Here is a 56,662-nt window from a genome sequence, read left to right as displayed (position 1 = left end):
TTTAATCACCAATTTCATTAGTTATTTCTTTATCATTACAAGTTTTTTCATTTCCTTCTAATTTGATACATAATTCACTTCCTTTGTTGATTTTACAACTTCAATTTGATCATATCCATAAAATCGAACATAATGAAAAGAGGGCATAACAAAAAAATATCTAGAAATGAGAGGAATGAAATAGACACAAGATAGAAAAATAAGATTTTTTTTTATTTTGTAAATCTATTGGCTTACACTGTGAATTGTTTACCAAATAGAGGGCATTATAGGTACTTTACGATACCAAGGGAGATAAGTGTAATTACTTAAAATTGGGGGAGCCGAGTGAAATAGTTAAAAACCTCAAGGAAAGTTTCTCAAATTATCCCCAATTTATAGTTTATTAAGTTGTTGTGCCTTGGAGCAGTCAGGCCGGCTTGCACCACAGCAAGCGAATACTCGCATAATTAAATAAATTAACAAAAAAAAAAAAAACGGAATTTGGATAATTTACTGTAAATAATTTATTAATTTTACATGCTTATACTCCCTCCACGTTCGGAAGGGAGGGATAATCTAGTTGAAACAATTATTATTTTTTTCTTATAGTACTTTCTTTATGTACCCTTCCATTAAGGCTTTAATATAAGACGAATTATATTATTCCTTTCGATTTAGTGGTTCATATTCTTAAACAATTCTTGGAATTTATTATACTAGATGTCATGTATGTTAAAAAAAAATTACATTAAATATGTACTTATTAATAAATTTATCAAGAATTTTTCTATTGTAGAGTACATCTAATTTACACTGAACTTATTGAACGGATACGCACGCTCGCGTCTATTACACTTCTGCATTTAGGTACTTTTCTAAATTAATTTTTGTAAACAATCTAGAGCTTGAAGTCCTGTTTAATGAGTGACCACTAGACACTTGTTACCTAAACTTATTTGTACATCACTTATACATTGAGTAGCTTTTTAGAAAATAAAATAAATTTATTAGTAGAGATAGACACAAAAGAAAAATGAGTCTATCTTTATGAGCACGGAGGTAGTAACTCTTTTCAAATATTAATGCACATAATATAGGCATTAAAAAGGATAATATTGAATTTCTAGAATATCATGTAGATTCAGTTTACTAGTGAACTACATAGGTGTACGAGTCTGAAACCTTTCTATAATGAGCAAGCCTTGAAACATTTCCTATACGTTTGTCACTCTTTGATAGTACTTTTTAAGTTGCAATTCCATGCTGTTACACGTGAAAATTCTGTGACTCTAGAAACTTTCTGAGCTAAAATCTCCTGATGTTGTACGTGGATATTATAGACTCAGCAAAATTTGTTAGCACCTGATTCATAAGCCTACAAGTTTAACAGACTATACATACCTGATGTATCCAGTGTACTGAATTGCAGGGACAGTCATTATAAATATATGCCTGATGTACAAAGCTCAAAAGCACTGCAGAACACAAACCAGTACAGCTAATTATAGTCACGATTGCCACATCTTGGGGGTGGGAAAATAATCCATGGTGATTGAGCTAAGACCGTAACTTGAGCAACACAGACTCCCACATATGAGCAGAGCGCTACAAAATGCTAAATCCAATTAAGTGGAAGGAGAAATGAGACCAATGCTCTTTTTTTCATAGAAGTAGCATTTGAGATAATTTTACAGAGACAGACAACACTAGAGTCAATAAATACTTCTTGACGTCAAGTCCTTTTGGTATAAAAGCCAGCAGACCTGCTGAACAAATATCAGAACAAATCACTTAACAAGAGCTGCCAACGATTTCTAAAGTGTCTGGGGACAACTAATTGACCGTATACTAGCTATGTTAATTCTACAGCTCATTGAGATTTGATCCAGTTTAAATCTCATGTAAATCTCCTGGCTTTCTTCTTCTGGTGAATGCTATCAGGAGTTTGCTTGTCCAATTTGCGCTTAATTCCTGCTTGTTTAGCCTTCAGGGCTTTAGCCTTTCTAGCTGCCACAGCAGGTCTCTTTTGCTGGCGTTCTTTTTGCATAGGCACTTTCTGAGAATTTGCTGCTGGTCGATGGGTTTTCTTCTGGATGCCGGACTTGCTTGCCCGTAGACCCTGGTACGAAGAGGCTGCCTTTGAAGTTGTCTTATTTTCAAGGCTAGCAAATTTGGTTTTTCCTCCAAACTTTTTAGCTGGAGGAGTATTTGTTGGCAAGGGACTTTTTCTCTTTGAAAGAGTGGTCTCTGCTTTGGCATGATAAAGCCTCAAATCACGATCCCTAAGCTTCAAGTTACGTCTTCTAATTACCATGTCTGCAGCATCCTGCACGTGCAACAAAAAGATTTTGTTTAAGCAGAGAAGTATGTAAATCAACTAGCAACAAGCCAACCATTTTAGAGCAAAAGATAACATCCAGCTGAACCACAAATTAGTCTTTGAACTTAATGTACAACAATTTGCCTAACCGCGATGGAAAACTTAGGATCAACATCAACAGATTTTACAAGCAGCACAGGAAAGGGACAAAACATATTACAACGTGTAAACTGAATCAAGTCCATTTTTCTGCCTACTTAGTGCATGCTTGTAATATCGCGCTTCAGCCACAAGATAAAATAACACCAAAAGACAGCTGTTTGGATTGGCCTATTTTTCAAAAACAAATTTTTGAAATACAATGCTACAGTAATACACAAACAAAAACAACTCAAAAAACATCTCATCTATATAATATATCAAATATTTCAAAAAAATCTATAGTAAAAGTTTTTTATATACACTGCTACAGTAAAATATTTCAGCTAATCCAAACAGAAATGTTTTTGGGGGTGTACATTTCTGTTTGGATTAGCTGTTTTTGGGGGTGTTTTTGACTGTTAAATAGGAGTCTTATGCTATCAAGACTTCAAATCAGCATTTCTTTAAACACTTCAAGCATTGAGAAAGGCCAAAATACAACCACACTATATGGCTTCAAGGACTGAGTTCCCTCCTGGATGATGTATAAACTGGAACTTTAAGTGCACCAGTATTACATCTCCTACTACCCATTTGGACATTAAGATTTATCTAGCATCCAGATTTGTATAAACCCATATCTCACTAGTGTCCATTTTGATCACCTGGTACCATAATCCTTCTGCACATTATCATCCACTACATTTTAATTAAAGCAATAAAGCTGTAAACAGCAAACAAATTGGCAAAGGGCTTTGACTCAAGTGGAGAAACACCTACTAACTGCAATTAAACAAAGAATTTGAGTTGAAAAATTGACCACCACCACTGTTTAGCTTTCCTTTACATCCTTTTCCTAATCAAAATTTTCCTCTCTATCCATATCTGATGCACAACCCCCAAAATCTGACGGATATTTAACATCACCTTCCCTGAGTCTCTGTATCATAATTCTTCTAGACATTTCAAAGTTGAGATCTGGCACAAGTAAATTTATGGTTTATTGCTGCTTATGCAGTCAAGGCAAGTTTTAGAGGAATGTAAAAACATCTAACTCGAAAAAGATAAAAAACATATTTTGTTTTGCAGCAAAAAATTCCAAAAGCAGAATTCTTGGGCGACCCAAGCCCAAGGCATCATCTCAAACTGAATTGCATATGCCAACATTCACCACATATTCATATCATTTTTGGCACAGAGAGTGTGCTCAACCATTCTTACTTGCTTAAAAAGTTAAACGACAAATTTGTCTGCATTTCATTGGTGTTCTGATAACTCCATTGACCTGATAGGTAAGCACTTCAACAATCTCCTGTTCTAGCCCTTTCGCACCATCATCTCTTATATACTTTGTCGCATATTGGAATCAGATATTTAAACACTAAATTTCTATGAAAACACCAATCCTCCAATAAACCATTTTATCCGCAGCAAAGATCTATGAATTAGAAGTGCCTAAGTAAATATCACGTACTTTGTAACAAACTTCAATATCTCTACTGTGGACAGTGTTGCTGTACAAAGAGGCATGAACTTAATTTGGTAAACATTGCAGTTGCCATGTAGAGAACAAATCACTAACACAAAGATTGAAAAGAAGTAGTGACAATCAGGCCTATACCCAAAGTGCACTGGGATACGGATTCTTTACTGCTTGCCATGAAATATAAATCACTGGGAGAACAAAAAATGCTGAATGAATTGAAGATAAATAACACAAATGCTGCAATCATACCTTTGTTTTGAACAACATGTACGCAATGCCTTTTCCTAAGCTTGTACCAGGATCTCTCACAATACGAATTGCCTCAATGCTGGATTCCAAATTTTTAATGCTACTGAACAACTGATACAACTCCTCATCCTGGAAAAAAGTCAGTCCAGATCTCCATATCAGAAGAATAGTGAAAGTGAAATCCAGACCAAGCACAATCAGAAAGAAACTTACTTTTACGTCAAATGGGAGGTTACCAACAAAGACAGTCCTCTTGTTATCATACAAGGGAGCATTATCCCCCTTCAGCTTCTTGCGCGGAGGACATGCCCTATCTACACGGATATGATTACCGCTAACCTGCATGCGTTAACACCAACGATGAACAAAACATCATGCACTAACTTCACACAAAAATCAACTGCCCTAGACTATACAGATCAAGAAATCCAAAAAAGAAGAAGAGTTACCACTGCCATATTATGGGCCAAAGAAGCCTGAGCAGATTCCTCTGTTTTAAAAACTACATAAGCATGAACACTGCAACCATAACCATTAATCAGTAGAAAGCAAATGGCAATCACAGCATAGCAAAAGCATAGAAAACGATGATGCTTTAAACTAACTGCAATCTAGATGCACAATCATATGCAACCAAGGCTATCTAAGTTACTCTTTTCATAAAATCCTATGTGACAAGAAATTTATTGAACCAATGTATCTCAAAGACCCCCCACTCAATTCCTATTTCAAGTTATTTTCACTTTCTCTTTCATTTTTAATTGGATTAGCTTTCAGAAGCATTAGTCATGAAGAAATTATCCTGGTTAGTGATGGATAAGAACAGCAGCTTGCATTAAAATACTCATAGATTGAGAACAAAATGCACAAAATTTCAAAAAGAATTCAATAAGTATCAATAGGATCCAACCTGTCAGCAGTTTCATTAATTTGCTTCTTCATTATTGCACCCTTCCTAGGAATTTTACTCTGTAACAAAACAAGCAAATGTAAAAATGCAAACTTCAGAGCAAAACCAGAAACAAAAAAAAAAATTTAACACTAGGAAACACTCACATCGTTTAAAGGAACAGAGCGGATCCTCACAGACTCGACCTCACCAAACTTCCCAAATTCCCTAATCAACACCTTTTTCTTTATCTTCAATGGCAAATTCCCCACAAACACAGTCCTCAGAAGCTTAATCTCGTCATCAAACCCCTCCTTAGAAACCATAACATCTTCCAAGCTATCCATTTCTTTCCTCTTCACCCCGACAAGCCCGCCTCTCTCCTCTTTTCTCCCCTCCTCCTCAACTCCATATCTTTTCGCCTCATACTCAGCTTCCACCTCATCCCTCTTCCTCTTCTTCTTCTTTCCCTTTTTCTCCTCATCAACCGCATTTCCATTGTCCACGAGTCCCCCATGAATAGCAGTGGATGCAGTAACGCCATTTTCCTCCATTTTGTCCTTCGTTTTTCCGCCATTTCCCCCGACCCTCTTCAATTTTTTCCTTCCAAGTTCTTCTTCCTCAATATCCCCTTTCTTTTCTTCCTTCCACTTCCTCTTTTTCAGCTCAGCAGGCCCATCAGAATTCTCAAAATTCCCAGCTTTTTCTCCATTAGGGTTCTCCAAAGCTAAACCCGTTTGCACATTTCGGCCATCGATCGGTCTTTCGGAAGATGGGTTACCGGGTTTTCTTCTGAACGGATTATTGTTGGAAAAGATTGACAAATTAGTAGAGTTTTCTTCACGAATTTCTCCGAACAGAGAACTGAAAACGTTAGAATCCGATTCAGGAGCAGTAGTAACATTTAGGTTTTCCGAGTTAGATCGATCGGGTTTCGAATTAGAAGCCGTAAGGGTGTTGGATTCTTCTGGTGGTTTTTTTCCTTTGGGTTTCTTGGCGGACTTCGCCATTGATGAGCAATGGGGAAGAAAATCTAAAACCCTAGGTTTTGAGTTTGGTTTTCGTTTACGTTTTAACAGAAGGCTTGGCTTGTTATCTACTCATTACGGATTAGAGGCACTTTGCCCGCCCCTAAATTTACTCATCAGAAATTTTGTGCTCCTATTAATAATATTAAATGCATGAATTAATTTATTACTACTTTTTCTTTGTTTTTCTTTTCACCTCTTATTTTTCCGTTTTGACGCTCTACCACTTGCTCTCCTTTTTCATTTACAAATTGTATATTCATAATAACATTTTAGTTGTTTTAGGTTTGCTAGATTTTTATTTTTCATAAGAGATTAACATCTATGAAAAATCAATTGGTCTACATGTATGGATTAAGGAGCTTGTTGCTTAATTAACTTTTTAATGAACACATCACAATTTTTATTTTTTTTAATTGGACTATGGTATATAACAAATGCATATTTTAGCCGTGGGATTAATATTTTATATACTGACATTATAGTAATTTTTTTTTATATTAGCAGCTATGAATCTATACCATATGTGTATGATTTAATTTGAATTTCAAATTTAAATTTGTTAGTGTTTTAAAATTCACACGCTATATAAAAATGGTAAAATAAAGTGTATCCACGTAATCCATCACCCAAAACAAAAAACAGAGAAAACATATTCTCAACAATACAAGATCACAAGATTCATGCAAATAAAAAATAGATTTATAGAGTAATTTAATTTTTTTCTCTTTTAATTCTCAAATGAAGAATCTTATGCAATGAAATTGGTGAATATTAATCACTAGCATGAGGCACTTTCTTATGCAATGGAAATTGGTGAATATTAATCACCAGCACGAGACACGTTCTTAGAAAATTCCTTAACCAAAAATTTTAGAATCTTGAATAAAATTTCAAGCCTTGTTGGCGAATTTCTTAGAATATCGTTAAAATTGAAAATTGTCAGAAAAATGGTGTTATTTTTTTGGGAGGGGGGAGGGTTGGGGTTTGCCGAAAAAGGGATCACTGCACCTACGATGTGAGGCTTCTAATAAAAATAATTATACTTTTAATTTATTTTTGGATGGCTTTGGTTTTTTTTTTTTTTTTCAGAATGGCTTTGCTGCTCTGAGTGGCGAAGGAATTGGCTTAATTGTTTTTTTAATGCATTGCCGCTCACAAGATGAACGGCGATCGATTGTTTTTTTTTCTTTTTATTAAAAGGTAACCCTAGCGAAGTTTTTTTTTTCCCCGATAAAACGTAGCCTTAATTAGGTTTGAGGGTTTAACGTTTTACCTGAAATCCTAATTTTCAAACCATCACATCATAGTATAACCCTTTAACCTAATTTTAAAATCAAAATTCTTGAATTGTATTACTAAATTTCTATTATAAACTAGAATTGTCAAAAATTTAATATATGATATTAGAATAATAATAATTTTATAAATTTAGATGATAATCAAGTATGCCATTAAATTACTAATAAAATTTGCCTAAGTCATATTTTCAAAATTTTTTAATATTAATGTTAATTTAAATAATGATAAATAATGCAGCATTGAACAATATTTATAAAATGTAATAATTAGTATATAAACTTAAATAATAATAAATTAGGCTTAATTAGGGTTAGTATTTAACATTTTACCTAATATGAAACCCTAATTTCCAAACCCTCATAGTGTAACCCTTAATATAAACATAACCCCTTTAACCTTAATTCTAAAATCAAAATCCCTAATTCGTATTACTAAAATCCTATATTACTCAAATCCCAATATTGCTTTTTCGATTGAAGTCCTTTTAATCCACCAACTACCGTCGAAAAGCTAAGAGAAATATGAAGAAGATGAAGATGAGGACCACACCAGAAAGAGAAAAGTTGTGAGAGACTTGAGTTTTCTCAAATGCATATATATAGAGAAAAGAGAAAAGTTGAGATTGTCCGTGAAGACGAGGCATGAGTCGTTATTGTCGGTAATATAACAAATAATTGGAGTAGTGCTACTTTGACTACAAATTATTTTTTGACTAAATCATAAACCTTGATTTGTAGATCTAAAACTTTGTGATGGATCGATGGTGGAAAAACTAACGCGAAAAATTCAAATTGCGGCGTTAGTGCATGGCCGTATAAAGAAATAATAAGCGTGGCCATCACAAGTTGGTTAACGTAGGTTAGGTGGGATGGACGGTGGCAAATTATAGCCGCAATCGAGGTTTGTGGTTTTACTTTAAAAAAACTGTTTTTTCAGTTTAAAAAAATTAATTTTGGCAACAATCAAAAATTGCTATTTCACTTAAAAAATTTGTTTGGCCGCAATCTGCTTCTGTTGATCACATTGTGAGCAACGGTGCGTAGTTGCCCAGGGAAAAGAAAAATTGACGCCACAAATCAAATTTGCGGCATCAGAAAAAAATAAAAAAATAAACTTGCAGAAAAAAAATAAAAAAGGATGATGCCGCAAATCAAATTTGCGGCGTCAGGAAAAATATTAAAAAAAAAACTGAATGCCGCCAAGAAATCATAAATAAGGTTAACGAAATTTGTCCATATTAGTTGTAGCTGTCATGTCCGTGTCGGTGTCAGCAGAGCATGAGCGGCGAAAGTTTGGGAGAAAAAAAAAGTGGGAGAAATTATATAAACTAATTGTAATTTTTCTTGTTATTTTTTTCCCTTCATAATCATCTTCCTTAGAATAATTTCATAAGAAGGTTAATGGGCAGAATTAGTAAAGAAATCTGAATGATACTAATCAGATACCATTAAGTAGAAAAAGCGACATTTACACATGGGAACCTAAAAGGTAAAAGTAAGTATTTGCACGACAAGGACAAGAAAGTTTTTTGCCTTTTCATTTTCCCTTCTAAGAAAAGACATTTCAACTCAATTGGAAAAAGCTACTGTAATGTTTTAGAGGTCTTTACAAGGGAACGAATTAATGTGTTCAGGATCTCTGATTATTTTTTTAGCATGCCTTGCACTTGAGAGGAGTGAATTTTGATGAACATCAAAAAGAAACAAGAAGAGAGTAGCAACAAAGTTTACTACTTTACTTACATTAATGGAACCAAATATTTCTCAAATGAACAACATACTAAATCCATAAAACTTCAAGAACAGACTGCAGATGAAATTCCAGATTTTGAAACTCAACCCTCAATTATTTAGAGGAAGCTAAATAAACTACACAATAGGTCAATAAACTATCTGCACAGGCAATTTAAATTTCTAAGGGGGATAACTAAACAGAACCCTCTCCTTTGCTCATTCCTTCTCAATGATTACTCGTTGAGAAGATCGAGATATGGCTTTGGTTGATTGCTCAGAAGCAGCAGCACCAAGACCCTGCAACATTCTCAGTATCTCAGGGGTGTCCTCTAAGTAGTATTTAGCTTTACTTGGTTTCTGGCCAACAGTACACGCGAAAACTTCAGCAACCGGGGAGAGAGAGGCATTAGCAACTGCCCTCATTATCACTTCAAACATGTCCTCATCTGATCGATCATCCCCTATACAAAGAACAAAATCTGGAAGCAATTGTTTTTGCCGCATTGTGGCGAGGAGGCGTTCTGCTATAAGGCCTTTGTTCACTCCCTAATGTTGAGAGAACAGGGAGTAGAAGATTAGTAAAATACTCTCTACAAGAAAGGAAAGAGATACTTTACAGGAAAAACTGAAGTCATTGATGCTCTGGATGGTAAGAGAATGTACTTGTTATACTTCTGCACCTGTTTGGATTGAAGAATTTTTGGAAACTTTTTGAAAAATATACTATAGTACTTTTTGAGATGTGATGCATGTGAGATAAAAAGATAGTTGAAAAAATAAAAATATAATTGAAAAAATTGCTTATGATGCACTTTTTGATAAAAAAAATCTCAATCCAAACAACCCCGATGTAAATGTTTAAGAAGTGCTCAAGTTAATTGGTGTAATGAGACATACGAGAAAAAGAATGGAGGGTAAGATGAATCATCTTCTATGACAACATTTTTTTTAGGCAATCTGCAGGTCTAGAGGAGATGAAATGCATTTAGTTGAATTTTTGGAGAACTACAGTCGAAAAGTAGAACCAAATTATATTTCTGGATTGGTGAAGTTGTAATCATGAACATCGACCAGACTTGCAGCTGCTAGATCTTTAAGTTTATGGAAACTGTTCAAAGCAAGACAGGAGAGAATCTATGACTAACCTGAGGTTTAACTTCTACAATGTGCTGGCCACTCTTGACAGAAACTGGTTCATTATTAAGAACACTTTCCAAGTGATCTTGAAGCTCCTTAGCTTGACATGAGCCAAAATCAGGATCTGCATACTGGTAATTCCAAACCAGAGCACTTTCCTTGGTGTCTATGAAAGAACCATCTGTTGTTTCAGTGTAAAGTTGCATTACAGGTTCAGCAATCTGCTTCCAGTAAAAGTCTGGCACGGCAATACAAGTTTCCCATTCTGCATTTTGTTCCGGCCTGAAAAAGAATGACAATAAAGAAGCTATTATTGGCCAATATGGATGCTCAAGCCCAAACCGTCTGATTTAATCTGGAAAAGCAAGCTCAATGTGAAAATGTAAAGGAGATGAAAAAAATATAAATGGCCAATAGTAAGACTTGGCTGAACCAGATGAGCTGTGAATGAAAATACGGAGACGTGTATAACAAGAAAGCAAGGGAAGCTTGTCCTTTTGTGTCGTTATACAATGGCAAGTCAAATAAAGCCATAATTATGAGGAAAAAACAGAGATCACATTTGCGACATGCAAACTTCTTATTAAACAAAAATGACTGCTTAAGGGTACAAATGAGATAGGCCCTTTGCTGTACTCAGCTCAAATTCTATTTCATCATTTCTGCTGCTATTTTTGAATATCATGCCCAAACCTAGAAGCTTTTACCATGGGTAGGCATAATGTTCACCACCATTCAGGTGCCTATGCTTGTGCAAGACATTCTCAACGGAGAATGTTGTCAACTGCTTTTTAGCCCATTCTCATAAATCTAAAGTATTTTGACAAATCTCGGACCATTTCCTTATTCAACTTGCATGTTCTAAAAAATTCATTAAAGAATTCTAAGGAAAAAGTATATGACTGTCTACACTTAGACAGCATTCAGAACTTCTAGACGACAATGAGAACCTACAATCAACTACACTGATGCTGTGTTCATGGCTGCAATGCTAAACCAAACCCATCACTACAAAGAAGTTTTGCAATACATGAACGTCTCACAGTGAGCTTTCATCTTCAGCTTTTCACAGATGACAAAGGAACTAAACCAACCAAAACACGTGAATAGGGCAAAATCCACCATAGCCATGGACTACTTCCACTCCCAAAAAAAGAAAATATATACGTTCTATTTCCTCCCACAAAATTTGACAGTTGAATTGGGTATGGTTGCACTTCAAAATTAGAGGGCTGACAGCTTACCAGCATGTTGCAGCCTTAGCAAAACATGAAGACCTAGGCACTTGCGATGCTTAACATTTCTTAGTCTGGTCCAAGATGCCACAAACAAATGCAGTGAACCAACCAACTTGGCAAGTTCCAGAATTCACATCTTTTAATGAACTAATATGGTCACTTGAGAAAGACACATTTAACATTGCCAATTTTTAGGATCCATAATTATAAGTGGTTAGTTGCCTATTTGTCTTAGATTACAGCACAGACTAGGAATTGTTCATATTAAACTTATTCCGCCAAACTTATTATGCTTGTGATGGAATTTAGATTCATTTCTAGTTCATACATCATTCCTCTATATTTCTTTTCTTTTCATGAGATTTTCTCAATTAATTTGAGCACATATAGCTTTGCAAACTGATATATGCATTGCTCAAGACAACAATACCAGCCATGCTTCCTTGTAGCATAAGCAACATAATTAGCAGTAGAGTTAAAAGTCTGAGCAATGTGGCTACTTGATGTTATCTTGTGCAGCCAACAGAAGGGTGAATGAAATTCATAAAATAAAAACTTGGAAAGGTAACAAACTTTATGAATTCAGTGATTCTCAAGTGTACATACCTTACAAAGTAACCATGTTCTGCAGCAATTCCCAGTCTTTCACAAGAGGAAAACCATTGCGTTAGAGTCTTTCGCTCCTTCCCACTAACAATAAAAACCACATTCTTGGGATCTCTGCACAAGTTATTTAGGATTTCAATATTTTCTGCTTTGGGACTTGTACTCATTGAACTCTGCACGGTCATAGTACCATCATAGTCCAAAAGAATTGCACGGTTCTTGGTCCTCTTATAAGCAGATACAATGTGTTCAACTGACAGTTTTCTGAAACTTGGATCCAAAGCAATCACACGGAAACCTAAACCAAAACCAATTCCCCAGCATCTCCGCCTTACATGATCTCTACAAGCTCTCTCAAGATCTTGCAGGAAGCTACGAGCCCAATATGCAACATCATGGGTACTCACATATCTGTAGTGCTTCTCATGCCGCATTTGCTTCTCTGCTTGAGAGACTACTAATGCAGAATCCATAGCTTCAGCCACAGAATCAGTGTTCCATGGGTTAACCCTTATTGCACCACTCAGAGACGGAGAGCACCCAATAAACTCAGAAACCACTAGCATGCTTTTCTTTGGTGTTGATGGGTTCATGCCCAAGGTTTCATCTAGCTTTTCATTTCCTTGTCGAGATATAATATATTCATAAGGTATAAGATTCATTCCATCCCTAACTGCAGTAACCAGGCAACATTCTGCTATTACATAATAAGAGATGCGCTCATAGAACTGAAGCGGAGTGTCAATTAAAACCACAGGCTGATATCCTGATCGTCCAAATATCTGATTGATTCTTTTCACTGTAGCATAAGTTTCTGACTGGACTTCTTGTACGTCTTTTCCTCTGCCCCTAGCAGGGTTTGCAATTTGAACCAAAACAACCTTACCTCTTTTGTCAGGATGTTGAGTGAGCAACTGCTCAAAAGCCAGGAGTTTTAGGCTTATTCCTTTAAATATGTCCATGTCATCAACCCCAAGCAAAACAGTCTGACCAGTGAATTGATCGCGCAGCTCAGCAACCTTAGCTTCTGTCTCAGGAAGCTCCAGGACCGATTGAAGTTGGCCCATGTGAATTCCAACTGGTAGAATCTTGATACTAACAGTGCGGCCATAATACTCAAGCCCTATATAACCTCGTTTAGATTGGTATGAAATTCCAAGCATTCTACTGCAGCAAGAAAGGAAATGCCTTGCATAATCAAATGTATGGAAGCCAATAAGATCAGAGTTTAAAAGAGCCCAAAGAAGTTCATCCCTGACAGGTAAAGTTCGATATATTTCTGATGATGGGAAGGGGCTATGAAGAAAAAACCCAAGCTTCACCCTGTTAAATCTTTTCCTCAAAAATGTTGGTAAAACCATCAAATGGTAGTCATGTACCCAAACAAAATCATCATCAGGACTAATCACTTCCATTACCTTGTCAGCGAATATTTTGTTTACAGAAACATAAGCTTGCCACAAGGAGCGATCAAACCTGCCACCAAGATCAGGGGATAGGGGAAGCATGTAGTGAAATAAAGGCCACAAGTGCTGCTTGCAGAAGCCATGGTAGAATTTACTGAAGAGCTCTGGAGGAATGAAAGCAGGCACACATTTAAAAGTCTCCAGTAGAGTTTGAGCTACATCATCTTGTTCACTTGGATCAATCTCTTCTTTGAGACTACCAACGTAGATTACTTCAACATCTTCTCTGAGTCCATCTTTGAGTTGCAAAAGAAGGGAATCCTCATCCCAACTGAAGTTCCATCCTCCCTTACCTTCTGATCTTCGATGTGCCCTGATGGGAAGTTGGTTTCCAACGATGATCATTCGTTCTTCGGAAACAGAAGACTGAGCATCAGAGCTGACATTACTTCTACTTTCCTCATCGAGCTCAGATAACTTTCCTGGTAAGGTAGCAACTCGAGAGAGTTTTTTTCCTCCTCGGCTGAATGTCGGTGGATCACCAGAAGTAAGATCCAATAGGTTGGAATAAGATCTCGAAACCATTTTTGCAAACAAATTTACGCCTCAAATCTGTCAGAAATAGATTTTAAATTATGTGATCTCTACTTTATCAGGTTTCAATGCTAATACAAAGTTAGGGGAAAATATTCAAGCAAGGGATAACGATCATTATAAACGCTAGTGACAACAGAAACTTTGTAAATGCTAAAAATGAGATGAATTTCACTCAATAAATCACAAATTTTAGGATGCAAAGACAAAAACTTCTTTTATTTCAAAAATAGCTAAAGTTTCAGCTACCAGCTGGTAGACCCTCCCCCATGAAGCAAAGAAAAGAAGTATATGAATGGGTTGCTCCAAAGCAGAACAATGATTAAGTTAGAGACCATAAATTACAATAACAAGGTCGGTATAACTCTTCAAAAGAGGGAAAAAAATACATTACAAAAGAAAATTTTCAAGCAGCTCAGCAAAAAACATTTGCACAGTAACTAGGAAGACAATTCACCCCCAAAAAGAAATTCAAGCAAGAAAACAGACATTTGTAAAGCATCTAGAATAGAAAGTTAATAAGTCATTACTAGTAAACAAATAAAAATCTCAAGAAACGATGGTATTACCAAATTTCAAATTTCAGGAAATCTAGGAAACTGACAAGGTATATCAGGACGAATACAGCACAAGTTCAGTCAAGTAAACAAAAGGGATTTCTTGGAAATATTTGGTAATATGGAAAACCAACCAAAAATTATACAAAATCAAACGCAAATAAAAACTACCTAAGAAGCCAAAAAAATCTGAACCAGACAATCCATAAATGCCAGAGATGTCAATCTGCAAAGAATATTGATCCCACTATCCAAAAACACAAAAAGAATCCTCAACTCCATCAATCCTCCAAAGCTCCCAAGAGTGAAAAGAGTCAACTTTGCAAGCAAAAGGGGACATGCATCAAACAAGAAAGTTGAAACCTGTTAATTTTTCTAGCGGAAAAGCACTAATTGCAAGTGGTACTCAAAAGTAGGCATCATGATCAAGAAAGAACATGAAACGAATCCTACTAGTACACACTAAAGAAACAGAACCACAGCCATGAGCCAACTACAAATTGTTTCAACTAGAATAGTGATTGTAAAGCTAAGTGCAGTATGAGCAAAAAAGATAAACCAACCTTTCGAGGCAGAGTCAAAAGCAGCAAGAAGTATGGCTCAGAAACACCAAAGATTCTCTCTTTCCCACTCACAAGTATCTGATAAAATGCGCTAAAAAACAAATCTGATAAAAATGGACTCTTTTTTCACTCAGCAACAACAATGGCATCAAGAAGCGAAAAAACCCTTTTGCTTTTAAGGCCTCTTTTAGCTTGTGCAACAGCCCATTTCCATATTTTTCTCTGTTTAACACCTCATTACAAAGAATGGGCTGTCCTCATTTTTACACTTTTCCTTTCCTCTTCTCTCTCTCTCTCCCTCTCTCACACCCAAACACACTCAAACAGCAAAAACACACAAAGTGGAGGTGATGAGAGCATAAAGGCAGCAGAACAGTGAGCGGCAACTTCTTGTAACTTTACTGAGAGAAGGATTTTGTTACCTCCACTTAGTGTAATCATATACCCTCGCTTGGACAATAGTGAAAACATAAGCTAACATGAACTGTCATGGCCCATCACGCGTGAGACTCGTGCGTGGAGTAGACGGGAGAATCATTGGGTTTAACGGAGGAGGCATGAACTTGTGGGCTCCGCCCATGACTCGAACCATTACAATTCAAAATTCCGATGCGGGGCCCGTGAAAGTGACTTCTGGGTTCTAGACTTTTAGCGTGGCATCACGCGATAGGTGGTCGAGACGAGGTGAGAAGTTCCCTCGCTTGCCCGCTCTGATTTTATATCTGACACAGCCGTTTGTGAGTTTCTGCGAACCAATCAGAAAATGATGATATATTACCATTTTCTGTGAAGTAAACAACAAAAAATTTGCCGACATTAGTACTTCTAAGATTAAAATTTGCTGACATTAATTGTAATTCAGAAAATTTTGGCTAAACTATTTTAATCAAGGAAAAAAGTTAGTTCACTAGATTTCAATTAGAGCTATACATAGAGAATTTTCATTAAAGTTATTTTATTTTTGCTTATAAAACTTGAAAACTGATTTTTCAAATTGAGCTCATGGTATAGCTAATTTTCAGCTTTCTCTTTAAAACTTCGAAATTCTTTTATTTCCAGCAGTGTCCTTTTAGCCAAAGATATGGGTTATGGGTTTTTTCTTTTTTATTTTGGGATGATTTGTGAAGATGACAAGCTAATTAGTTTTCATATTTGTAGTTACACGTTAAGATTACACGAGAAATTGACAAAGATTTCAGGCGAGACTGAAGTTGAAACTCTCACGAAGAGTCCTTATTATATAATAAATTTTTGAATAAAGCTTTTGTAGGAGCCACTTCTATAGCTCACCCAAAAAAAATTCTTAATTTCTTTCAACTCATGAAAATTGATGTCACCTAGGCCAATTTTCTAGCTCAAAATTTACTCTAATTTGCTTGTTTTAATTATTACATATAAACAAGGAGGGTCATGCTTGGATGGTAAGATAAGCTATGATTGGTTTGTTTATTGAGAGAGGACCACACTTTGATTGACTACTGACTAGACAAGAAGGACTATACCATCTTCAAATCAAAGGATCCATGTTTGGCGCATGCCAACTGCCAACAAGCAAGTACTTCAAGAGTGAACCTGTGGGTCAATGGCAATGGCTCGTGGCCATCAGGAGGGGTTTAAGTTCTCCTTGACGGTAGATGAGGGTTTAAATTTCATCTGTAGCGAAAAAAATTTAAGAGTTGTATCATAATACTTCTTTAGTCTAGTTGGGTCTGTATACTCACTAGCTCCCTATCACAGTCTCTTTAGGCTCCTACTTTTCCTAGATTAGGATAAAGTAGATTATACAAATGTATCATTACTGAAAAAAAAAAAAAAAAGTACTGCAAGAGTGAAACATAATTGAGCTTGATGGAATGCTTCGTTTTTATGACAGTAGGAAAATGTCAATAGTGCTTCTAGGACGTGAAAGTTTAAAGTTTATGAAACAAGCATTTTGCAACAATATGATGCTACCACCAACTTGTCAAATTTATTGCTCATCTGTTCTTGGATCAGCTAACATTTCAAGCATTTTGTCTCAACATAGCAGGACATCAGTTAAGCAGGAAATAATAAGTGCCTGATTTACTGTACTTTAACTTGTCTTGTATTATGGTGGTCTAAGAAAGAGAATATCATCAAACCTAAAAGAAACCGTACGAAGTTCTCATCACCTTTTAAGAAAATGATGATTAGGTTAAATTCTTGTATTCTTGCCTCCTGCTAGGTGCTCTTTCTTTGGCAGTTCTAACTCTTGGTACAGGCTTTAAGTTGCCATATATACAAACCCCAAATGGCATTTCTGCACTTGAATTCTAGATATCTGGTCATTGGAGTAGTACTAAATCTCCCTTATCCATTGTATCAGAGCCAAGTTCCTCAATCTTGAATCGACATTAAGCTCGAATTTTCCTTCTTTGGTAAAAGAAAGAACCAAATTCAAGAAATTAAACTTACGTAAACATTTTCGCAGCTCACATTTGCAGGATTAATTAAGTTGTAGATCAATAGTAGAGAAAAGAATCAAGTGTATCCTCCCCAAAAAAAAAAAAAGAAAAAGAAAAATTGTACATCTTGATTTGTAGTCATATATACACATTAATTTGGATGATTGAATCAGCTGGTTGTTGCTGTTGAAGTATGCATACTTGTTCAACGTTATTTAATTCAAACATTAATTCATACTTTTGTAGAAACATCTATTTCCGGGCCCATAAAACCATGATTGTTTAAAGGAAGAGCTTTCAGGAGTTGTTATTCCTCGAATTTTCTATTCTTAAATGATCTCAACCATTCTGCAAATGACAATAATGCGAATATGTCAATCTTCTTTGAGGGGAATGCAAAGAAAAATCCCATATGTCAAAATCCTAATGAGTATACAAGCAAAGACAAGTATTATAATACTTGTTTACTGACCTCCATTATTGGCAACGAAAGTTTGATGAATATTCCTTGGCATACCTGCTTCGAGAAAAGCTCCTAATACCCCAATGGTCAAGTCAAGCGCCCTCACTTGAAGGCTGATGCCTGAGTTCAAATGTCATATATCACATGATTGAAGAAAATGTTGCATGGTAATGATCAAAGATGATGAATATGTTGCCTACTTGCTAGTGGTATGCATGATTAATAATTACTCTAATGATCAATTGAGGGCCTTAATATGTCACATTTTATTTTGCATAAATAGTGTCAAATTTATTTTCTTTTCATCCCTGGTCATATCCTCTTGTGGGGGGGTTTTTTTTTTCCCGGTTTACTTTGCATAGTTCCTTCTGAACGAGAGGAATAATAATGTTCCTTTGGTGCTCCTTTCAGAAAAGGAAAGAAAAAAGGGTTCCTTTTGTGCTTAAAATGCAGAATATTCTTAGCCGTAGTGATCAATTGTTGATCCAATTCGGAAACTGTACTTGTTATCCCAATAAGATTCGCAGGTTTATCCATATATGATCTGCACAACAGAAAAGTATAAGGAATGGTTCCGGACATGTATGAGTTTTTTCAACTGGTGCTCTTAGAACACTCGTTAACACATAAAGTATTCACCTAATCTACCATATATATACAGATATTAACAATTATTATCTTCTCTTGTATTTATATGCTTTCTTTATTTAATTTTACTTACCTTCCCTTATATTTATTTACTTTTCATAATTAATATTAAATTTTTAAAAATATAACACCTGAAATATATTTTAATGAGTATACGGCACCCGTTAGATAAACCGTATATAATATATACCATTGGTTGGACGAGACGAGATGGCGGAAAAAGCAAGAAGTGGAAAATTAGAATCACGAAAAAAATTAAATAAGCAACAAAGAGCCGTCAAAGAGAGGTTTAAAATACCATCACCAAACACTAAATTGTACTACAAGATTGTAGAAAAAGCTGTGTTACTATGCCTTTATTGTAAACATTAATGCACTTGTGCAAATGGTTAACAACCGTATCAAAGTAGCAAGTGCCCTGCATATTTTGCATGTGAGGATATGAAAAATTCTGATAAAAATGTCTTCTAGTTGTTGATCATCTTTTAGATAAAAAGGGTGATCGATATTGAAATTCGTCTATCAATTCTTTTATTCTTGATTCTTTGATACCTTATCTATAGAGATATGCACCAGAAGTAGTTTCTTTTTATGTTGTGCAACCTTTTTTCTTCTTCCTTTTTTTGTGTCAAATAAAGATAAGTTAGTGTCACTTATATAGCTAGACAGGTTTGGTACAATCCCTAATTTTCTACTTAGGTGTACCTTGTAATTTCCCTTCTTAGATGTAAGTTCCCTTGTAATTTTCATCCCATAACTTTTGATTTTTGACTAATTAGGTATAAGTTAATAATCATTCAATTTGGGCAGAAATTAATGTTTAATCACTCAAGTTGGACGGAATTAAAATGCGTAAGGGGAAGCAAATTAAATTCATTAGATTGGACCCACTTTGCCTTCCCTATGATTCTTTACACTCACTATTCAGTAAATTTATCCACATTATTTTCAAATTTTGATGAATTTTAGGCGATGAATTTTGAGGCACTAATGACTTTTTCCCAACGATTTATGCTTGCCCCTCATGCATTTCATTCTGTCCAAATTGAGTGATTAAACTTCAGTTTTAGCTTAAATTGAATGATTAAACGTCAATTGTCTCCAATTGGTCAAAGATTAAAATTTAAGAGGCTAAATGTGTTTTTGCTAAAACAATAGGGACCAAAATTGGTCCAACAAACTCCAAACAATGTGAATGAAAAGTACATTTCCCCTATTGTTATTCCTTGACTTTTTGTCCTTATTGCAGGAAAGTCTGCAAAACATCCTTTTAGGAAATGAGTCAGTTGAAGAAACGAAGGTGACAAATCTGCATTATTTTTAATTCTTTCGATTTTTCTTTTTCTTTTAATTTTCTACTTTGTGCACATATAAAGGCCAACCAACTTTAGACATAGCCAGGCATTTTTTGATATAAAAGGAAACGAATAATAATTTTTCAGTCCAATCAAGAAACCATTTTTTGCATAAAAGATAAATTGAAAGGTCTTTTATTTTGTCTTTTATTTCCATAAAGAACAAATAACTAAGACTACCATCACATGTTATTGTCATTGATAATTAACCTACTCGTTCCTTTTCCTTCACTCAAAACACTATGTCAAGAAGAGAAAGGACATCATTGAATAAAAATGACTTAAGAATTTCTCTTTCAGTCCTTTTTCTCTCAATTCTATGATTAAAAAAGAGTGTCCCTTCCCCTTCCATATTTGCGGATGAAATTCCATGGATCTTCTCCACCGTCCATCTCAAAAAAAGTTTTTTTTTTTTTATTTATTTATGTTCTCTACTCTTTACTCTAAGAAAAAAAAATGTAAAACAAAAAAAGGTGGACTAGTTTATAAAGCATTGAGTTTAGTATACTACTTAGATATTTATTAAAAAAAAAGAGCTACTACATATGTCCTTAATGTTATTCCTTCTTGCATCTCTAATCAGTTAGGTAGGTCTCATGACGTCAATCTTAATTGCAATGTCTTACATTATTTTTCTTAAGCAAATAGAAATTTATAGCAAACATAATATATTCGCATAAATGTACATACATTATTTTTCTTAAAAAAATAGAAATTTATAGCAAAAATAATATATTCACATAAATGCATACCTACAAGTCAAATATGGGATCCCAATCTTTTTTTTTTTTTTTTAAATCCTACAAGTCAAATATGAGATCCTAGGGATGGGACTAAAGAAACACGAAGAGAGAAGGCAGACTAGAATCCATGACCTCTAATTCCTAATCACCTCAATGTTAGTAGTGACTAGAGTAAGGCCTCCTTGGTATAGGATTCCAATACTAAAGGTCCGCTTGGGGTTGCGGTGTTTTTAGTAAAAGAGTACTTTTAGGTGCTAAAAGTACTTTTAAAGTACTTGGTAAATATCATTTCATAAAATTAGGAGTAGAGCTTTTGATGCTAAGAGCACTTTTAGTAAAAGCTTAAATTTGGTGCTCTTAGAGTAATCACACAATTTGGTTGAGAAAAATCTACAGTTTTTTCACTGGGAAAAACCCGTCCAAGAGAGATCCCTTCTTCTTTTGGATGAATTTTAGGTATTTTTCTCTCAAGATTTTTTTTCGGAAAATCTCACACAAGACAATTTGTGTATTGATTAGTCTTGTTAACAAAATTTTAGAGAGTATTTATAGACATAGAGATTGTTCAAATCCTTATAAAAAAAAACTTAAAACTAGTTTTCAATAAGACTTAGTTTCCTTATTTAAATATAGCTCTTACATTGGGAGACAACTTTATTTGCATCATAAATCCCTCAAGTTTGATTTGTAAGACAAATAAAACTATAATTCTTACTAAATAAGAACTAGATAAATTAAACATTTTTAATTTATCATTTATTCAATCAAGTTTGACATCTAGCAATGTATCATGACCACTCAAAGTAATGTATCATGACCACTCAAAGTAATGAGAAAAATCAAGTAGATAACTTCACCTCTCAATGAATATTTACTGTATAATTAATATCTTTTCACCATACTTATCGCATATTAGTCTTAGAGTACATGTCTATTCTATATAGATTAACATTATTTTCTTATACCAAAATATGACTCTAATAAAAAAGTACTCAGAAACACTTTTTAAAACCTCTCCATTTAGTGCTAAAAATTTTGAATTATATTAGTAGCTAATCATGAGATAACTTCTTTAACATAAGAGGTGGTAAATTCTTATAAATTATTCATATTATATCCAATCGCTAACAATTTGAGCTGCTTAGTTACGAGAAGCAATCAAATAGAATCAAACCATAATAATTTATACTCAAGATATTATGATAATTTTAAATCTAAGGATCACTTACACAAACATAATTTAAAGACTAATCCTTTGGCATTTTAAGGATATCTTTATGCGAATCACTGTAGTGAATTTGATCATCTTATCAAGCATCCATATACTAGTTTAGTTATCACACATCATAATAGATAATGCCTACTACTTCTTATATAGAAGCGACATAAGTATATGTCAGTCTAACCGTATTAACAATACAATGCCCTATCTTGTTAATACTTTGACTATATATTTAAGAATAAATCTTTATATATAATCGAATGAATCTCGCCATCATAACTTTTATGATTTCATTGGTTAGGTTTACTCTAAAGGTTTTATCATATAAATATAAATATGCAAGTAATTAATATGATAAAGATGTCATTAAAAAAAGATATCATTTATTATAGCATAAATAGTTTGAGTGCATATTAGACCTTAGAAATTGAATGACCTTAGGACATACACACTCTCAACTAGAGGATTGTACATATCCAACATTACACTAGCTAGATTGTCAAGCGAATATTAAAAATAATAAGGGTTCATGCTCCTTTTTCTGAGCCAAACCGAGAAAATGCCAGTAAGGAAATCTGGGATATATATAAGCTTTCGGAGTAGATCAGGATATATCTTTCGGAGTTGATAAGGATCCACCAACTTGCATTACGAGAAAGAGCAACACATTTTTGTCTCAACTTTCAACCTCTCTCAAGAAATCCCATGTGCTCGGACTCCACCTCTCTATAACCTAACTGGTAGGAGCAGTATTATGTAGTTATCTGAAATGCAAAAACTGATATCCCATGCATTGTCTCTAGAATATAGACGAACACAATATGCACATGATGCAACTGAACATTTTCCCAAAAGTTATTGCATGGCTCTCAAGATATTTAGCCGATGCATTTCATTGATCTTCTCAAGGACAAAATTGAAGAAAAGAGTCCTCTTTTTAGTGCCCTGTTTCTGTTCTTCCTCTTCTCGTTCAGTTTCTTGTTTCTTTACTTTCTCTATGCATCCATCGCAGAGCTAGCTCCTCCTCCACCAGCCAGAACCAGCTGGATGGTGGACCACCCCAGCTCACTGGGTTAGAACTTAGACCCTGCTACCATCAGGGGCTTGCCAAGCTTTTCGTATGGTCCAGGTTGAATAATGAGACTTGCCCAGAATCCGAGTGCTCTATCTGTCCGAGTCTTTTTCAGGACGAAGACAAGGTGAAAGTTTTGCTTAGGTGCCACCATGGTTCACTCCAAATGCGTGGATAAATGGCTCAGGACTCGTTCCATATGTCCTCTTTGCCGAAAGTCTGTCCTTCAACTGGACTTATTGGTTTCCCAGAAATTCCGTCTAGTCCGGAAGTTCTTTCGTGATCAGGAAAGGGTAAAATTGTTAAATAATTTCTTTAGCTCATCCTTTTTCTTTGGTTGAAGACATACGTAGGAGGATCAACCCATATCCTACAAGTATCGTACAGACACAGAATAGACAGAACAGCATATTCAATAGTCAATATAGATCATGAAATATTTTGTCTCCTTAATTGTATTATCTCCATCGGGATTGTGAAGAAAAGAAAGAGACAGAAAATTAGTTTCTTCATGAAGCTAATGTCTTCTCTTTTTTTTTTTTTTTATTGTGGTTGGAAAGAACGAGTACTTCATTTCTCAAGCTTCCATCATCAAGTACTTCCAATTCTGATACTGTAAAATTATAGCACTTCTCAGTTTCCTTGAATATCGAACACCTAGACAGCAGTACTAGGACAGTTCAAAGTACTTAAAGGTTGCAATTTGCCAATACTAGTTTCAAAGCCAACGTCTTGGAAAATACTCAAACGTCTTGGGAACTTATTACTAGGAGGATGTGTTGAAAGCGAGTTTTAGCCCAAGGATCGTGGCCCAGGGACAGGCTCTAAAGTCCTCAAGGCTTACCTCTGTTTATCTGCCCATTTAGAAAGAAAAGCCCAACTTGCACTAGGTTCAAGTCTAAATTATGACTGCATTAGTAGCATTGAGTATTGACTTGGAAAAATGATTTTATTCCGAGAAGCTACCAAACTACCAAAGTATGTATGTATGTAGGACACCGGGCTGAATAGCTGTTAGAAAAATAGTTCGGGTCGATTTTGTGCAAAATGCATAAATGTAATTTTATATATATACAGTGTAATTTACTTTTAACAACATGTAATTATAGAATAAAATTTTGTAGGCTGCCCCATACATGGTGTGAAAAACGATGTACAAGTTGCAATCTGAACTTTATATTTTTTTTGACCAAATCTTGGTCATGAACTTTCAGGAACGGTTGCAAGGTGTTCCTGCCCCTCCTCTGTATCTCACACACACACACACACACACACATATATATATGAGTTAATCTTTCCTACACTGATAGTGTATACACTGTCAGCGTTGGATGAATAACAACTATGTAAAATTTGAATTTAAAATTTAACTTTTGCACACATGTTATGAATCAAGTGTATACACTATCAGGGGGGAGGGTTGGGTTGGGTGGTACGTGGGGAGGGAGTGTAAGTAAGAGATCTCGGGTTCGAGTCCTCCTGCTTACACTAAAAAAAAAAATGTATACACTATCAGTGTATATAAGATTTACTATATATATATTTATTTAATTTAGGATTAATCTTCTATACACTGTATGCACTTTCACCATTAGATACATGACACATAATTTGAAGTTCAAATTTTGCATATGCGTCATATATCCAACCGCGATAGTATATATATACATCGTCAGTGTATATAATATTTACTCATTTATATATGGGTATTGGTTTTTAGAGTTCTCTAATATTCCTCCAGCCACGACTTCAACTATTGTTAAACCACGTCTTCCTCGGCTAATCAGAAATGTTGAACCGGAAGTATTACCACTTGACGCTTCCCACTTTTCTAAGCACGACGATACCAGAAGAAGAAAGCACAGAAATTTATTTGCTGATCTACGCACTCTCTCTATGCCCGACTGCTAAAAGATTAATCCGTTTCACAAATTGCACCGTCTCAATCTCTCTCGGTACCTCGATTAAGTAGAGAAAGTACTTTTAGCGGTTCTTTGTTTCCTTTGTTATCTCATATTTTTCAACCTTTAAAGAAATTAATTCCTCAGTAACCTTTGCCATTACCACCATGCGGGATGAAACATGTCCGCAAGCCCAAAATGTTCGACGAAATTACTCAAAGAAGAAAAGAGAGAGAGAGAGAGAACATAAACCAATGCATGATATTTTGCTGGATTTAATTAATGTTCAGAGTTTTTATTTTGATTACATAAATCATTATCCCCGTTCAAGGGTTAAAATGCGCTTTGTGTTTTATGTACAATAGCATTGAAAAAAGAGTAAAAATGTCAAAAATGTTGATGATACAGAACCAACAAAGAGGAAGAAGATGTTGGAGAAGTAAAATATATCGGCGGTGAAGCATGAGAGGTGCATTTGGATTGTGCACGGCGGTGAAAGTCAAGTTTGCCGCAGAATACACAATACTTACCTCCAAATGCCTCGTGCTCTATCTCGAATTCATCTCCATCAGAATCTTCTATGTCGCCCGGGAACTCGTCCTCCGAATTCTCCACTGCCTTTGTTACACTCCAAAATTTTAAAATTATTTAACTTATAATTTGGAGCGCGACACCAACAATACTTTTGTGAGGGGATATAAAGCCGTCTATTAAACTTATTAATACAAACCAAATGATTACATAAATCACAGTATATGCTTGCAAAAATTTCACACCTAGAAAATCACTCTTACAATACTTTACACTAAACTCACAACATATATATATGTTACTATAATACAAAAGCTATAAAAGTTACAATTTAGCAATTTAACTCTAAGAGCACAACCTATCACAAAAACATCCTTCAAGTTTGCCTAGACTTGATCGTCACTTGCAGGTAGTGAAATTAAGTGGGGTGAGCATCGTCGCCTGCAGGTAGTGAAATTAAGTGGAGTGAGCATCAACTTGCTCAATAAATAGTCTAACCATACCTCTATTGGATCGAGTATATTAATATTACGTGTAACATTTATTAAAATCATTTCACAAAATTCAATGACAATTAGTATATTACATGCATATTATAACTATTCATGAATTCATATTTTAGTATTTTTAATTATAATTTGTGGAACTTTTCACTTTTCACTTTGTTTTCAGTTAAAGAACATGCTACGGTCACTATTATATTCTATGATAGGGCCATTAAATTTCATAATTTTTTCCCATGGCAGGGCTATATACTGGTTAAATACCTAACTCTAAATCAGCAGTACTATCACTATTCTTTCTCATGACAAGGTCATTTATCCACTATTATATCCCGTAAAAGCGTCGTACCGATTTTCAAATGTAGCAAATCTAGAGTTTTTTCCCACCCTTTACTTGTTTTAACAAGTCCAACATGTCCAAACAACACATAATGATCACCTTTAAGCACATAGGATAATCATTCATAGGCACATAAGTTATCAAACAAGTATATATGCTGAGTCCAATTTAGTGTAATAAAATACATTTTTCATAACAATTAGCAAATAAAATCTTTTATAAGTAACATTTCAAAATCAACAAGGATATAAGAGAGCCACTTATCCATTAGTTAGGATAAACCGAAATTCTTTTATAAAGTCACCCAAATCCTTCTTTAATCTTCCCCTAAAACAGTAAAACTTAGAGAATTAACTATTTGCTCCAAATGCCTAAAAGTAGGGCTGCTTGCTTGAGAAATTCAGCAGCGGCAGTACTAAATTGAACGGACATAACTAAGCTATACATGTCAAAAAACTGTAAAACTTATGCGGCTACAAACTAGACTCAAAGTGATAATAATCTTTTTCACTGCCTGGCGCTCTTTCACCGTCAAGTTACTATCAATTTTCTAAGGTTGTGCAGAGGTGACTGCTGGTCACGAAATTGGTTAGAACTCATGGGTTTTTTTTGGCTATTAACATTTAAAATCTTTTCACTTTCGTCTGTGTATCCATGTCATAGGCTTGACTACAATTTAATAGCAACATATGCAAGAAATCACACTAATAAAACTGGTTTATAGCTGTCCAACATCAATTTTTCAATTAGTAGTTATCAAACTCGTAAGATTCAAATCTATTAATTGATTACCTCAAATCAAGTGAAATCCTGCTTGCTTTTTTATCCCTAGTTCCTCCTCCTCCTCCTCCTCTGGAGCCGCCCCTTCTTCCTTCTGTTTCTTCTACAAAGTAAGACAACAAAACCGATGCACATAAGAGCGCCAGGCGGTGAAAAAGATATACATTAAGGGGATTCGCACTTTAGCCCTCAAATATATCATACTTATAAAATAACCCCTCACTTATAGATAATGCTCAATTGGCTAGAAAACTTTTGGGTAATTGGGATTTGGGCATTACGTACAGCATTAACCTTTCCTGCACCATACCTGTTTCTTGGAAAAATCAGCAGGAAAATTCTTTCTAAATGCTTATCGGACCAGTCCCTCCCTTTCTCGCTGACAATTAGTATCGCAACAGTAACTCCTGCTCCTAAACTAAAACCAAGACTGGCGAATGCGAACTGCCAATCAAATCCAGTCTCAATCACTGCATTTGCACCTACAGAGGAAGGCACCGGAGCGTCGTTATTGCCCTTGCAGCTGAAGTTCAAAGGGGGGCCGCACAGCCCTTTGTTTCCCTTATAAGAAGATTCTGTAAACGTTTGAAACTGGCGCCCCCAGGGGATACTTCCAAGGAGTTGATTAAAGGATAGGTTCAAGGATGAGAGGAATGTCAGACTTGCAATCTCTACTGGTATCATTCCACTTAGCGCGTTCATTGAGAGGTCTAGTGATTCAAGCTGCGTCAAGTTCCCAATTGATTTTGGGATTGTGCCAGTGAGAGCATTATGTGATAAGTTGAGACTATAAAGTGCTCTGAGTTCTCCTATTGTCTCTGGGATGCTTCCTTCAAAACTATTGCCTGAAAAATCAATGGATGCGAAGACCAATAGAATTTTCCTAAACTCCAGCTCTAGTCCTTTGATTGTTACTGTCAAAGTTTCCTGATAATACAAGTTACTAAGCTTCAAGATAGTAAAATGCAGACGGTCCTGTGCTGATTGCCCATTTTCTACATGGCTTATCATTCCTCTCCAATTAGAGAAGCATTTAGGGGATAGAGCGCCACTGAAGTTGTTGGAAGCTAGGTCAATGATTTGAAGGTTTTGCCAGCTATCATCGGCCAATGAACAGCTGAGGTTTCCGTAGAACCTGTTGGATCGCAACACTAGTACCCGCAAACTAGATAAGTTCATTAACATGCAGGGGAAAGTATCTTCAACTTTATTGCTGCCAACATTGAGAAGTTCCAACGATGTACAATTGACCAGGGATCTTGGAACCTGTCCTTCTAAAAAATTTTTTCTAAGGTCTAAACTTTTAAGAACACAATTAATTGGAAATTTATCTGGAATGATGCCACCCAGTTTGTTTCTCCCTAGCTGCAGAACCTCGAGATTCTCCATTTTGTAGAATAGACAGTCTGGTATGCTGCCTCTCAAAACATTGTTAGACAAATCAAGAACTTGGAGGTAACTTGCATTGCATATGGACTGAGGGATAACTCCGGAAATGCTGTTATGTGAAATAGAAAAGAAAACAGCAAAAATAAGAGAGTTCCCAATATCTTGTGGGATGGAATTGCTGAACTTATTGCTTGAGTAGTCCACATATATAGCTGTTTCTGGTGGTTTTGGAAACTCACCTTGAAGTTGGTTAGAATGCAAGTCAAGCACAGACAGATTGGGCATAGTCGCATTCATGGGGAGATCCACTAGGTGATTGCAGGAAAGGTTCAGATATTGAAGACTTCCGTCACCAACTTCCCATATCCATTTAGGTATTTCTCCAGCAATTTGGTTGTTTGAAAGGTCTAGATCGATCATATTGGACATGTTTCTTAGCTCTGGAAACTTTTGTAAGTTGCAAGAAGCTAATCTCAGTACACTAAGCTGAGGGAAGGTGGACACGGTTGAATTACCGCTGCTTGCATCAATTGATAAGTTGTTGTAAGAAAGATCAAGTGTTGTAAGGTTTCGGAGCCTATTTATCATTTGAAGTGGCAAACTGCCATTAAATCTGTTGGAAGAAAGTGAGAGTACATTGAGCCTTTGCAGTTCAAAAATGGACATTGGAATTGAACCATTAAGTTGGTTGCCACTCAAATCAAGTGTATCTAAGAAAGGGGAGGATGCACTGGGGAATTCGACTTGGCCTATGAAATTATTGTTGGCAAGTTGGAGTTTCCACAAGGATGGAAGAGCAAACAGAGATGGTGGAATTTTTCCAGTGAAGGAATTATATCCCAAGTTAATAAAGGAAAGATATACAAAGCCTTCAAAGTGAGTGGAAGGAATGTTGCCTGTTAGATCATTACGAGAGAGATCCAAGTGATTGAGGTTCTTGGACATCCCAAATGACGGGATCGAACCATTGAACATGTTATTTGAGACACCCACATAAACCAGTTCCGTGAGATTTGCCATTGTTGATGGAATCGGCCCCGTGAAATTGCAATTTGACAGATCTATCCTCGACAAATCCCCAAGGAAACCAATGGAATCTGGTAATGAACCCATAAAATTGGTAGAACTAATCACTATTGTCTTGAAAGATCCATTCTCTGGAAACTGTGGCAAAGTGCCTGTAACGAAGTTATTGTTTGACAAATCTATATTCTGCAACATTGGGGATTGGAGTATCTTCTCTGGAAATTCTCCCAGTAGATTACAACTGCTGAGACTCAATGATGTCAAATTTGAGAAATTTGCAAAGAAGTCTGGAACTGTAGTTGAGAGGTTGTTGTAGTTAAGATTGATGACCGAGAGCGAATGGAGCTCTGAAAGGGATGAGCTGATAGGACCTGAAAGACAGCAGCTGGACAAGCTGACTTCTCTTAAATTGGGTAAAGATGATAAAGCGTTGCACCACTCACCCCCCTGAGCTGAAATATTGACACCATCAAGGTAAAGTTCTCGGAGCTCCATGAGGTTCTGAATTAGTGTTTGTAGATTTGGATTCTCCATTTCCAGTAGCTGAACTCCAGGAAAGCCGGTTGAGAGATCAAGAGTAACCAACCTGCTCATACGTGCCAAATCCCTAGGAATTTGCCCGACAAAACCAGCATCAGACAAGTTCAGGTACGTCAGATTTGCAAGTTTAGATAATCCAGTGGGAATAGTAGAGCTGAAGCTGTTGACAGCCAAATTCAATCTCTCAAGATACTGAAGATCGAACAGACTACTCGAATGCTCTAGTTGACCGGAAATTGCTTGGTTCTCAAGCTCCAGCCTGATCACATGACCAGTGCTATCACATCCTACCCCATCCCAGAGGCAACAGTCGCTGCTACTGTTCCAGAGCACCAGTTTGGCTGAACTGGTGGAGCTAAACGTGAGACTGTTCTTCAATTCCAGCAACAGGGACCTCTGATCTTCAAGACATTGGCCAGAGGCCAAGAGAAAGTGTCTGAATGATAAAATTTGGAGTAAGGGTATCAAGAAAAGCCAAGGAAAGAGAAGAATCCTCATTGGATACAATTGTTTGTGAAACCCAGGAGCTCGAAAATGGGACAAGTAAAGAGATTATAACCCCATCAACTAGACATATCAGCCTTGTACTGTTTCGTTACCAGAAATTGGTAAAAGAAAGAAAGCAAAGGATTGGTTGGTTGGGTCTTTTTCTTTTTCCATGAGAAAGCCGTCAAAGTAAACCTGGCAGGTCGATGGGCGTTTTGTGCATTTTCGGAGTCAATGGATTTGTACAGATTGAGGTCGTTCTACGCGATTCGAGTCTTTCGACCCCGCAATGACTGGGGAGAGTGAAAGATCCATTAGCATGACGTTTAGACCCCGCAATGACTTGCTACTCTTCACATAATTCATGTACACTAATGAACTCCTCTCAGTGATTTGGTTAGTTAACATCTTTCAGATTACAAAGGCAGAGCAAATAGGTCTCTCCCCAATGAAACAAAGATGCATCAGACGTGATTGGAGAGGGGGGGGGGGGGCAGCATGACCTAATAATTTTAGTTGTAATCGTAATTACTAAACTAGTAATCAGTGTTCTGATATCTACTACCTTAATTAAAAATGACCCCAAGGGATTAATGGTTCCGTTCAACTAGAACTTTGAATAAGTTTTAGTTATGGGGTATTTTTACAATAATGATAAAGTTGTATCAGCTATTTTACTTTTTTTTTTTAATTACAAGTATAGACGAGATTGTATCTTTATCGGGGAAAAAAAAGAATAGTAGCATATAGTAATATGGAAAATCCAATACATATTGTTACACTATAAGGATAGGAAAATATAATTAGGAGTGATAGAGGGAAGTACGAAGGTGAGGTAGGAGTGGCATTGGGGCGGGGGAATGCACTTCCACCCTCTACCCCATTGCCATATATCATCCCCTGCCCTCGCTCCCTATCCCATTCCCCCCGTGTGGGCACTTCCCTTTTTTTTTTTCCCCTTCTCTCTTGGTGCCTTTATCATTAGAAAAGATTAATTTTACCACCACAACTACTAATAGTACTATTAATAATATTACTTTTGCTAATAATTTAAACCAACATAACATGGAAAAACATAGATGTATTAATAATATTATTTATACTTAATTAATTAATACAGGGGATGGGGCGGAGGTATCCTCCTGCACCCCATTTAAGAGCGGGTGGAGGAAAATCTCCCTTGTCCTACCTCCCACCCCATCACTCCCATCGTAGGGCGGGTGCTTGTGAATTGCCATCCCTAGGTGGTGAGGTAGGGTGGTGGTTGGGAAGAGTTGGAGAGGAATAAATTTTACTTATCAATATTAAATTCACTTCAGAGAAATATTAAATTTACATTTCATCATCATTTTATGATATTAAATTTACTTAACAATATTAGTTTCATATTTCTATTTTACTAATTAAATTTACTTAATAATATTGCCATAATAACAATATTTTACTATCATAAGTACCAGATATTTACCGTATATGGATATATATAGACTTGAAATTATCCATAATAATAATACAATAAGTTTCTCTCATGCTTTTTTTTTTTAATTTAAAGTAACATACTCTATTCAATTTTTTTCTTTGCTTTTTATTAACAATAATACATTTCAGTATAAATTGATATTACATTGATACTCTCTTGAACTTTTTACCTTTTACTTATTATATAAATTTTTATTATTTCTTTGAAGATATAAACCCATACATAGCACGGATTGGTTGTTCTTTTTTTTTTTTTTTTTTTGTAGGTGGACTCCAGTGATTTATGGCAGCACCATTCAGTAATGCCGGTCCTCAGCTGACTATGAATTAGATTAGATCAGACTTAAAGAGTATGATTGAACTTAAATAGCATAATTGAAAGTGATGCTTCTGTCCCAACATTAATGCCTCTGTTTTCCTATCAAGCAGCCCTTCCCCTTAGAACACCCAAAAAAAAAAAAAAAAAAAGTCAAAATAAAGAACTTTTATGCCCCTCGTCAAGTCCTCAAAAATTCGCTTCGATCGAAATTGTCATGCAATTTTATTTTTTAATTGCTTTATCCTCCTCCTTTTGGCAGTAAAAGTCTCCCGATGTTTTTACCATCCATTTCCAATATCCACAACATAATTACGTATTTAGAATCAAAATCAAGAAATAAATTTGACGCATCTACGGTATGTGATATTGCCATATATGCAAGTTGTACACTATAGGTTACTTAACCCGCATTTTCGTCAATAAGAATAACTTTGATGATGACAATTTATTTTTTTCCGTTTCCATGAATTGAAAAAGTAATCATCCATCATAGTATAACATAACTACTACAGCTGTATTTTCCATCCTTTGTTCGACAAGCAATTGGGTGAGTCCTAGAAATATTTTGTTGTGTATGCTATCGGAACCAGGTCCAATAGAAACTTGTGGGCACATTCTGCGTTGTTATGATGCAAAATTCAAGAAAACTAGTTGGGTGGTGCTTTTGTGCATATTCTGTGCTGTTATCATATGCAAAATTGAAGGAAAATGGTTGGGTGTTGCGTACGTCCAGCGAATTTCATTGGGTCAGCTAGTGAAATGGCATACTTTCCAGGAAGAAATGCTCTCTCTTTTGTAGGTGGTTCCAGATAGGATCAATTTCCTTTAGTTCAGCTCATGATATATATATAGATCAAAGCTAGTAATATTTCACTGTATATTCCTTACAAATTTACCTTGATGTGGCAACATCAAAGATTTCTCACCAATCTTCATTCAAGTCCTTCCCTAATTGTTTTTCTTTCTTATGGAAAATCCTTGAAAGTTGATCAACATTTTTGTTTTAGCATCTTCTCCACCTCTTGGAAAGCCAAAGTGGCCCAAAACTGACAGCTAGACCTACCAATAGTCCAAGTGCCACACTTGTGTAGCTCTCTTTCTTGGAATACAACTGTTTCTCTTCAACTGTAGACTGTGGATGTAAAGGACCTCTATTATCATTACAGGTTCGGTTCAAGGGGAATCCACATATACCTTCAAAAGAACTGTCTGGAAATGTCTGTATTTGCCTTCCTCCTGGAATCCTTCCAACCAGTTGATTGTGTGACAAATTTAAGAATGAAAGAAATGTGAGGCTTGTCATCTCGTCTGGTATTTCCCCAGTCAGTTTGTTGGAGGAGAAGTGTAATAATTCAAGTTTCTTTAAATTCCCAACTGATGATGGGATTTGGCCTGCGAAGGCATTGTTTGACAGATTGAGAAAATACAGCGATCTGAAATCTCCAAATCTTTCTGGTATTACCCCTTGGCAATTATTGCTTGAAAGATCAATGGAAGTCAGGATGTGTAAGGACTTTCTGCAGCTTTGTTGGCATTCCTTTATAATTCATGGTCTCCGTGTCTTGATAGTATACTTTGATAGCTGCTCCTCGACGTCCTCGTTAATGCAGGTTCTCAAGCTGCAAATCTGTTTGATCACCGTCCACCATCATTGCACCTAAGCTTGAGAAACTTGGGTGAAAATACACCTCTGAATTTGTTGGATGCCAGGTTAATAATTTGAAGATCAGGCCAGCTGTAGTTGGAGCACGGGCAGCTAATTTGTCCTCTGAATCCGTTGAGGAGTAAAACAAGGACTCGCATGCTGTACAATTTGTCCGAACTCCAAGGAAACAAGCTGCAAATCCTGTTGTGGCCGAGGCTTAATACCTTTAGCTTCGGGCAGTTGACCAAATATTCTGGAACTGTGCCTTCTAATTGATCAAAACTCAGGTCCAATGTCTCTAACTTGCAGTCCCTTGGCAACATATTGGGTATATTTCTACTTAGCTTGTTTCCATGTAAATCCAGTACCACGAGAGATCTGGACTTTTCTATCAAACATGCTGGTATGGAGCTGCTTAAACTATTATGTCCAACAGGTCAAGTACTTCCAGAAGACTTGCGTTACATATTGAAAGAGGAATGTTGCCAACAATGCTGTTATTCGTGAATGTTCAAGTAAATGGCAGATGAGAGATGATTACTGCTATCAGCTGGGAGGGAAGGTAAATTTACTGCTTGAGAAGTCCACATAGATGGCTGATCGCAGTGGCAAAGGGGTACCTCCAGTAAACAGATTCGAGTGGAAGTCGAGATATTGATGAATATGAAAATGGCGAGGCTCTTGAAGGCCCGTGAAATGGCGCTATAAGACAGATTCACATAAGGGAGATAGCTATCATGAACTTTCCATATCCAGTTTGGTATCTCACCAGTTGTTTGGTTTTCTGAAAGATCTAGCATATTCAATCTTGATTGGTTCTTCAGAAAGGGGAACTTTTGCAGCTTGCAAGATGCTAACATCAAACTACTAAACAGGGGGAGCAAAGAAAAGGCAGAGTCACTTGTACCATGATGGTTTATCATTATCATTACTATATAAAAATTACGATGAGTCTTGACAATGGGGAATGTAGGTGTAAGCATATTTTGATCTTAGTTTTGGTTACGTCTAAATTACTCTCAAGTCTTTTAATTAGAGTTATTGCATTTCAATCATGGCACTAATAAGAAAAATGAAAAGTTTCAAGAAATTACATCTCAAAAATATTTGTAATTAAAATTAAAAAATGCCCATTTACAACTATATTCACCAATCATTTTCTTCATCTCCAATTATTGTACGTGTTAAAATTATCTCCAATTATTATATCCTTATGTGTGATAATTAAAACTAACTATATTTTATATACATGTTGCTTTAGAAGGAAATCACGATTAACAAGAAGACAAAAGGCTATAAATAGTTAATGAGAAAAGAAAAGGTTGAATTGATGATTAAATTCACTATATTATGCCAAATTGACTAAGAAAACTTCAAAAAATTATCGATAATTATAAAAAAATATAACAGCAAAGGTTTACAACTACTAAAATTAATAAAAATTTGTTATATTCAAATCCTAGTGTGTTAGCATGTATTTTGCTTAGGTTTATTGTATACACTGGTTTGACACAACATAAAAAATTTCCTCTTTTTACTCTAACAATCTAGGTAAAATATGCAATAACTTTATTTTAGATATACTAATCTTTTATTTTCAGAGTTCAATAAATTTTTAATTGCTTTGTATATAATAAATATTTTTTACAACCAACAATTGCTTAATTTTGTTTATTATATAGTTTCTTAGTCAATATTCTACCATCAACTTAGCTTAAATATGATAATCTTCCATTTTGAGAGTTTACATTATGCCAATAATTGATAATATAGTTTCTAAGTTTCCATTATGCCAGTAATCAAAATTTTGCACACAAATTTAATATATTAAAGTTTTTATATCTCTAGAAAATATATTCACACGCAAAGCACGAGTTATTACTTGTTGTATGAAAGATCAAGACTGAAAAGATTCTTCAGCTCTATAAATTCGGCCAGTTCTACTGTGCCTGTAAATTTGTTAGAAGCAAAAGAGAGACTTGAGAAACCAGTGATTTTAAAAACAAACTGGGGTATAAACCCTTCAAGATTGTTGCTACTCAAGTCAAGTTTTCCTAGTGGAGATGGAGATGCGCCTTCTAATTCACTGATCTGACCAGAAAAATGGTTGTTTGAAAGTAGTAAGTTCTCTAGCGATGGCAGAGAAAACAGGAATGCTGGAAGTTCTCCACTAAGTAAATTGTTGCTCAGGTCAAGAAAGGTGAGATTCTTGAGGCCTTCCCATTCTAATGGAATTTTGCCAATCAATTTATTATCGCGAAGGCTTATATATATAGAACGAAAGTTCCCGGACGGGCTAAACGATGGGAGTGAATACATAGAGATCTTAAGGCCAGTAATGTGCTATTGGATGAAAATATGAATCCAAAAATTGCTGATTTTGGTATGGCAAGAATTTTCAAACATGATAAGACGCAGGCAATTACCAACAGGGTTGTCAGAACGTAGTAAGTATACATGTATTTTTTTTTTTAATATTCAAATGCCTTAAAAGCAAATGTTATTCGTCCTAGAACTGTTCAAACAATATCCTAAATGTTTAATCATGTTTATAAAGTGGTTATATGCCATCTGTGTATGCAATGGAAGGAACGTTCTTGGTCAAGTCTGATGTCTTCAGTTTTGGGATACTAATCCTTGAAAATTGTTGCTGTTGAAGAAACTTCGGCCACTGTGATATTGATGACTGTCAATTGAACCTTGTGGGATTTGCAAGTTTGTCTATCCATTCTATACCAATAATTCCAGCTCCTTGATCCTTAACCAGAGAATTGCTATCACTGCTGTAGGTATAAAACCATGCTTTCAGGTAGAGGTGTCGAAATGGGTGACTTGAACGGGTTTGAGTTGGTTAAATGGGTAATGGGTATAACTGTATAAGTAAGTCAATTCATTTCTGCCTGTTTAATTAGATGTGTATAAATGGGTAAGTCAAAAAATGAATTGGGTAACCCAGTTATTCATTTATAACTGATTTATTTTAACTTTTTGTAAACTCATTTAAATTCATTTTTGCAAACTAAAATATCAATTTATACTACCCTTTGCACCCATCATTAGTTTTAAATATTTACTTATAATGCTCAATAAGCCTAATTATCAAATTTTTTTGCATCTGTACTTTATGTCGCAAAATTACATACTATATAATAATTAAACAATAAGAATATAAAAATTTGAACTAACTACTATAAAAATTAACATAAATACTTAATCCAAAACTTTTGAACCCCTAGCATTTTTTTCGTGTGTAAATTTAAAATTTCATTTTGAAAAGATAGGAAAAAAAGCTAAAACTTGTCATAAATTGGTAATGCTGAACAATGAGCAAGTTAACAAATTAAGAGAAAATAAAATGATAAGATAAAATCAACAAATAATAATAACAATGAAACAAAAGTAGTTAACATCATGATAAAATGAAAAATTTGAAAAGAAACGGGTGAAAAGAAACGGGTGAGGGAAGAGAGGAGGTTTGGGGCAAGACAATTTTAAATGGGTAAATTAACTTTGATGGATTACTCAATAATATCCAAATGAGTATTATTGGGTAACCCATAGCCATCTATTTATGGCAATCATGGGTGGTATGGGTAAATTTAACTAAATTGGTATGTTTGACACCTGTACTTTCAGGCTTGGGAGAAATGGAAAGATGTGGAAGTCTTCCATTAAACGACCCGCAGTTGGAGATTCTTTGACATGAACCTGTTGTTGAGATCAATTCATGTAAGCCTTTTATGTGCGTTAGAAAGTGCAATTGACAGGCCAACCATGTTATGAATTGTTCCGATGAAAACAATGAAATTATGGCTTTGCTAGCTGCGAAAGAGCCTGCATTTGTCACCAGAAGAAGGCCACCTGACTGCTTCCATTGGAATCAAATCAATTGGAAATTTAAGGTATGATTTGCGGATGTCTGTGAATGAGTGTTCCATCTCAACCATGGAAGCAAGATGAAATTCTCATCTTTGATTACTTCTATTGTGTTCTTATACTTTGGACATGATATACCATTCATTCTAAGGCCTCCACCTTAGTATTGAATTCCATTATAGATAACAATTAACTTTGCAATGTTATTCTCTTGCAAGGAAGAGAATGATCGACTGGTTTGATGGTACTAATCAGCAAGCAACTAAACTATGAGGACATGGCCTTTAATTGCTATTCTTGACATTTTTCTTAGAGAAAACATGTATATATTCAATTTGAACTGAATTTTGATGTCGATCTCCTGTTTAGATCACTTGCAAACCATCCAATCTCACAGACCAGTGAATGGTTTGAAGTTCCATTTCTTTGTCATATTGCTCCTGTCTCAGCCATAGTTTTCTTCACCTAAACGTGAAAGAAAGTACGATAGCTAGCCATGCATCAATCATCGAGAATCTGGAGAGGTTAGCTGTATAATACACATGAATTAGTCTGAGCCTTAAAAATGGTTTTAGGCTACATAAAGTTGGTTTTAATCAATGCTCAGCCGTGGCTCCTGCCCTTAGCTGCACGACACTATAAGGGCAAATATTGACATATTGCAGGGATTTCAACTGATGCGCAATCAATGGCCATTTTCATTCGAACCCATCTACAATGGTATATTCTCCAAGGCTGAAACTACTCTGAAGATGAAAGTTTATTTCATACATATATGTACAAGAACAAGAAAATGCCTAAAAATTGGTTACATAACAAGGAACAAATACTGGGCACAATGAGCTGATTCATGCTACTATTCGCCCTTGCTACCGATCAATGTAGGAGTAACAGTTATAGCCCCAATAAGAAACAATGTTGCTATTGATTGGAAATCATAAAGATCACCCACTGATTTCAGCTCACCTAGAGCTATTCCAGCCTGCACAGAAGTCCCAGAAAGAGGAAGATTAGCCTATTGGTAGGTCTATGCTGAAGCAAGAATGCATTTATTTTTTCTTTACCATCTTAGGCTGGTTTGGTTTTGAAAATCTTAAAACGGCTCATATTTTCATACATGTGGATATGAAGTCATAGTTAAATTTAAGTTCCTAACCTTCTTGTTAGGTGTTCAAAAGATCCATTAGGTACATTCATACATGTACAAATGTAAGACTAAGAGCATCATTCCTTCATTCAAGCACCAGAAAGAAGATAACAGTTTCAAGAGTAAATACCCTGACAGTGACGAAAGCAGCCGGTGTGATCCCAATGGCAGTTGCCAGAAAGAAAATATGGTAAGGCACATCTACTATTGGCGAAGCAACATTTATGAATGTATTTGGTAATGTTGGTGTTACTCTTAAGAAAAGCATGTAGTTGAGCAGCCGTTTTTTCCTTTTAGCCACCTGAGTGAACAGATAGTATCCAATTAGTTCAGTCCATATATTAGAGACAATAATGGAGAGCAATAATCACCTCAGCCTGGAAAAATGATAACTTGTCAGGCCAAAGAGAGAAGACAAGCGGCCGCCCTATCAATTTAGACAGGAAGTAGCAAGATGATGCACCGGCAGTAGCAGTGAACACAACAAGAGCTACACCTTTGAATATCCCAAACAGAGCCCCCGCAAGCAAAGACATAAAAACAGTTCCCGGAATCATGAAAGTCTGCATGAAAATGTAGACGATGCAGTATCCAATAAGCACTTGTGCAGTGTAGTCACTAGTATAGCTCTCCAAGTGATCCCTACAAGAAGTATGGAAAACCAGAATGGATAAACTTTCATGTACTTATAGTTTCTAACTGTCAAAGAACTAGAATTGCTAAAAGCCACATGAATAGAAGTAAGAACATAGAAGAGGACTTCAATGAAAGAATGTAAAGGGAACATTGAAAGAGAGACAATAATAACATAAAAGGATATTCACAAGACTGACTATGCTATATTCTACCAATTTAAAAAAGCACAGATGAAGTTACTTGCACATCTTCCTGACAGTGTTTATGTCCCAAATCAGCATGCAAATGTCTTGTCTAAGGCAAACAACTTACACAAAAAGGAATTCCAGTTAGGGTCTGTTTGGTAGGATGTAAAATATTTTCTTTGGGAAAATAATTTCATTGGAAGTCTTTTTCTGGAAAAAGTTTTGTTTTCTTTCCAATTTTCATCTGTTTGGTTACTTTTGGAAAACATTTGTCCTCATGAGTAATTAACTCAACTCCTCACCATATCAAGAAATTCTCTCCCTCAGCCGTCTCCGCCATTCCTCTCTCGTCTCCACCACAAAAAACTTTCCTCCACCACATACACCGCCCCTGCCATCATTCTTTGACCGAGGAGATTAAAGCAATACACATGAATGATCAATATCAGTTTTCCAACTCAACCAATCAGTCATAAGACATTGAAGATGACAATGAAATAAACCAACTCTCACAAGAATATTTTTACCTCTAAAATTATCTTGGATTGAAATTTCCAAAGCAAAAGCTGGACATTGTTGGTGATATATAGAATTAGTTCATCTCTCTCCTCCGTGGCCAATCTTAAAAGACTTTCTTGCTCATGTAAAAGTTCCTCTGAGATCTCTTCTTTCATTATGCTGCCAATCTCCTTGTTTAGTCTCTCTAGATTCTCCCTATTTCTGTAGATCTTAATTGTTTTTGTAAGTCCGACGCAGATGCAATGGGATGTGCGATAGGTTGGATTGCATTTCTGTGAGAGGAGGAATAACATGAAATGAATGGAGGGGCGACGAAAGGATCGATGATGTTTTGCCGAGAGATATCGGACAATCCCACCGGAACTATTTCCTATGGCCTTTTACTTCTTATGTTAATGAATGTAACTAAGGACAAAAGGGACAGGATTAAACGGTTGAAAATAACTTCAGTAAGTTTATAAGTGAAGTTATTTTACACCCACTTATGGAAAGATTTTACAAGAGAAATCATTTTCTCAGCGCTAAATTGAACCAAACAGCGGAAATCACGGAAAATATTTTCTGGAAAATCTTTTCAGTCGAAACAAACAGACCCTTAATGGAACTTTGCAGCCTTCCTCCTCAACATGAAGAATTTAGACATGTCAGGTTCTTTGGGACAACTCTTTTTACCGAAAACCGAAGCACTATCTATCTATACCACCTGAGACAGTAGACCTGCAGTTATTCACTTAAAAGGCACCACCTATAATACTTACTGATTATATCCTGGTACACCCGTGCGACAATATGATTACAAAAGTGATGATTTCTTAGCACATGCCATGTGGACTTGAGAAAAAGGGCCAAGAAGATTATGATATTCAATATTTACCAGAATCTGAAACAGAGTTGTTAATGCTGTATTACCAGAAAAAATAGTATGCTTGTTCTCTTAACATCTTGATGTAAGAAAAGATGAATGCAACAGGGTTAGCAATTACTGTGTTCTCGGAAGTAAAAAGGTTTTCAAATTCAAACAGCACTGCAAATAAACATGACAAACAGTTGTCTGGCCACAAACAATCCCATGCCGAGCTTCACCTCTATTTTTCAAATCATTGTTTCAACCAATGAAACTGATGCTAAAAACACTTGTCTCCAAGCAAATAGCATGGTGGCAAAACAGTAAACCAGCACAACCTTGATATAAGCCTATCACCAGTCAGCCTCTAACCATTACCAAAGAAGCCCACACTTCTACCCGCATTTGGCTTCAAATTTAAATTACTAAAGTCTTGATTCCCATCAATGCGGTGAGGAACAAAACTGCAGGAACTAGATATCACATATTTCTACTGAACCTTGTTTCAGTCTTTACAAGAGAGCTAATGGATTTGGAATGGAATCAGGTAAAAGCTAAAATGCCGCCAAACCGAATTTAATAAAAGCTTGCCAGTTGAATTAGTAGACTGACATACCATATTCTATCAAGTTCTTTCTGCAGACTATGCACCCCAGTATCATACTATACCATGAAAAACGTCACTTACTTGCTAAATAACTAAAGCTGATTAAGTGACAGACAGAAAGCCTCATAGAGAGCAAATTTCGCAATAAATCAATGGAGGGTGTAAATTAAAAAGAAGGTTTCTATTAGACACCGCCTTATCTGGCTTATTTCAGTTTCCAGATTTGATTAAACTAGGTATTTCATAGAAAATTTAACACTTTCCCACTCATCCAAAAGCTGAATACCAAGCTGCACAATCTAGCAAAGCACCAAGCTTTTTCCAGCAGATCTCATTCATTTCATCTGCCTTTTGCAATACCAAGGCTGGTAATCATCTTATAGTCAAATAAAAATCTATAATTCTTTCAACAATTTCTGACATGGTGGCAAATACAGAGGGCCATTCCACCATTTTTGCATCGGTAAGAATCCAAATCAACCACTCCATGACAAAATCACGTCCCGCTCAAAACCACTTTTTTACCCAAAAAGTGAAATCAGAAATTAAATCAAGTTCAATCAAGAGCTAAAAACATTCACAAAGTTGAAAGCAAGAGATCCCTGAAATGATCCCACCAGGGCCACAATATATATCATCCATAATTCAGAAAAACACCTTCAGAAATTCAAAATTTAATCTCCAAACATTGAAAAAAAAAAAAAAGAGACTAAAGACAAAAATTGATTGAAAACCAGTGCCTACCTGAGAATTTGGAGGTCTTCAAGAGTACGGGGCAGCTTCAGGAAGCTGTAATCAGAAGCAGGCATCGTCATATACACGCCCACAAGTCCCATCAGGAATCCCAATACGACTCCGGATGCTCCCATCACCTCCCAAAACTTCAATGGATACTTGACCACATTTACAACACCAGCATCCCCCTTCGCCGCTACTGCAGCTCCTTTTCCTTCCATAATTGTTATCCAAAAAAAAATAATTCTGGGTTCGATTTAATTAACAAAAAATTTGAAGAATTTAACGTTTGATTCAAGTTTTAAGGTTAGAAATTAATATCCACTTGTGTGCAGATTCAATTTTTCCGAGTGCCCCTTTTTTCTTGTAGTAATTCTTCTTCTTTGCTTTAGGGACACTCTTTTGTTTCTTGCTTTCTCTTTGTCTCTCTCCTTCTCCCTCCCTCCCTGTCTTAGTCGTACTTGTGAAGATTGGAGAGAGGGACGAAAGAGAGAGGGGAAGAGGGAGAAAAGCATATTCGTTTGTTCTGCTTATATGTCCAAAAAGGTCAAGGAAAGTCTGCGTGGCTTTTTACATTTTTTAAGGTTACTTTTCATCTTCAGTTTTTCTTTTAAAAATTTTTGGATTAAGTTTAAAGTTATTTCACATTCCCCCATATGTAGTTCCTAATTTTGCTTTGAGGTATACAAAGTTTGTATTATATTCTTTATAGAAAAAAGGGTTTAGAAGACATATTTAAGCAAAGGAAAAATATGATAAGGATTAAGGATCAAATTCGTTTACATTTGAAGTTTAAAGGTGTACATAGTCAAACGAAAAAATGTGCCATATTTTACTGATTCATCCATAATTAAATTATTTTTCTTATAGAACATTATAGTAAAACATGATGAAACAAAAAAAAATACCCAAAATTTTAAATTCCATGTCCTTATAAGTAATTTTGTAAGAAAAAAATCTTACTACTTCCTAACAATATTGTTTGGATATATTATTATTTAAAATATTTTTTAAAATAATTACTCAGCGTTTTTTGTGATGTGATGTATAAAAGATATAAAGATGAATTGAATAATATATTTATGATGCAAGTGAAATATTATTTAAAAAAATTTGGTATATAAGTGTGTGAATGGGTTGGATGAACAGTGATTTTGGTCCCTCATTAACACCTTTACTGTGTGGATTCTTTCGTCATTTCAGAAGCGTTTTATGTTCATGAGTTGCCACCGTTGCACACATTTGTGGCTGCAATTTCTTTACCCTTGATGAAGTAATTAGTCAGCAGAAGTAGACTTGGCTTTAGGGTCTTTTCTATTGGTTCCATCCAAGTCATTCAGACACCTGCTGTATCATCCCACGGCTCAGGTTCCGATTTAAACACTTAGCGGTGCGGTGCGGTGGAGTTTTTGATAAAATATCACAATTTTGTTAAAATTTTTACTAATAACAAAAATTACATCTTCAAACATACATAGATATTAAAAAATAAATCTAAAGAAAAAATACCATAAATTTGAAGAATAATAAAATTACATTATAAAGCTCCAAGTTACAGATCTAAAGGTGTCGTTCATGCTGTAGCGTGTGATGAATTGGAGCAGTTCATGAAACAATCAGGTCAATGAGTAGAAAATACATTCATGCTCTTTTTTTCTTTTTCTTTTTTTGTCAATCGTCACTTTTTATTTATAATATTCTACACTATTCTAATCTAACGAGGAGACCCAACTAAGTTTAGGGGATCGGTAGAGACTGAACCACCATCGGATCAGATGGATGCGTGGATCAGACGAATGCACTACGCATCCATCTGAATTTTTTAAGAAACCACGTAGTATGATAATTGGTAAGAGACAAGGTTTGAACCCTTGCCTTACATCCCACTAATCCTTGCCTCCCACCGCACCAAACCTTAAATGGCTTAATGGTGGCTATCAGACCAAGGCCGGTGGTCATGGTCATGCTCATGCTCATGCGTATTGGGGAACTGCTACTCTGGACAGAGAATGCAATGTGTTGTGGAAGGAGTTACTGTAAGAATTTGTGTGATAGAAAATGGAGAGAACTGTGAATATTGAATTCACGTGATGCAAAGCTAGTGGCAAAAAAACTGTCTAGGTCCGAAATAAAAAATTGATTTGTCTTGTATCGTAGTGATAATGTAGTAGGACACTGAAATGGTTAACAAAGTACTCTGTTATTTTAGTACGGGTAGAAGGAAATACATGACAAAATACATCAATTCTGTCACTTTTTGTCTTTAACGAGGACAATTCATGTGAATTTTTTTTTTCAACACGATAAATTTTATGGTATAACCATTCTTATTCTATATTAAGGGAGGGAGAAATATGAAATTAGGAAAATCTTGTAAAACACCACCGATCCAAACAGGTGCCTACGCACCTACTGGTGAAGGGGAGGGAGACCTAAAGAGGTCAAGAGAATTCGGTGAAACACCACCGATTCAAACGGGTGCATCCGTTGCTGAAAATATTTTTAGGAAAGTTGGGATATTAGAATATTCAAACGGGTGCCTACGCACCTGCTGGCGAAGGGGAGAGGAATCTAAAGAGATTAGGAGTATTTGGTGAAACACCAACGGATTCACACTCTGGCAAAATATTTTCAGAAAAGTCTGGATATTAGAATATTAAAACGAGTGCCAACACACTTGCTGCCGAAGGGGAGGGGGACCTAAAGAGACCAAGGGAATCCGGTGAAATACCACCGATCTAGGCGGGTGCACCCGCGAGCGAAACATTTTTCAGAAAACATCTGGATATCAGCACCTGCTTGCGAAACATTTCCAAGAGAAGCTTGAATATTAGAATATAGGCCAAGGAATTTGATCCCTTAACTTATACTCAAACAAAGTTTTAAAACTCTTTTCATAGTCAACTGCTCCTGAAGTAGTTGGTTCATGTAAGTCAATTGTGTAAAGTTATTTTTGTAGACGAATTTAGCACTGGTTATAGTCTTCTTCTAGAATAGTTTTATGAGTTTGATTGATGGATGCCCAATAGCATTTATATTTTTATTAAAATGTAATTAATTAGAGAAAGTATCTAAATATAAATGATACATTAAATGTGAGTGCGTGCATTCAAATAATAAATCAGTATAACTTAAGTTTACTAACGAATGCTAAGTGTACTAAATTGCTAATGACTAATGAGTACCAATTCAGCATCCGTTTAAAACATCCTATGTTTTATAATATGATCGACTAAATGCGTACAACTGAATAACAAATTTGACGATAATTACGATACCACATGTTTAAATGCTTTCAACTTTGTCCATCCAAATTAATTTATTTGCACTAATCCTCCATTTGTTTGAATGTTTTGTGAACCCTACTTTCATGTTTTTTTTTTTTCAATTTCCTCCATTTGTAGACTTGAGAAATTGCCTCTCCTGTGTGGCATTCTTTTCCTTAACAATTGTAGAAGCAAAGATGATAATCATCCCTCAGATTCTGGCTAATTGATAAATTACCCTCAAAGAACATTCATAATCCATTGTTTCACAATTTTATTGTCAAACATAGAATCATATAATGTCGAAAGTCAACGGGTACTAGAAAATTTTTGTGTCAATCAATCATGAGTCAGTTAAACTATTGTACAATTCTTGATAGCAAACAACACGCCAATGCATATTTTCCTAATGTGTTATAGAGTCTCTATCAGCTACACATTGTCAACCATTGACGCAGAGTAATTCTAAGAGTACTTAACAATCATTTGTAAGTACTTTTAGGTGGGTATTATTTGCACAAAAATTATTTGTTTACATCATAAAAATATTTTGTAATACACATTTTTATCTTTTTTATCATCTTTTTTTTTAATCTCCAATTCATCTTTAGGAATATGGCAAGTGTCGAAAAAGTTAAATTACTCTATTTCGAAAGCTAGTCCAAAAGGTTAAATTTGACATTTTACTTGCATGAATTGCTCAGATCACATCCTTGCCCGCATGGTAGAAGTCACAACACAATTTACAATAAGTTCATATATTCAAATTGCATAGCAGGAGTAGTTTTGCCAAAGAACAACCGTAGCATTAATAAACACATTATATGGTTATATTATACACATAATTTTCAGTCACAGAATTTGCTTAGATAATGTATTATTTGTACAAATTTATTTATTTCTATCATAAATATATATTTTTAATTATATTTTTATCACATATACTCCCTCCGTCCTACTTTAATAGTCCTGTATTCCTTTTTCATCTATCCCAAATTGTATTCCACTTTTCAATTGAAGAATGTAGTTGTATTTTAATTTTTCTAAAATACCCTTATTCAATGTAAGTAGTTGTTACTATAAATCTACCCCATTTAATGAGAGTTGATTCTTTTTTTACCATCAATTCAAGTTCCCATAAAGTTGTACCATATTTAATGTGAGGGTATTTTAGAAAAATAGTAATCTAAATTTACTTTTCTAATAAAGTTAATTATTTTTTTTTAAACTGTGTGAAAAAAGAAACATGGCTATCAAACTATCAAAGTGGGACGAAGGGAGTACTATATCATATCAGAAAATTGCTACCTTTTTTTTTCAAAAAATTATCCTAAAAACTTATTCGCTGTCCTCCCCTCGGCCCTCTCCACAATGCTAATGAGTCATGAGGTCAAAATCATGGAGTACAGCGGTGAAGTTGGAAAGGAGGAGGCACCCAACAGGACACGTCAACCACGATGGCCACGTGACGTCGGACCGCCGTTAGCGGCACAGGAAAGGGGATTATGCTAATCATTACTTCGTTGAAAATCAAAGCCCACATGCTTTTGTACAAATTTTAGTGCTCTTCTCCACGTGATTATTCTGAATCGGTTGCGTCTCAGGTTACGATTTTTCTGCTTATGGCTAATTTGCCCCTTTTTGGCTTTGATTAGGTAGTGTAATGGATGCACCACCTAATAATTAAATGATTAGTGGCTGTATCTGACTTGATTTGACGGCTGATTGATTGCTTTTGCTGGAAGAATTAATGTAGCTGCTGTATGATTAAGACAGCATAAATTATTCTGATTAGATCTAAGTTAACGAACTTACGCCTTATTTGATAACTTCTTTTTTTTTTTTGTACAATAAAACATATTTTATTAACGGATGGTTGGGAATCGTCTGACACTTAAATCTAATGAATTCAGATTTAAATATATTTGGTAATAAAGAATTGAACATTCGAATTAATTAAGTGGCAGTGAATTTCTTAAGCAAAACTTATTCCCAAAAATTAAGCGTTGAGATATATTTACTTATCAATTAATGTGATATACACTTAAATGTATTATGTTTAATATTTAATAATTCAATAAATTAATAAACTCAAATTTCAAATTTCAAGTTTTAATTTTTAGATTTCAATTTTATCACATGTACTTATACCCAGCGCAAAAGCTCAAATGTGATGTGTGTAATTCTAAAATGCTTTTTTATGAATTAATTTTATATAAAATTTTCATTACTAAAGGAAACTGTGAATTTTAACCTCTTTTTTTTTTTAATCAAATGACGGTTGTTTTGGTAGTCGCAATTTGTCAATATGTGTTTAGATAATTATGGTTAAAATAAAGATTAATATTGTATATACTAACAGTGTATATATTTTCATTTTTGGATATATGCTGCTTAATCCAAATTTAAATTTGAATATTATTTTTACATTGTAGCATGTATCCAAGGGTGATATACAATATAAATTCTAAAAAAAAAATTACTGTTGATAAGGCAACCCCGACTGCAAGTTTAAATCCTTGCTAGGATATTAGCGTAGGAATTGCCTTCTCGCTGGGAGTGAGATAAATACCCCACAAATTTTAAGTGATTTTGAGGTTAGGCTGCTCAACTAATGTGGATAAAGCGTGAAACAAGATTGGTTCCACAATTATTAGGCCCACGACTTAACTGGAAAATTCATATCTTCATTTCAGTTTCTAAAACTAAGGAGGAATTTCGAATGGACAGGGGTGTCGATTGGTTTTCTGATCGCAACTTTCCTTGTTTGGATTGCATTTTTTAGGATTTTTTTTGTAGAAAAATTACTATAGCGATTTGATGTATGTGAGAAAAAAAGATAATAGAAAAATGTGATCACGAAAAACGATGCAATTTTCCGGCGAAAAATGGCTGTCCAAACAGGGCCGCCTGCAAGTTTAAGTTTGGCTCACAAATTATATGAGTTTTTGAGTTTTAGGCTTTCAGATTTTGGAGTCAAATTAAAATACTCAAACTCAGCTTATAGTAGTATTATATGAGATTCAAACTCAAATCGGACTTCGTTTAAACTCATAATTAAATATAATATGTATTTTATAATTATAAATTACTATAAATTTATATATAAATTATTATCAATTTTATTTCATAATATGTGTAATTATATATATGTGTGTGTGCGTGCACGCACGCATGTGTGGGTATGTATCATGTATATATTGGCCGTGCTACATTATGATATTATGGTTTGGTTGGCCTGGACTTCATTAATTGAACTGGATTATGGCCTCACGTGATCCTAAAAGGGCCGAATTAGATTACATAAGACGACTAGCTTTTCTGTGGATGGATCAACTTAGTATAACCCCCACCTGTGTTGGAAAAACCCAATTCAGCTTTCGATCAACTTGTTGGAAAATTTCCCATACTTGAGTTTTGGGCCATAGTGCTTGTGATGAATTTGAAATAGCTCATCTAATTGCTTAATTTTCTTGCTAAAAATGAAAAAAACAAAGGTATCTATTTATATATATACTTTGCATGCTATAGCTTCAAGAATCGTACAACATTTTACAATGTGTTGGTGTTTTTTTTCTAAACCACTCACTCACGGATTTGGTCAAAAACTAGTGATAAACGAAACTTGTCTAATGTTTGAATCGATTTTGAAGGTTGGAAATGGAAGAGATGAGAGTTGTTTGAACGTTTTAAGATTCAATGCAGTTTAATTAAAGTTTTCTTAGGCTTTAACCCAAAAACGAACACCTCATTATAGGGAAAACTCAAAGGTATGATTTCGCGAGGAGCAAACAAACACTAATTACACTTTGCACCCTAATATTTGCAGTGAGTCCCACTTAATTTTGCATTCTCAGTTAATTTCACACACGTTACATTTTAAAAATATCGAAATGTTCGAATTGATTACTCCACCGGCTTTTATTGTTCAAGAAAGTAGATAAAAAAACATATGTTTTCACCCAAATTTTTTCGAAAATCTTGAGTTCCAATTTCCCCTTTATGCTAGTAACAAAGTGGAGAAACACTATGGTGTAAAGCCACATATTATTTGTATAATCTTATCAATAGTGTGCAAACTTCTAATAATTTGGGATGTCACAATAATTTATGGGTGCGAATTATCCAAAAGAAAAGTTTGGGGTGCAGTGTGACAAAATTTGATAAGATTACACTGCAATATGATAAAAGCACTAAAGCTGCAAAGTATGACTGTAAATTCCAGTAAGAAAAAGAATAGCGGCAGGTAATTGAACTGTAGAAGTCAAATTTCCGAAGTAATTTGGTTAATTAGGATGATATCATCATCATTATTATTAACATTCAAGGGAAATGGCAAAAATTAATGCCTACACTGTACACACACTTAAGAGAAGCCACGTGAATTGCACGTGAAAATCAACTACTGATTTCAGAAAAGATAAAAGAAAATATACTTGGGTTATTTTTGAATGATATTTATCTCCTTTATTCTTGAGCCGATTGCAATTGGACAAAAAATTAGAAGAAATTTCATATGTATTATTCTTAAACATGTCCTAGCTAACTATGAACTCACATAGTCACATAGAAGGAGTAGCTTTGGTCCTAGCCTTCTAGGTCACAGGGTAAAAGATACCGTCTTTGTAATTTCTGTTCATTTGCTGACCAGAATAGTTAGGGTGCGGCTTGAATTAAGGTTTTGTTATAATTTTCTTTTCAAGAAAAAATAAATAAAAAAAGAAGGCTATGATTTAGTTTAGGCAGCTTGAGAGATATATAAAAAAATGCATCTAGAATTTAGATATATATGTCCTCTTTTTTGTGAAGCTAGATATAGGTCTTTTTAAAAATGACAAAATCTTGTATTCTTCGATTTCATGACTTAAGTTAGTTTATGGAATTTTTTGTAAACCGATGACACTGGGTTAGCATACATGATTTTATTGTATAAAAAATGAACACACAGAATGTCCTTTCATATGATAGGACAATTATACAAGTCCCTGTGGAGTCCCAATCTTTCAATATGTATATCTAAATTATGATAATACTTTGAACTTTAAAATTTTCAAATTCTTATATTTAATGATCAAAAAACAATATGATTTCACTATCTGACAGTGAATTTAAATTAAAAGTACTGTAAGATTTCTTGATGTGATATAGTACTAAAATTTTGGACTTCTCTTAATAAATGTTAATTGAGGAGGATAGACAAACCCTTGTCCTATTCTTCTTTTATTTGTTTCTATTTGTTAGTAGTCGTATTATTTTGGCAAGTTTTGGATACTATACTATATCTCAGAATGACTAAGGTGCTGTTTAGTAAAAAGGATCAGAATCAAGAATTGAAATAATTCTAATTCTTGCTGTTGGGGTTACATGTATTAGATTCAGAATCTTGGAGTGAAACATTAAAATTTAGGAATTCTTAATCCCCAACAAATTGGGAGTTTTGGTGGATTCCTAAATTTGACTCAAAAACTCTAAAAAAGAAAACAAAACATATCGTTTTCATCACTATATCACGTCGACCCAACCTCCATGGTAACAGCTTATCATGAGATTTCTTCTTTCATCTTTTCTCTCTCATCCCATCTTTCAGAACGGGCTCTTATTATCATCCTTTTCTCTCTTCACTCTCTCCTCCAACACTCCATGGCAGCAGCCCACCTCATCTAGTTCTTTCTCTCCTTTCTTGTCAATCACTCTCTCACTTTGCGCTTCTTCTCTTTTCACTCTCTTTCTTTCTCTCCTTCAATATTCCATGGTAGCTGCTTCTCTCCATGTAGTTCTTTCTCCTCTCTTTTTTTTTTTTTTTTTATGTAAGCTTTTCTCTTATCTCTTGTCAGTCGCTTTCCCATATTCCACAGATTGCAAGGTTAATTGGTGATGGTTAGGTCTTGGTTCAAGAGAATTTGGTGAAGTATGAGTACTTAAGGGCTTGGAAGAAGGAAGCAAGAAAAGGGAAAGAAGAAAAAAATAAAAAAAAAGAAAATGAAAAATAAGTTAATTCCAAAACCTTATAAATATATATCAAACACTAGTCATTGTAATGATACTTTTGATCAAACCCTATATTGAATTTTTTGAACGTGATTCCAATTACAATTCTGATTCCTAGTTTTGAACCAAGCGCCCCCTAAATCTAGGAGATTAATGTTTGAGTATGAATATTATCTCTAACATCTACGTAATTGTTACCCAACGTCCTCTTTTAATTACTATCTAAATTTACACACTCATATCTATTGTGCTAATGTAGACATGTGTTTGTAACATATGGATTTCTATTTTGAATTTGACCTTATAAACTCCTAGCTATATATCTCGATTATCATGATGCAAGTGTAATGACTTTTAGCAAAACTTGACCTTATAAAATAGAGGTTGTAATACAAAGGGTGGATTTTGATGTGCAACACAAGTGCAAAGAGAGATTATGTTATTAAAAATCTATTTACAATTATGCATCTAAGGAATTAATAAACTATACATCAATCACTAGAATTGACTAGTGGTTAGAGAAGGGCTCTTAGAATTCTCTTCACCGTCAAGTTTTGGGATCAAATCCTAGAGTTGGGAGTTGAAGGTAGGAAGGGTATAGCAAGGGGTAGGGGGTGAAAAAAAATGTATACCCCGTCACTTTCACATTGCTTTAATATACCCTGAAAATTTTGGATTGTTGTCATAATCTTGATTATCTATTGGGTTCTCTGGATTAAATTTATTCTAAATCAAAATTTTGGTCAGATATAAGTGAAATTATGAAAAGAAAAATTGAGGAACTTGTTTTGGAGCTTTCCCCTCCCACTACAGATTTTTGCACTTTTCTGTTTTTGACTGCATCACTTTTGGGTGATTAAAGAAAAATTAATTTCTTTTAGGAGGTAGATGGTGGCATTTAGGGAAAAGCTTAGAGAGACACAAATTCAAGAATGGCAGGGGTATGAGTTTAGTATAACATTTACCATGCGTTAAAGGAAGCATTATAGTTCTTTTATTTTCTTTAATTCTTTTTCAATGATTTGAAGCATTGTGGTTTAGATGGATTGATTGAGAATGATTCAAAAATTCTGCTGCAATCATTAAATTATTGGTTCTGTTTTTGGAGTATATTGAATTTGATATTCAGTTAGTATTATTTAAGTTGTTAGTACATTTGCATGAATTTTTTAATTCGAGATTATGGTGTAATTTCAATCTTTTATTTCTTTGTATTTCTTTTCCCTTTATAATTCGCTTAATTCGTGAAGCATAGAAAAGGTTATGTCTTATGCCTTGCGTCCATTTTTTCTTAGATAAAAAGATGACCACTTCCATACATTAAACAGCAAAAGGTTTACGCTTTTACTCCTAGTTCAAAAAATGTCATCATAATTTCCAAAGTAAAACATCTTTTAGTTGTTGTTTTTAGTTTGTATTTGCACGTTCTTTGCACGCAAGAAAAAGCCAAAGAAACCTGACATTCTTGATTTGATTTTATGAAACTTGCCACCGCTCCTCTTGTGGCTCCTCTTTCAGCGAATGATCTTCTCCTAAGAATGACACTAGGATTAGTGATATTTTGATCTATTTTGTAGTTGGAAAATTTATATTCCTTGAAGAATATATATCTCTGGATCTTTTATGGAAAAGTCTGTAAAAAAATCATATGCTGCAAATTAAAGAAAAGCTTGCTAATAGGTATATATCTTGGGCAAAAATTATCCACAGAATGTTAGGAATATGCGGCCGACAATTTAAAAATGACAGAGTGTACGTATTATGGTGAAATAACCAAAATTGCACTTCACATTTTGAAATAATCTGTCTTTTATCTGTTATATTTAAAACGGTGTAAAATGATTCCTCCTATTTATCAACCATACTATTTTGTTCCCAGAACCTATTTCTAGAAAAAATTTCCACTTAAAAGTATGCACCTTTTTCACATGCCCATACTTTGAAGGTAAAAATGGGAATGAACATAAGCATTCCTTCCAAAAGAATTTATGAAAGTAGTATGTGTTTTCCTATTCTTCAAAGTAACTAATTAAATGTAGTTAGAACACTCACAATTAGGGATGGTAATGGGGGCGGGCACCCGCGGGCATCCGGCCCGCGAGGGTACAAATGGGGCGGGGGATGGGGCAACATACACCGCCCCATCCCCCGCCCCGTCCCCCGCATATATATACAAAAGTAACAAAACCCCTAACTGTTCAAGGTATTTTTGGTTAGTGTTTGGGAATTCTTCCTCTCTCCTATTAGTTTTCAAAAATGTTTGGACATACGAGGAGAGTTTTGCTTTTCGTATAGGCTTGCTTCTGATTTTTTTTTTTTGCTTCATGTACTAGGCTTTTGTGTGCATAAATTTCTGAGTTGTTCAATTCTTTTAGATAGCCATAGATATAACTTATTATGTTGGGGGTCATCTTTAACTAATTAGTTCAGGAGATCTGTGATCTCTCAAAGTAACTGAATTTATTTTAGTTCTAGTAGTTAGATCTGAAATTCTTTTGGATCTTAGATTTATTTTGATAAATCTCATTATCATTACTGAAACTTAAAACTGTTGATCAACAAATTTGACAATTGCAACATGTAGAAAAGGGAGTTGTAGAGATTTAACCATTAGAAGATAATTTTAAAATTTATTGTATTTTTAGATACTATTCATAAATTTTCAAATCTATTGTATCTGTTAAATTATAAATCTACATTTTCTAGTATATGTTTAACCTGTCATTAGGGTAATGATGTAATTCAAATTGTGTTGGATTGATTTTCAGCAATCTATTAATGAAATTTATTTTTTATCAAAACATTATTTTCTTTCAAAATCCTACAAATATTGCAAGACACAAAATGCAAGAAAGTGCACAAAAGTACAAGAAAATTATTTAACATTCCTGCCAACCAAACATACATGAAAGAAAAAATAACTAACTTTCCTTTACTTTCTCATACTTTTCTCTACAAAAAAAAAAAAAAACTATCTAACAGTTCTGTTAATACACCGATCTGTGCTTAGTACCTAAACTAAAATCAACATAGGGTCATTGAAGATTGAAGAAATGAACCAATTTTGAGCAGCAGGTTGGATAATGAGAGTCCAATTTGAAGTATACCCTCAACCAGCCTCTCTTATGAGACTTACCCATCAAATGAAATTTTCTAAGAAGAAAATGAGTCAGCATTTATAAAAAGGTTAAGAAAACTTATGTTTGGATCATGAGTTTCCATAGAAAATTTTTAGAATATCTCCTTGACATATTTTTAATTATTTTTTTATCTCACATACATCAAATTATTACATTTTTTTAAAAAAAATAAAATTTCCCCTCCCAAGCATATTCACGTTTAAAACCTATGTAAATGATAAGGAGGCCTCTTTTAACTTTCACGGATTATACTAATTTAGATTGGTGAGGAAATTCGGTTTTAAAAAGTTCAATTTTCACATACTCTTGATCACATATATACATGACCATGAGGTTCATAACTTTCTTCTTTTTTTGTAGCATTTTATTTGTAGGAGTTTGTAAGTTAGAAGTTCATAACATTCATAACTTACAAAATTCTACAAATAAAATGCTAGAAACAATATGAAAACCATATATCCTTTTAATGTTATTTTTAGTTTTTTGACCCGTTCTTTGCACGTAAGAAAAAGCCAAAGAAACAAATATCCTTGATCTGGTTTTGTGAAACTTTCCCTTTAGCCTGATATTATTGCATAAACTTAATAGCTTCTGGTTCCTTTTGTTAAATTAGAATTTCCTAATTTCCAATTGCGACTGAGGAGAGAAGAGATAGAGACAAAATGAAAAGAAAACAACAACATTCTGTGGGCTTTTTTAGCTTTACTAATACTAATAATAATTATAGTCTTTTTGTCTTCTCTTGGATTATGACCAAGGGCATGGACGATTATCAGTAATAATAGTTTCAAATAATAAATGATTCAAAATAAGTTAATAATGTTGAAATTTAAATTGTGTAAAAATTGTTAAATTGTACATGTATGATTGTATTGACAACTATTTTTGTCCCTCCCATCCATGTATTCTTTTATAGAATAGAGTATATTTGTAGAATATAATAGATTATGAATGTTGATGATTCCTTCCCGTATTGTCATATACATTATATCAATTAAATTGCCAATTTGTAATTTATAGTGCATATTTAACTTGTTATTAGGGTAGTGAAATATCATGTACATGTATAGAGAACTACAGACACAAAATTAAATATAAAAATAAAAACTCAAAAAATTAGTATCATATCGGTGATACTTAAACAAATTTTTTTTTGGGTTATAAGATTAATGCAGAAATGTGCAAAATGACTTTTTTTTTCAATAAATTCACTAATTTTCTCTTTATTGTCAAGTTCAAGATGAAATTCTAGTACATGTATAGAGCACTAGGCTTTGCTTAAGAAGAAATTTGTCTATTTATGGATTTTGTTTATATCAGAAAAGTTATAGGTGTAAACCACAAGAAATTAGCAATATAATGATAATTGGAACATGTTTTCATTTAGGATAGATTTAGGATAAATACAATTGGCATGGAACGACTATTTTGTGCACCTTAATGTGCAAACTTAGCTTGGCAAATTAGTTGAATCGGATTTGGTTTTAGTTTTTACAATACCATTACTTTTTAGGAAAAAAGAATGGAAAAGCTAATAATTGGTGAAGGCTTTTCTGTAATTAGTATCATATTGGATGTAGAAATGATGAACAATCTTTGTACTGGAGTTTTATTCTCATC

General features: G+C 34.7%; 4 protein-coding genes and 1 long non-coding RNA gene across 7 annotated transcripts; all 5 read right to left on the bottom strand.

The window, feature by feature from the left end:
* Nucleotides 1-1,624: 1,624 nt before the first annotated feature.
* On the bottom strand, nt 1,625-6,212 carry LOC113707172 (uncharacterized). The gene is made up of 6 exons (XM_027229367.2): nt 5,235-6,212; nt 5,089-5,147; nt 4,628-4,697; nt 4,392-4,517; nt 4,179-4,307; nt 1,625-2,308 (listed from the first exon to the last, which is right to left on the bottom strand). The coding sequence occupies exons 1-6, from the start codon at nt 6,075-6,077 to the stop codon at nt 1,880-1,882; spliced, it is 1,656 nt and encodes a 551-aa protein (XP_027085168.1). The 5' UTR covers nt 6,078-6,212; the 3' UTR covers nt 1,625-1,879.
* Nucleotides 6,213-9,111: 2,899 nt separating this feature from the next.
* Nucleotides 9,112-15,641, bottom strand: LOC113706856 (alpha,alpha-trehalose-phosphate synthase [UDP-forming] 5-like). Of its 2 annotated transcripts, none has more exons than XM_027228884.2 (4): nt 15,232-15,641; nt 12,112-14,129; nt 10,276-10,549; nt 9,112-9,676 (listed from the first exon to the last, which is right to left on the bottom strand). In XM_027228884.2, exons 2-4 carry the CDS (start codon nt 14,100-14,102, stop codon nt 9,347-9,349), a joined length of 2,595 nt encoding a protein of 864 aa, XP_027084685.2. In that variant the 5' UTR covers nt 14,103-14,129; nt 15,232-15,641; the 3' UTR covers nt 9,112-9,346. The 2 variants fall into 2 exon arrangements, with proteins under 2 accessions (XP_027084685.2, XP_027084686.2); XM_027228885.2 differs by lacking the exon at nt 15,232-15,641 and adding an exon at nt 14,840-14,986.
* A 10,103-nt stretch (nt 15,642-25,744) lies between these two features.
* Nucleotides 25,745-31,030, bottom strand: LOC113707403 (receptor-like protein 49). 2 transcript variants are annotated; one of them, XM_027229710.2, is made up of 3 exons: nt 27,526-31,030; nt 27,228-27,318; nt 25,745-26,033 (listed from the first exon to the last, which is right to left on the bottom strand). In XM_027229710.2, the coding sequence occupies exons 1-2, from the start codon at nt 30,666-30,668 to the stop codon at nt 27,264-27,266; spliced, it is 3,198 nt and encodes a 1,065-aa protein (XP_027085511.2). In that variant the 5' UTR covers nt 30,669-31,030; the 3' UTR covers nt 25,745-26,033; nt 27,228-27,263. The 2 variants fall into 2 exon arrangements, with proteins under 2 accessions (XP_027085511.2, XP_027085512.2); XM_027229711.2 differs by having other exon boundaries at nt 27,228-27,315.
* Nucleotides 31,031-38,650: 7,620 nt separating this feature from the next.
* Nucleotides 38,651-43,169, bottom strand: LOC113707357 (uncharacterized membrane protein At4g09580-like). The gene is made up of 4 exons (XM_027229645.2): nt 42,658-43,169; nt 39,494-39,764; nt 39,253-39,423; nt 38,651-38,957 (listed from the first exon to the last, which is right to left on the bottom strand). The coding sequence occupies exons 1-4, from the start codon at nt 42,867-42,869 to the stop codon at nt 38,832-38,834; spliced, it is 780 nt and encodes a 259-aa protein (XP_027085446.1). The 5' UTR covers nt 42,870-43,169; the 3' UTR covers nt 38,651-38,831.
* LOC140013712 (uncharacterized) lies at nt 40,098-42,639 on the bottom strand. The gene is made up of 2 exons (XR_011820555.1): nt 40,471-42,639; nt 40,098-40,345 (listed from the first exon to the last, which is right to left on the bottom strand). It is a non-coding gene; the product is annotated as an uncharacterized lncRNA (long non-coding RNA).
* Nucleotides 43,170-56,662: the final 13,493 nt, after the last annotated feature.

The sequence above is a fragment of the Coffea arabica genome, chromosome 8c (genome assembly GCF_036785885.1).
Source record: "Coffea arabica cultivar ET-39 chromosome 8c, Coffea Arabica ET-39 HiFi, whole genome shotgun sequence".
Taxonomy (NCBI): Eukaryota; Viridiplantae; Streptophyta; class Magnoliopsida; order Gentianales; family Rubiaceae; genus Coffea; species Coffea arabica.
This window is presented reverse-complemented; position numbering and strand designations above follow the sequence as displayed.

Coding starts and splice junctions, on each gene's coding strand:
- LOC113706856 (XM_027228884.2), bottom strand. CDS start 14,102: ATGGTTTCGAGATCTTATTCCAACCTATTGGATCTTACTTCTGGTGAT. Junction 10,550..12,111: donor GAACATGGTTACTTTGTAAG/GTATGTACACTT, acceptor ATTCTTTTTCAG/GCCGGAACAAAATGCAGAAT. Junction 9,677..10,275: donor TTGTAGAAGTTAAACCTCAG/GTTAGTCATAGA, acceptor TCTCAACATTAG/GGAGTGAACAAAGGCCTTAT.
- LOC113707172 (XM_027229367.2), bottom strand. CDS start 6,077: ATGGCGAAGTCCGCCAAGAAACCCAAAGGAAAAAAACCACCAGAAGAA. Junction 5,148..5,234: donor GCTCTGTTCCTTTAAACGAT/GTGAGTGTTTCC, acceptor GTTTTGTTACAG/AGTAAAATTCCTAGGAAGGG. Junction 4,518..4,627: donor TGGCCCATAATATGGCAGTG/GTAACTCTTCTT, acceptor TAACGCATGCAG/GTTAGCGGTAATCATATCCG.
- LOC113707357 (XM_027229645.2), bottom strand. CDS start 42,869: ATGGAAGGAAAAGGAGCTGCAGTAGCGGCGAAGGGGGATGCTGGTGTT. Junction 39,765..42,657: donor GAAGACCTCCAAATTCTCAG/GTAGGCACTGGT, acceptor TACTTCTTGTAG/GGATCACTTGGAGAGCTATA. Junction 38,958..39,252: donor CTGCTTTCGTCACTGTCAGG/GTATTTACTCTT, acceptor ACTTCTGTGCAG/GCTGGAATAGCTCTAGGTGA.
- LOC113707403 (XM_027229710.2), bottom strand. CDS start 30,668: ATGAGGATTCTTCTCTTTCCTTGGCTTTTCTTGATACCCTTACTCCAA. Junction 27,319..27,525: donor CTGATTTTTCCAAGAAACAG/GTATGGTGCAGG, acceptor CTTACTTTGTAG/AAGAAACAGAAGGAAGAAGG.